The 71,344-nt window shown below is 42.8% G+C and overlaps 8 protein-coding genes and 1 pseudogene across 8 annotated transcripts; 8 read left to right on the forward strand and 1 right to left on the reverse strand.

Annotated features, from left to right (window-relative positions):
- Nucleotides 1–2,302: 2,302 nt before the first annotated feature.
- Nucleotides 2,303–3,250, forward strand: LOC128399109 (olfactory receptor 6M1-like). The gene has a single exon (XM_053360371.1). The coding sequence runs from the start codon at nucleotides 2,303–2,305 to the stop codon at nucleotides 3,248–3,250; it is 948 nt and encodes a 315-aa protein (XP_053216346.1).
- Nucleotides 3,251–6,653: 3,403 nt separating this feature from the next.
- Nucleotides 6,654–7,595, forward strand: LOC128399110 (olfactory receptor 6M1-like). Its single transcript, XM_053360372.1, has one exon. The coding sequence runs from the start codon at nucleotides 6,654–6,656 to the stop codon at nucleotides 7,593–7,595; it is 942 nt and encodes a 313-aa protein (XP_053216347.1).
- Nucleotides 7,596–15,085: 7,490 nt separating this feature from the next.
- On the forward strand, nucleotides 15,086–16,030 carry LOC128399111 (olfactory receptor 6M1-like). The gene has a single exon (XM_053360373.1). It carries the CDS (start codon nucleotides 15,086–15,088, stop codon nucleotides 16,028–16,030), a length of 945 nt encoding a protein of 314 aa, XP_053216348.1.
- Nucleotides 16,031–24,717: 8,687 nt separating this feature from the next.
- LOC128399112 (olfactory receptor 6C65-like) lies at nucleotides 24,718–25,680 on the forward strand. The gene has a single exon (XM_053360374.1). It carries the CDS (start codon nucleotides 24,718–24,720, stop codon nucleotides 25,678–25,680), a length of 963 nt encoding a protein of 320 aa, XP_053216349.1.
- Nucleotides 25,681–31,247: 5,567 nt separating this feature from the next.
- On the forward strand, nucleotides 31,248–34,716 carry LOC128399974 (olfactory receptor 6C75-like; the record flags this gene model as incomplete). Its single annotated transcript, XM_053361873.1, has 2 exons — nucleotides 31,248–32,150; nucleotides 34,696–34,716. Coding segments are annotated over exons 1-2 (924 nt in total), but the record flags the coding sequence as incomplete, so codon positions are not given.
- Nucleotides 34,717–43,638: 8,922 nt separating this feature from the next.
- Nucleotides 43,639–44,592, forward strand: LOC128399113 (olfactory receptor 49-like). Its single transcript, XM_053360375.1, has one exon. It carries the CDS (start codon nucleotides 43,639–43,641, stop codon nucleotides 44,590–44,592), a length of 954 nt encoding a protein of 317 aa, XP_053216350.1.
- A 2,783-nt stretch (nucleotides 44,593–47,375) lies between these two features.
- On the reverse strand, nucleotides 47,376–48,577 carry LOC128399114 (olfactory receptor 6C75-like; annotated as a pseudogene).
- Nucleotides 48,578–54,113: 5,536 nt separating this feature from the next.
- LOC128399115 (olfactory receptor 49-like) lies at nucleotides 54,114–58,560 on the forward strand. The gene is made up of 2 exons (XM_053360376.1): nucleotides 54,114–55,034; nucleotides 58,402–58,560. Exons 1-2 carry the CDS (start codon nucleotides 54,114–54,116, stop codon nucleotides 58,558–58,560), a joined length of 1,080 nt encoding a protein of 359 aa, XP_053216351.1.
- A 2,087-nt stretch (nucleotides 58,561–60,647) lies between these two features.
- Nucleotides 60,648–61,686, forward strand: LOC128400453 (olfactory receptor 49-like). The gene is made up of 2 exons (XM_053362641.1): nucleotides 60,648–61,550; nucleotides 61,675–61,686. Exons 1-2 carry the CDS (start codon nucleotides 60,648–60,650, stop codon nucleotides 61,684–61,686), a joined length of 915 nt encoding a protein of 304 aa, XP_053218616.1.
- Nucleotides 61,687–71,344: the final 9,658 nt, after the last annotated feature.

Consider the following 71,344-nt stretch of genomic DNA (forward strand, 5'->3'; position numbering starts at 1 on the left):
TATCCCACATTTCCTCCAAGGAGCTCATTATTCTCCCCCTCCCCCTTTTCTCCTCACAAGAATCCTGTGAGGCGGGTTTGAGGAAAAGAGAGTGACTGATCTAAAGTCACCCAGTGATTTGGTCTTCCGGGTCCTAGTCTGGCCCTCTGACCACTGCGCCACCCATTGGCCACTAGCCCATGACTACTAGCCTATGATAGCACTCACCATAATGACTGTATGCTATCTCCAGGACCAGAAGCATCATGCTTCTGAATACAGTTGTACCTCTAATTATGAACGTAATTCACTCCGGAGGTCTGTTCTTAACCTGAAACTGTTCTTAACTAGAGGTGTGCTTTCACTAATGGGGCCTCTTGCTGACGCTGCGCCGCCAGCACGCGATTTCCATTCTCATCCTGGGACAAAGTTCTCAACTCGAGGTAACTCTTCCAGGTTATTTAAGGCAGTGCCATTTTTCGCCAACATTTCTCTGTTGAAAATAGGGACATCCCATTCCAGAAAGATAATTTTACTATTTATACCCCACACATCTTACTGGGATGCCCCAGCCACTCTAGGCAGTTTCCAACATATATAAAAATATAATAAAACATTAAACTTTTTTTTAAAAAACCTACCTATACCAGATTGCATTAAAATGGCCTAGGGGTCGGATAACTCCCTACCCTCCAACATTTCTCTAACGAAGATAGGGACATCCTAAGGAAAAGTGGGACATTCCGGGATCAAATCAGAAACCAGGATGGCTTCTCCAAATCAGGGATGTCCCTGGAAAATAGGGACACTTGGAGGGTCTGTGATGGTTGATGTTTGGATGGTGTGAACTGAGCAGGACCTATTGGGAATTGTAATCCAAACATAACAAGAGCACAGATTGTAGACGGCTGATTGAAGCATTGTGACCATCCTCCGAAGGCATCTTTAAATAAAGCTTGCTCAACTGATATTATGTCAACAGAATGAAGACAATCAGCTGTGGTAAGATTATAGGATTTAGAAATCTACATGAAATATAATTTCACCATGGCTATGCCAGGCATATTACATAATATTATATTGATTTGCTTTCTTTATAAATGTATTTATAGATTTTTTATTATGGGCTGAACATGACTATCTTTTGTGTGAAAGACATCTAGTGCAGTATAAATGCATTATTTTGTGTTTTGTGTATTCTGTTTTCTTCCTACCTACTCTACAAGTCATTGTCCGAAAATAAATATACTATACTTCTACATAATTAAATCATTAAATAGGCAATAAAGTTAGAATAAAACCCAAAAGAATAATCTACAAAGCAGTTGGAAATGGAACCACAAATCTATTACTGTTAATATTATGTATCTATCTATCTAAGTCTTTATTTGATTATACATATGAGGCTGGGTGTATTTCTTCAGGAAGGGATATACCATGAAACCATACAAAGTCTTCTTAGAAGTTTGTCTCCTAGAGTTCAACAAGGTTTAATCCTAGGAAAATGGGAATAGGATTGCAGCCTTAATGCTCTATGTACAAATGCTGAATTTTTGTATTTGGTTGGATATAAGGATGAGTGGTTGTGTGAATTTTGATTTCTCTCTGTTCCTCACTTTTCACATTCTGAAGTTTGGTTTTCCACATTTTCAAATCGGATTGTGGTTGTTGTTGTTGTTTAAGTCATCCTGAAAAATTGTCAGTATCTCATTGCAAATTTCTCCTATTTCTTCCCCACCCCTAGTTGGAAGATTGAGGATGCTGTGGTTTGTTTGTTTTTTAAAATGAGAAGAAGGTATAGATGAGAAATAAGGCTCTTTGTGATCAACAACTTTATCTTGTAAATGATATTATAAAGAAGCAATAGAAATAAAACAAACACATAATTAGAGGTAAGGTAAAGCAGCTATCTTTCTTTTAATAAGGTCCAGTGAAGTTCTGACCGTCTTGAACAACACATGTTTACATGCAATGTACAGTGAAGAATGCTGGTCATTTTCCAAGTGCAGAGTACTGCAAAATCAATGAGAATTTTACAGAATCATGATCTGGAGGAAAACCTACTTTGAGCTTTCTGTTCTAAACTTCTACTGCTGGCAAGAAAACAAAACATTCTGTATTTTTTTTATGAGCAACAGAACAAAAGGAACAAAGAATTAGTTGTGGTGTCAAAAGAAAACATCTTGATAATTCTTGTCAGCGAGGAAGCTCCTGTTAGTGCCCAGAACAGTAGAAGAGCGGAAAAAGAGTCTGCCTTGAATCACACAAACTCTAAAGCATACATGTTTCAACTGCTTGATTGTTCTATACTTCCACATTGGCCATGGGATTGAAGAACCAGAGCAGCATGGAGCAGGTGACTGAGTTCATCTTAACTAGCTTCCAACTTCCTAGGCACTTGGAGCTCATCCTTTTTGTGGTGCTTCTTGTTGTTTTCCTGATAACAGTAGCTGGGAATATCACCATCATCACACTGGTATGCTTGGACCAGCGCCTCCAAACCCCCATGTACTTTTTCCTCTGCAACCTCTCACTCATGGAGGTCTTCTTTGTCACGTCTATTATCCCCAAGATGCTGGTGGACATGGTTTCTCTGAACAAAGTCATCTCTTTCTTTGGCTGTGTGGCCCAATGCTATTTCTACTTCTTCTTTGGTGCCAGTGAAACCATCCTTCTTGCTGTGGTGGCCTTTGATCACTATGTTGCCATCTGTAAGCCACTGCGCTATGCCATCATTATGAATGAATGGGTCTGCATTGATTTGGTCCTGGGCTGCTGGATCGGTGGCTTCCTTGCTCCTGCTGCCCCAATCATTTTACTCTACCCACTATCCTTCTGTGGCTCTAATATTATAGACCATTTCTTCTGTGACTACACCCCAGTTGTAAAGCTTTCTTGCAGTGATGTGCAGGCCCTCCTGGCTCTGGAGAATGTCTTGTGCTCAGTTATGCTCCTGGGCTCTTTGTTTGTAACTCTTCTCTCTTACGTCTACATCATTGGCACCATCTTGTGCATGCATTCCACCAAAGGACGACAAAAGACATTTTCCACCTGTGCATCTCACATCACTGTAGCCTCCATTTTTTATGGCAGCTCAATTATCATGTATGCTTTACCCAGCCAGGGATACTCCCAAGATGTCCAGATGGGCCTTGCTGTCCTTACTGGGGTAGTTACTCCTTTACTGAACCCTTTTATTTATAGTCTAAGAAATGAGAAGGTCAAGGAGGCCTTCAAAGACTGTCTGAAGAAGAGAAAATTCACACTCTGAGAATGAAGCAACTTGTTGATCCATCCTGCTCTTCCTTTGTTGAACTGTCATTGGTTTGATTTGTTCTTCTACAAATTGCCTGGCGAATGAGAGCAAGTTGTAGGGTGATGTGGTCAGTGCTTTTTTCTTTAAAAAAATGTTTAGGGGTACTCTCATTTTCCTACTCATATTGAAATACTACCCCTCAACGAGGCCAAACTTAGATTCACAAAATGTTTAGCGGTATGCATATCACTGCGTACTCCCAGAAAAAAAGCACTGGATGGGTTAAATTCCACCTTACCTCCAAGGAGCACAAGGTGCTGTGCATGGTTCTCCCCACTACCCATTCCACTATCACAACAACTATGTAATGTAGGTTAAAGAAAAAGAAATACAAAATTGGGTCATATGACAAGAAGGTTATTTTTTTAAAAATGCACCTTTTCTCACATGCCCAGAAAATGGAGAACATTGAGCAAACTTTTCTCCAGGTATTTTCCATGCTGTTAGGGTGCATGTGGGGTAGTAGTCACCTTTTTCTTTTAGTACATGGGTGGGGAATCTCTGACATATGAGCCAAATGTGGTGTTCCAGGTGCCCCCATTGGGATCTTCAAACCATTTCGGGGAAAGCTGCACACATCCACCATACACACGATGTGATATTTGCATAAGTTATGGGGCAGATAAGGGTGCGGTTTCAAAGGAACTATTACGAGATTAAAGCAGGCTCCCGATTATTCCTTTGCTGAAGGAAGGTTTGCTTTCCAATGTCCAGCAGCTGATCAGATGTTGACACACACCTTGCTCAAGGAAGGTGAAGTAGTCCCTATTCAGTGAAAATCACTTCTTCCTCCCAGTGATGTTCCTTGAACTTGTCCCATGTTGGGGACTTAGGCACATTGGCAGAACTACCAATCGTGTGACTTCATAATGATGCCACGTGATTGCCAAGTGAGGTGTCCCACCCAACAGTCAATCGTTGCCCTATAGCAGGCATGTCCAACAGGTAGATCATTGGATGTCTGTGGTAGATTACTGGTAGATCACTGATTCCCCCCAAAGAAGCTGAACAACTGTGGCTCCCCTAAAAAAAGCTCAACATTTTACCTCCTCCCTGAAAAACTCAATAACTTTGACCTGAACCCTAAAAAGGGGGGTAGATCATTGTCAGTTTTTAACTCTGTGAGTAGATCGCAGTCTCTTGGGAGTTGGCCACCTGTGCTCTACAGGGTGGAGCCGAATGTTCCCCTGTCTTCCCTCTAATGTCACTAAGTCTGGGATCCTGGGAAGGATGAAAACTCCTGGCCAGAATTCCAATACACTTGCTGCTGCTGTGCCCGACTCCACTTGCAACCTTGGGGTGGAGGAGAGAAAGAAGAAGATAAGCTAATGTATTGTAATCATTATTATTTATTTATTTATTATACCGCCCTTCATCTGAGGATCACAGGGCAGTTTGCAGTACAGGCATCCCCTCCACATACACATACACACAATCAATTAATAATCAACTGTGTATACACGCAGTGCTGGGAAATAATCAAATAATTCAATTCAAACCAGGAAATGGTGGGAGAGAGCTGGAGAGTGCTTGTGGCTCATGGATAGACCATCCCCGGAGCTGAGAGAGGAAGCCCATTAGAGACCAGAAGTGTAGTGGGGCTTTGTTTAGGCTGCTCAGCCTCCCTGCCTAACAGACGATGTGTGGGGCAGCGCAGCAGCAGCAGTCACTTTTCCACACGTCCTCCAGCCTCCTGCCCACCCCAGAGCTTCAATTCTAGTTGTTGATATTTTGGGACACAGTATTTTTGGTATGGGTTGAAGAGAGAGTGGCAGAGAGGGAGTTTAAAGGGTCTTTAAAGGGTGCTCCCCACATTATGTGATTTCACTTAAGCGTGAGGGGGCCCGGAATGTAACCCCAAGATAAGTGGGGAGTCACCTGCATAAAAACACAACGATGCATAACATAATTACAAATGAAATCCTCCCCCAAACCACAAACACAGTTTCAAAGGCCATAGATTATTTAATTAGCCAAAGGTACAGAGAGGATGAATTTTTTTTTCCTGGCACCTAAATATATGAAAGGAAGGCACCAGATGAGCCTCTCTGGGGAGAGCATTCCACAAACAGTAAGAAGAAAAGGGCTTACTGTTTCTAAAGGTGAGCCCCGCTCTAAATGAACTGTTGGAAAATAACTCCTCCCTCTGGAAAATAATTGATGAAATAGTATTATGTTTCTCCTTTTGAATGCAACCTGTCAATATCATGCCAGCACACATGTTTCAGAGTAGGAGAATATAGTAGCTGAATCATAGATCGTCTGCTTTGCCTGAATAAGATCCCAGGTGCAACCTCTACCATGTCCAGGCAGAGAAATTGCTGGAGAAATTGCCAACCCAACCGGGATATAGGATTGAACATGGGACTGTTTGAACCTGGCAGGGGCTGCTGGGAATTGTAATCCAAACACATTGATAGCACAAGGTTGGAGAAGACTGATTCATGCATGCAGCAGAAATCTGGTCTGTTCAGTATAATTGTCATCTTCCCAAGGTACCTTTAAATAAAGTGTGCATTGCTGGTATTCTATAGAGAGGATTATGAAAGGCACCCAGCCGTGGTAAGACTAATGGACTTGGAAAACTTACATCATTTCTGTTTGAGACTTTCAGCTGATAACTGCACCATACTTAGGCAACACTCTACAAATTTACTCTACACACAAACACTTATCTCTTATTTAACTTATGGATCAAGATGGGTAGCTTTGCTTTTTGTGTAATGTTTACTTTTCTCTTTGTTTTCTTTTTTGTTGGTTTTAATGTCTCTGTTCTTTTGTTTATATATTGTAAGTCACTTAAAATTACTTTAGTAAAACAGTGACCAGTAAATTTAATGATGTGAATAATAGACACACTATTATCTATGCTATACTACACAATCCAATAATTACATAGCAAAAAGTTAGCATTTTAATTGTTTTAGCGCTTGAACTGAAAATGCATATGAGGCTCTCCTCTCCAGGAAGGTATTTAAAGAGCAAATTTTTGATGTCTAGGAGCCAATAAAACTGCTTAGAGGTTTCAATACAACCAAGCAGTACATAAACATTGCAAAATAAATTGTTTTTTAATTACAGTAAGAAGTCAGTCCCACAGGGTTCAATGGAAATTTGAACACTAGTAATGTATGAGAAAATGTTGATTTTTTTTTTTAAAATGTATTCTTTTAGAAGATTGGGATGCTCTGGTTTTAAGTGTAAGCCTTTTTGCAACTGTAAGGGAGGGGGACCCTGTTAGTGTCCAGATTACTGGAAGAGATGAAAAACAGCTTTCCTTAAATCATACAAACCCTAAAGTGTATATGTGTGTGTTTCATCTGCTTGATCATCCCACAACTCCACTTTGGCCATGGGAATGAGGAATCACAGCAGCATGGAACAGGTGACCGAGTTCATCTTAATTGGCTTCCAACTTCCTAGGCAATGGGAGCTCTTCCTTTTCGTGGTGCTGCTTCTTGTTTTCCTGTTAACGGTAGCTGGGAATATCACCATCATCACACTGGTATGCTTGGACCAGCGCCTCCAAACCCCCATGTACTTTTTCCTCTGCAACCTCTCACTCATTGAGGTCTTCTTCGTCACATCTATCATCCCCAAGATGCTGGTGAACATGGTTTCTCTGAACAAAGCCATCTCTTACTCGGGCTGTGTGGCCCAATGCTATTTCTACTTCTCCTTTGGCGGCAGTGAAGCCATCCTTATTGCCGTGATGGCCTTTGATCGCTATGTCGCCATCTGCAAACCTCTTCGCTATACCATCATCATGAATGGATGGGTCTGCACCGATCTGGTCTTGGGCTGCTGGGTTTGTGGTTCCGTCACTACACTTGTCCCCGTCATCCTGCTCTTGGACCTATCCTTCTGTGGCTCTAACACCATTGACCATTTCTTCTGTGACTATGCCCCGATGATAAAGCTTTCTTGTAATGATGTACATTTCAACCTGGCTCTGGAGAATGTCGTGTCCTCGGTGGTGCTCCTGGGCTCTTTGTTTGCCACTCTTCTCTCTTACGTCTACATCATTGCCACCATCTTGCGCATGCAGTCCACCACAGGTCGACTAAAGACATTTTCCACCTGTGCATCTCACATCACTGTTGCTTCCATCTTTTATCTCTGTTCAATCTTCATGTACTCTTTACCCAGCCAGGGATACTCCCAGGATGTCCAGATGGGCATTGCTGTCCTTACAGCAGCTGTTACACCTTTACTGAACCCTTTTATTTATAGTCTAAGGAATGAGAAGGTAAAGGAGGTATTCAAAGACTTTCTGAAGAAAAGGAGATTCACACTGTGAGAATGAAGTAACTCTTTGATTCATCTTGCTCTTTCGTCATAGCATCCTGCTGATTCAGTTTGTACTGGTTGATTGGAATGCGAACAAGGGTGTTGAACTGCTGGTTGTGTTGTTTCTTCTGCATTGATGTAGTTTGATAGGAAGAAGTGACCCCTTCTTTCAACTTCAATAAAGGTAATTAAACAATTGCACCATCAAATCACTGCAAGAATGTTGGAAGTGCAATTCAGTCACCACATGTAAAATGACCGTATATAAAAAACTGGGTAACTGGGGTTTGACCTTCACTCTGTGTGTTCCAGTCCATGTTTTCTGGCAATTAGAGCTGCTGGAATAAAGGGTGAAAAGTAGGATTAAATATCCTGTAGATCCCTTGCTAGTATTCTTGGGGATGCAGTCTCAAATTTAATTCTCCCCCTCTTCCTGAATAAGTCCCAATCCAGGGAAAGTATATATTGACACTGCTACTGGCATCTTCATGAGTTTTCCCACTGCCTGAAACTATTGGAATGCTCTATCCTTCTCATACTTCTGTAGAAACTGAGCTCCATCTGATAAAGACAGACAACTGTCATAACTGTGTGTATGATTCTTATCTGCATGCCTTGGGAGTTTAAGTTATTGTGACTTATATTGTAATTTGATATTCTTTGAGAAATTTATTGGAATTGATTATGGCATAGGGTTTTTAGGGGATAGTGTAGAGAGTTTTCATTAGAACTGAGCTGAAATATCAAATAATTGTCACTGTGAGAAAGTTCTTCCTGGTGCTTAGCCAAAATCTCCTTTCTTGTAACTTGAATGCATTGATTCAGGTCCTACTCTCTGGAGCAGGAGAAAACAAGCTTGCTCTATATTCCCCAAGTGGTAGCCCTTTAGATATTTGAAGACGCAAAGGCAAATCTAGGGGAACAAAACTGGTTTGATTGCACTGGCCACGGAACTTCTGGGGCACTGCAACAATTTGAGACACGAAAGTCTGCAAGTAGAAGAAGGCTAGCATATTTCTTCTCAGTCTCTTCTTTCCCAGAGTAAACATACCCAACTCCCTCAACTGTTCCTCATAAGGCTTGGTTACAAGACCCTTGCTAATCTTGGTTGCCCTCCTCTGTGCATGCTCCGCCTTGTCAACATCCTTAAATTATTCTTTATCACAAACTTTTTCCTAGAGACAAATTTTTGTACACATTATGTGGCTCAAGGACAGTTGAGTTTCAGTATGCATACTATTTCAGAAAGTGTGACTTAGGTAGGTTTGTGTTTAAATGCAAGCTAAATTAAATCTTTCCCACCAGTTCAGAGAGGTGTATATATGATACTATTTACATGATACTCCCACTTGCACATTCAGTGTGATATCATATCCATCGTCCACACACATTAAAGCTGTGTTTTCAGTGTTTGTGGAATGGGTCCTATTCAGATACAGCTGTATGCATTAGAACTCTGAGGCAAAATTTAGTTACTCAAAGAGATATCTGTCTTTAAGTTTCCTTTCATTAATGCTGAATGTGTGGCTAATAGAAATGAGGAGAGAACCTACCTATTTCTGGCTTCCAAAAGAAAATAGGTGAACCCAAAAACCACCATTTCCCCAAAAGTATGCTTCTCAAATTTTGCAATGCTGTCATTCCACCAAGTAATATGTACAAAAATGCACGTACTAGAGTGAAGTGTGCGTATAAATGTGTATATTAGTGACAGTTGCTTTGCAACAATGTTTGTATTTGAGAAATGTGCAATAAAATGATGCTAATGAATTTTAAGTACAATTTTTTTAAAAATGAAAACCGATATGGAAATGTAGAGAACTGAATTTATGATTATGGGAAATTGAGAGAAACTAAAGCTGACAGGTGGGGACGCGGGTGGTGCTGTGGGTAAAACCTCAGTGCCTAGGGCTTGCCGATCGTCAGGTTGGCAGTTCGAATCCCCGCGGCGGGGTGCGCTCCTGTTGCTCGGTCCCAGCGCCTGCCAACCTAGCAGTTCGAAAGCACCCCCGGGTGCAAGTAGATAAATAGGGACCGCTTACTAGCGGGAAGGTAAACGGCGTTTCCGTGTGCTGTGCTGGCTTGCCAGATGCAGCTTATCACGCTGGCCACGTGACCCGGAAGTGTCTTTGGACAGTGCTGGCCCCCGGCCTCTTAAGCGAGATGGGCGCGCAACCCCAGAGTCAGACATGACTGGCCCGTACGGGCAGGGGTACCTTTACCTTTTTTAAAGCTGACAGGTAAGAAAAATTAACAATTCACAAATATTATGTATCAGGGGCTATCTCCCATGCTCGCTTCGTTCAGCAACCCCCCTGTTCTGTTGGAGAATTTTAAGTTCAGCTGATGGATGTTGTACATATATGGGTGTTTGCTTGTTAATAAAATATCTCTTCTAAATTCATACATTGAACCTGGAGCTTCAAAGATCACACATGTTACTAGGATTGAAAACTGTGTACAACCTGCCTTCATTTTTTCTCTCCTTCCCTTCGCTGACTTCATGCAAATTCAGGATTGTGATGTGTGACTAGAAAACCTCCATTGGAGGCTACGTGATGATAACCTTACATTTTTATGCATATAGGAAGAAATACACTCCATTTGTGTTCTGGAACAGTTGACAGGTATGCATACTTTCTTTCCCCTTAATTTTTCTTTCCCCTTCTAACTCTTACAAAGCAGATAAATGATGCCAACTATCACTTCATTATCTAAGTTTATCATGGTCCCTTGAGGCCTCCTCCAAAGCAAACACTTCTAGCTGTGAATATGTCAAGGGGAGACAATTGGTGGAAACTAGTCCCCAACACACACGTAAGGCAAACTTTAAATTGAAGAATATGTGTATGGAAGTACCCATTCAAATAGCAAAGGCACATGTTGAGTCAGGCCCAGAAATGGGGTTCACCACCTACCCTTACACCAGCCAGCTCTCTTTGCAAGCCTCCCTGCCTTTGAAGCAATGTGAAGAAACAACAAAACAAATATTTTGAGTTGTATCCAATATTAAACCTACTTAGAGTGGACCCATTGAAGGGAAGGGGAGCCTCATATAGAAGTACCAAATTTGTGGCCCACTAAGCCTCTCTAAACCTCAGCGCCTAGGACTTGCCGATCGCATGGTCGGCGGTTCGAATCCCCGCAGCGGGGTGAGCTCCCGTCGTTTGGTCCCAGCTCCTGCCCACCTAGCAGTTTGAAAGCACTCTTAAGTGCAAGTAGATAAATAGGTACTGCTTTCTAGCGGGAAGGTAAACGGCGTTTCCGTGTGCTGCGCTAGTGCTGGCTCGCCAGAGCAGCTTCGTCACGCTGGCCACGTGACCCAGAAGTGTCCTCGGACAGCGCTGGCCCCCAGCCTCTTAAGCGAGATGGGCGCGCAACCCCAGAGTCGGACACGACTGGCCCGTACGGGCAGGGGTACCTTTACCTTTCCCTTTTAAGCCTCTCTATCTGGTGTCCACAACTCTCCTCAGGCCACACCCTTCATTTGCTCTGCTTCACACCCACACATGTTATTCCACATCTGGAATGTGTCCTTGAACTCTGCTTCTTGTCTGGATGGAAGAGAGGGGAGTATGAGTGTAAACGTGGCCCAGATAAGAGTCCTGCCCTCAGATCAATAAAGTTTCTCAACCCAGGCAATAGAAGGAGGGTGTCAGCAGACTTATATCAGAGGACCTGCCCAAGGGACCCATTCCTGAGCAAATGTCATGTCAGTATTTACGATCTCCCTCTCACACCAAAGAGAAAGCAGGCTGGTGGTTTTATAACGTTCAGATTTATCGGTATTTACACAGTAGTTCAGTCCAAGCACACAGCTCAATCTTCCTCACTCGTTGGGTCAGTTGAGCCCACTGGAGGGTGGGCTCTTTTCCAACAGGATATCCACCATCTGCTCGTCCTCCTGTTGGTGTGACACCAAGCCTGGACTCTTCTCATCCTCCTAGTATGAGGAGACTCAGGAGCAGATTGTCCAGTTTTCCCCTCCTCCCCTGAGAGCATGTCTGAAAGCTGCGGCCCCTCTGCCTGCCTTACGCTGTCCTGGAAATTTATGACCTGCATTCCAGGATGGGAGTGGCTTGCCTCACTTTTGAAGAAAGCAAGCCTCTGTCTCTTTCTGCCTGTCACCCCCCTTGGTCCTCGGAGCCCTCGCTGTCACTCTGGGAAATAATGTTCCTGACATGTTGCAAGCAGCCTCCTCTCTCTATTTCCCCCTTTCTTTTTCTTTTAAAGAAAGCCAGTCAGTGCCTGTCGGTCTCAGACCCCTGGAAGTGATTAGGGGATCAAAGCAATGCTTTGGTCGAAGGAACCACTGGGCTGAGCTGATTCTGCAAGCAGCCTCCTCTTGACTGAGCTGGGATAGCTCAGTCAGTACAGCATGAGACTCTTAATCCCAGGGTTATGAGTTCAAGCCTCATGTTTTTGTGATTTGTCCCCACAAAACACTTCATTACAGTTTCTTCCTATCTATTCAAAGGGCCTCTGCTGCACAATACCAAATGTAACAATTCACTGATAATTGTGTCTATGTACTGGCTCACCGGGAAAACTTCAGAAATACATATAGACATGTGAGCTCAGCTACTCAGCAGCCCCTCTGCCTGAGTGATAATTCCTGGCATCCTGATACCTGAGTGCCAGACAGGTAGCCGTTCCAGAAATAACAAAACCAGATGAAGACAAAAGGGTGTGATTAATTTGGCTGGGAAACAGGGAAATGTAAATATCTCTTTTGTTACACTTAATGGGTGTTTGGTGGAGGGCAAGGGGAACCATGGGGCAGGGTCCAGGATGCTTCGATTACTGCCTCCAGACCTCCCCTTTCATGATGTATTAGTGATGTAGTTTTTTTTTGGGGGGGTGTAACATGGGGATTAGCAGCTAATAAAAGTTTGGGTTCTCTTTTGTTTGGGGCTTCCATCTTGTTTCACCTTGTGGCAGGTGGGAGTCCTGTCGCAACAGTCTTCAATAAAGACCAAGCCTACTGGCTGCTGTTTTGCTCTGGTATTCCTAGCTGGTGTCCTTGTTTTTTGTCCAAGGGAGCCCTCAGATTTCTCCATTAACACTTCCAACTCTACAATTCTGTGTTTCCATGCAGATACTGGTCTGTGCAAAATTAGCCACCTTCCTCCTCCCAGTGGGCATCAGTGACTCTCCTGGTGAGAGGTCAAGCAAGCACAGCTGTCCCACCTTGCAACCCATTATTCCAAAGTAAATGATCTGGCATTACTGTTGCAATGCTTTGAGTCCATAGTAGGGTGACCTAACAAGAGAGAAGGGTAAGATATCCCATTGGTGGCTCAGTACGGCCAATGCAGTAGTGTCCTAGTGTATTTGTTGGGGCAGCAATAGGATTGAAGGAGCCCCAGGTTTGTGGTAGCCCCACAGGTGCAGATGACCCAACAGGGTTACCACTAACCTGGAGCACTCTTGACTTTACAGACATTGCCTCTCCCTGTTCCACTACTGTCCTGACCAGCACAATGCAGCTAATGACAGGAGGTTATTTACCTCTGTACCCAACCAGGAAACACGTTTCCTACTTAGTAACAGCAATGCACATTAAAATAATAGCATCAGAAAACGGGGTGGGTCCTCAAGGGTAATTTAGCTGTATCGTGGTACCTTGGTTCTCAAACACCTTGGTACTCAAATGCCTTGGTTCCCAAATGCTGAAAACCCAGAAGTAAGTGTTCCGGTTTTTCAATGTTTTTCAGAAGTCGAATGTCCAATGCGGTTGTCAGCTATTGTTTCCGGGGCACCTGCACCAAATAGAAGCCACACCTTGGTTTTCAAACCTTTTCAGAAGTCAAATGGACTTCCAGAACGGATTAAGTTTGAGAACCAAGGTACCACTGTATTGGCGCTTTTGTTTTTGCTATTTATTTTGCATTTTTGTTTTTGAGGCTACTGATTGATTATTGTGTGACTGCAGAAATGGATGAAAGCCCCCCATCCAAACAATGACTATCATCACTGCAGGTAAGAATTTAATTATTTTTTATCATTTACAATATTGTCTTATTTATTTTATAGTACAGTACATTGGTTATTGCTTTCATTTTATGTCTTGTTAGATTGTAAAATTCATGTAAAATTGCTGTTTTAGGGGTTGTTTTTAAAGTCTGGAATGGATTAATCCATTTTGCATTACTTTCAATGGGAAAGCGTGCCTTGGTTTTGGAATGCTTTGGTTTTGGAATGGACTTCCGGAACTGATTAAGTTTAAGAACCAAGGTACCACTGTAGGTCAAACCTTCTCAGGCAGGGAATCTGCTCCTACTAGCCCAAGAGAAAACATTCTGAAGTGTGCTTGATTCACCTTGAATCCCCAAGAGTGAAAGTTTTGCATGTCTACTCAGAGGAAAGCCACAGAGTTCAATGGGACTTGCTCCCTGGTATGATACAATCGTATATGTTTAACTGGGAGTAAGTCCTATTGAATTCAGAAGGAGCTCCCTTTGTGTAGATATGCATAGCTAATGCATTGATAGTATCAAAAATAGGAGTGGCCCTACAGATGTTCAACTCCCAGCATCCCTGGTGATTGACCTTGCTGCCCTGGGCTATTGGGATTTGGGAGTTCTGCAGCATCTGGATGGCCAAAGGTTAACCCCCTGGTTCTAAAGCATCAAACATTTACTTTTCAGCTCTTAATTGTTTGTAAGTATTATTCCTTTGGGAACCTCTCCAGGAAATGTAGAAAATGAAGACTTCTGGGAATTTGAGTTTACAAGCACCTGAGAAGGCATCTATCTCATCAGGTAGATGATAGATATCCATGACAAAGAGTGCTAAGAACAGCTTCTTTCTCCTGCTATTGCCTCCTTGTGTTTATCTTCCCTTTTTATTTCCAGAAAAAGCAGCACACAAACATTACCAGAACTCTGACAGATATACTCTGAAATCTGTATTGTTGCTCCTAATGCCACATCAAAAGAACACATTCTTGCATGCACTTTAATTTCTGTTATTAGTGGGAGTTTTGTTTTGTTTTTTTAAGTATACAATTGCTAGGAGATTCCAGTGTTCCTTGTTGGATGGGAAGAAATTTGAATGCTCTGCTTTTTATCATATATTAAAATAGCTTTTTATTTATTTCTTCACAGGCTGAAGAGAGGAAACACAACAGGTAAGTTCAGCAAACAATAGATTGTAGGCAATAATGGATTGTAGACTATATTAGTTGAAATTAATGAGCATGATTGGGGTCCTTTATTTTTCAACAGGTCTACCATGAGTAAAAATTAGTTGGATACAACATACAGTGGAGAAATAAAGAGTGGCCATAGACATAAAGACCAGTGAAGAATGTCGAGAGAGAAAAGTTTTGCTCCCTCTCTCATAAGATTAAAGCTTGACGACATCCACTGAAGCCGGACGTTGGAAAACCCAGGAGAGACAAAACAAAGTACTTCACATAGCACATCCTTGACCGATGGATTGCATGTGTCTGAATGTGTTTCTTCTGCTTGATCATTCCACAACTCCACATTCACCATGGGACTGAGGAATCAGAGCAGCATGGAGCAAGTGGCCGAGTTCATCTTAACTAGTTTTCAACTTCCTAGACACCTGGAGCTTATCGTTTTTGTGGTGCTTCTTGTTGTTTTCCTGATAACAGTAGCTGGGAATATCACCATCATCACACTGGTATGTTTGGACCAGCGTCTCCAAACCCCTATGTACTTTTTGCTCTGCAACCTCTCACTCATGGAGATCTTCTTCGTCACATCTATCATCCCCAAGATGCTGGTGGACATGGTTTCCCTGAGCAAGGCCATCTCTTTTTTGGGCTGTGTGGCTCAATGCTACTTCTACTTTGTCTTTGGCACGTGTGAAACCATCCTTCTTGCTGTGATGGCCTTTGATCGCTATGTTGCCATCTGCAGACCACTTCACTATGCCATCATCATGAATGGATGGGTCTGTGCCTATTTGGTCTTTGGCTGCTGGCTTGCTGGATTCCTTTCTCCTGTTGCCCCAATCATTTTACTCTACCCACTATCCTTCTGTGGCTCTAATATTATAGACCATTTCTTCTGTGATTATGCTTCAATGCTAAAGCTTTCTTGTAATGATGTACATTTCAATCTAACTTTGGCTTCAGTCCTGTCTTCAGTGGTGCTCCTCAGTTCTTTGTTTGTCACTCTTCTCTCTTACATCTACATCATCGTCACCATCTTGCGCATGCACTCCACCAAAGGTCGGCAAAAGACATTTTCCACCTGTGCATCTCACATCACTGTTGCCTCCATTTTTTATGGCAGCTCAATTTTCATGTACTCTTTACCCAGCCAGGGACGCTCTCGGGATGTCCAGAAAGCAGTTGCTGTCCTTACTGGAATGGTTACCCCATTTCTGAACCCTTTTATTTATAGTCTAAGGAATGAGAAGGTCAAGGAGGCCTTCAAAGACTGTCTGAAGAAGAGGAAAGCTCTTTGATGTATCCTTTCCTTTCTTCATTGCACCATCATGATTCAGTTTGTACAGGTTGATTAGTATGTGAGCAAGTATGTGATGGACTGCTGGTTGTGGTGTTTCTTCTGGGCTGAAGGTATTTTTTGGGGGTGGGTGCAAGTCCTGTCTTTCAGCTACTATATCACCAGCAAATGATTGCATGAACATTGAAAATGCAAGATATCACCACGTGTAAAATGGTTATAAATAGAAAACTGGGTAACTGGGAGCCAGTGTGGTGTAGTGGTTAAGAGCGGTAGTCTCGTAATCTGGTGAACCGGGTTCACGTCCCCGCTTCTCCACATGCAGCTGCTGGGTGACCTTGGGCTAGTCACACTTCTTTGAAGTCTCTCAGCCTCAGTCACTTCAGAGATTGTTTGTTGTGGGGGAGGAAGGGAAAGGAGATTGTTTTGAGACTCCTTAGGGTAGTGATAAAGCGGGATATCAAATCCAAACTCCTCCTCCTCCTCTTCTTCTTTTTCTAACTGGGTATGACAGACAGACCCCGGGTTAGCCTCCTATTGACCCAGAAACCAATCAAGACTGTGTCTATTATTGTCAAATCAGGAGAGAGGAGTGAGTTAGAACACAACAGTTTAAATATCAAATAGGGCTTTTCTGACAGTGAATGTTTGTTAGGGCTCAGAGAGCACCTAGATAGGGCACAGTTCAGAGCCTGCTTGGGGCTGAATTAGAAGTTAGCTAGGCAGGGCAAGTCAGATCATTATCATGAGGGGAACATAAAGATCTTAGAAGGGACTGGGAGTGTTTTACTGGTTGATGTTGGCACCCATCTGTCTCAAGAGACAATGCAGTGTGACCAGACCACTAGCCACTCTAGAAGGCATTGTTGTGTTTAGAGAGAGGTTGAAAGTGAGAATTTCAATAAAGTTCTGTAAAGAGTGAGTGAAACAATGAGCTGTGCCTTATTAGAGAACCCATTAATCTGTATCTCTCATCAAGATTATGTAAATAAAATTCTAGTTTTGTTCCAAAAGTGCCTCATCCTTACTTTGATCCTCTGGGAGGGGATAAGTGAAAACAAGTGATTTCATAAAATCAGTTACCACTAAAGTAGGTTAAAGTAACAGAAGTATAAAATTGGGTCAGGTGACAAGAAGGCTGGGGGGGGGGGAGAGACACACAAATTATGTCATCCACACATACCCAATAAACACAGCTATCTGCCAATCACCCATTCCCACCACCCTTCTGAGTAATACCCCTCCCCACCTTCTCACTATATAGAAGGATCTGGCAACTTCTGTTTCAGTGTATCTGAAGAAGTGTGCATGCACACGAAAGCTCATACCAAGAACTAACTTAGTTGGTCTTTAAGGTGCTACTGGAAGGAAAAAAATTTTTTGTTTTATACCCAATAAAGGAAGCAGACTTTCCTCCCAATTATTTCCCATCATTTTGAGTGGAGGGTAGTAAATTTTCCCTCATCATCACCACCAAAATGCCCTAGAAAAATAATGGCCAGGCTCCCAACACACTTGCTGCTGCCCACCCCCCACTTGCAAGCTTGGTGGTGGTTGTGGGTGGAGAGAGAAGAAGCTGTGGTAATGGCGAGCCCCACCCTCAATGAATTGTTCAAGATCCCCTTCCTGGATAATTTTTGGTGAAATGGTTCCTCCTCAAATTCTCTGTTCACGAAAATGAAGCATGCTCAGTATCGTTTCCTGCTGGGGTCAGTAAATAGAGCAGAACAGAACTTTCCTTGACTATCAGCCAAGGAAATGAAAATGGAACAATTTTACCTTGGATTTCAATATGGTGATCATTTGTCAGGCCTGATGGAATTGATGATTAAGGAATGAGTAGGTTGGGTTGGCATGTGCCCATAATTCCCCAGACATATCCAGGACGTAGGGCAAGTCATGTCGGCAGTGTTGTTTTTGCCGATTTATCGAAAAATAGCTCCAAATAGCTAAAAAGCAGCTCCAACAACTTGGGGGGGGGGGCAACAACTCAATGACTTTTTTGCCTGGATTTTTTGAAATATGCCAACCCTAGATGATAATAGCCCCCATGGGAATCTCATGTAGCACCGCCAAGAGAAGGAAGATGGGGAACCTCAAGCCCAAGAGCAAGATGTGTAACTCTCCAGCCTTTCTTCCATGTAACTCTCCCAAAGCCACAAGTTTCATTGACTCTGATTTACAACCCAAAGTGTCATTTGCATGGCTGTTTCACCCCATCACCTGCTATTCCAATGCAAACACTTTCGTATTACTGTTCCAATTCTTTGAATCCTTACTCGTGTGACCTTAGAAGAGAGAGAAGTAAGGATCACCATCAGCTCATGAGAGCTGATACAGCAGTGTCCTAGTGGTGGTAGCACTGCGTTTGTTGGGACAGAAGTGGGATTGAAGGAGTTTCAGGATTTTGGTAGCCCCATAGGTGTAGGTGCATTGCTGCCCTGACCAGCAGAGGGCCACAAATGGGTCAAAGTTAATGCCTCTGTACCCCCTGCACACACAAATCTTGAGTGACCACTGAGACACACTGTCTCCTACCTAGTATCAAAGAGCTGGAAGGGACCTCAAAGGTCATCTAGTAGCAGTAGTACAAACTTTTTGCTGTTGCTTCTCACCCAAGAAAAACAATTCTGAACTGTGCTCGAACCATCTTGAATCCCCAATGGTGAAATTCTACGCATGTCCCCTCAGAAGAAAGCTATATTAATTTCAATGGGACTTGCTCTGCAGCCCTGTACATGTTTACCTGGGAGAAAGTCCTATTGAATTCAGTGGGCGTGTCCTCTGAGTAGACATGGACTGATAGTATTGAAAATAGAAAAGAATAGAAAATAGAATAGAATAGTATTGAAAATAGAAGTTGTAAACCACATAGTGCGAATCTTCAACTCCCAATATCCCCTGATGTTGATTATGCTGATGGGCCAGCAAGATTTGGGAATTCTTCAGCATCTAGATGGTGACAAATTAACCACCCTGGTCTAAAGTGTCTAACATTTTGCCTACCAACTCTTAATTGTTTGCAACCATTATTCCTTTGGGAAGCTCTCAATGAAATACAGAAAATGAAGACTTACGGGAATTTGAGTTAGAAACCACCAAAGAAGTCACCTCATCACATAGATATCCTATAGATATCAGGGACAAAGAATGGTGAGAATGAATGCCTTCTCTTGCTATTATTCTGTGCCCCCCACCTCCTGCTTTTTACTTTTACTAAAAGCAGCACACAAACATCATCAAAACTCTCATAGACGTGCTCTGAAATCTGCGTTGTTGCTCCTAAGGCTGCATCGAAGAACACAACTTTTCTGCTTTGGCATTTGCTTTGATTTTTGTTATTAGATTTTGTTTTGTTTTTTAGAATACAATTACCAGGAGTGTACAATGGTCATTACGTGATGGGATGAGATTTATGCGCTCTACTTTTTTATTTAACACATTTTAAAATGGCCTTTTCTTCATATCTTTACAGGCAGAAGAGAGGAAACACAACTGGTAAGTTCAGTACTTAGTGGACTGTATCCAATATTAATTATACTCAGACTCGCCTCATTGCGATTAATGAGCACGACTAAGCAAGGTCCTTTAATTTCAACAGGTCTACTGTGAGTAAAATTTGTTAGGCTACAGCTTAATGTTTCCCTCCTGCAGCCTCTGACCTGTCACATTGCAGACTAATGCAGAACTATTTATGTATTTATTATTCAGGGTATTTCTATGCCATCCCACAACTAAGGTTATCTGGGCAGTGTACATAAAAAATAAATTATGTAGGTCGATCAATCCATAGATAATAGAGCACAGTTAAATTAGACACAAGCTAGCCTTTAAACTACTAAAGCTGGAAACTCAAAATCCTTTTAAAAAAATGAACCCTAGATACGTTTATATTCCTCTCTCATAAAAGTAGAAACAACAACAAAAAAATTTCCTTCCAGTAGCACCTTAAAGACCAACTAAGTTAGTTCTTGGTATGAGTTTTCGTGTGCATGCACACTTCTTCAGATACACTGAAACAGAAGTTGCCAGATCCTTCTATATAGTGAGAAGGTGGGGAGGGGTATTACTCAGAAGGGTGGTGGGAATGGGTGATTGGCAGATAGCTGTGATGAGCCTGTTGACGACTCTTAACGACTGCAATAGGTCTTACAGGAAAAAGCAAGGGGTGAGAAGGTGAAAAATGGCTTTGTCATGTATAATGAGATAAGAATCCAATGTCTTTGTTCAGACCAGGTCTCTCCATGGTTTTAAGTTTGGTAATGAGTTGCAATTCAGCAGCTTCTCTTTCCAGTCTATTTCTGAAATTCCTTTGTAGTAAAACAGCTACTTTGAGATCTTGTATAGAATGTCCTGGGAGATTGAAGTGTTCTCCTACTGGTTTCTCTGTCTTGTGATTCTTGATGTCTGATTTATGTCCGTTTATTCTTTGGCGTAAGGTTTGGCCTGTTTGTCCAATATAGAGAGCTGAAGGACACTGTTGGCATTTGATGGCATACACAATGTTAGACGATGAGCAATTAAATAGTCCCGAGATGGATGGTATGTGTGATGTTGTTGGGGCCAGTAATGGTGTTGTCCGGGTGTATGTGGCAGCAAAGTTGGCATCTGGGTTTATTGCAGGCTCTGGTGCCAGTGTCCGTGTTACGTCTGGTTGTAGTATTATTGTGGGTTAGGAGTTGTTTAAGATTGGGTGGCTGTCTGTAGGCAATGAAAGGTCTTCCTCCCAGAGCTTGAGAAAGAGAACTGTCATTGTCCAGGAGAGGTTGTAGATCTCTGATGATGCGTTGTACTGTTTTAACTTGGGAGCTGTATGTGATGACTAGAGGTGTTCTGTTATTTTCTTTTTTTGGGTCTGTCTTGCAGCAAGTTCTCTCTGGGTATCAGTCTGGCTCTGTTGATCTGTTGTCTAACTTCATCTGCTGGGTATTTTAGTTTTAAAAAGGTTTGCTGTAGATCTCTTAGGTGAGAGTCTCTGTCTGTAGAATTGGAACAGATACGGCTGTAACGTAGTGCCTGGCTATATACAATGGACTGTTTGGTATGTTTGGGATGGTATCTAGAGGCATGTAGATATGTTTGTCGGTCAGTTGGTTTACGGTATAAGGTGGTGTCTATGCGCCCATCGTGTAAAGGCAAAGGAGAGGGGTGATGTCTATAGACAGAGCAAGGGTAGCTAACCTGTAGTCCTACCAAAGTTAACCACCACTGATGTACAGAGATCGAAAGATACATTTTTGCCATCTTCTAAAAGGGTCCTTGGGCAAAATATATAACCACTCTTTCTAGTTGTTTTCTTGCTTTCCTCAACATGCTGACAGGTCTAGTGTGTATGTTTTATATATATATATAACAATTGGGGACTTCCAGCACTTGGCCAACTGCCAACTGTGGGGGGCAGTGGAATGTGGCTGAGTGGTAGAGCATCTGATTTGCACACAGAAAGTCCTGGGTTCAATTGCTACCAACTTCAGATAGGCCTGGGAAAGAGCGGAATAATCATCAGCTCCTAACCTGGAGATTGAATTTGGGACCCTCTGAATCTGGCAGTGGCTGCTGGGAGCTGTGGTCCAAACATGTGGAGAGTATGGGTTGGAGAAGGCTAATCTATGCAAATTTACTCAGCTTTGTTCCACTTAAGAATGAACATCCTCTTCCCAAGGAACCTTTAAATAAAGCTTGTCTCACTAGTATTCTATGGAGAGGATGATGGAAGACAGCCAGCCATGATAAGATTTAAGTGACACAGGAACTCTATATTATAGATCTGGTGCTGATAGCTGCATCATACGAAGGTAAGGCCTATTATAGCATATTATACTGCTTTGCTTTATAAAGGTATTCAGAGTTTTCTTATTTTCATTATGGACAAACACATCAATTATTCCTTTTTTGAGAGAGAGCTATCTAGGGTACTATCAGTGCCAAGCTATAGAATTAAATGGAAGAAGATTGGAAGAAATTTAAATTTTATCTTAAAAATTCTTGTAAAATTAGTGAGTGTTAAAATGTCATGAGTAAAGCATAGCAGATTTGCAGAAATAAATGATTGGATAAGAGGAAAGAAAAGGGTTTAAAGAAAGGAATTTGTAAGTAATTTAGATCAGGGGTTGCTGAAAAAGTTTAAAATAGGGATGCAGAAAAGGGAGGCATGGGGAAGTCGCTGAAATTGGGTATATGAAAAAATTTATGAAATTATACATGTTTTTATGTTTGTTTGTTTGTGTTTGTTGTTTGTAGTGTCTTATAATATATGTTGAAAAGCCAATAAAATTTAAAAAAAACAACAACAAAATTTTGGAAATCAGCTTGTATTTAAATATTTTTTATTTAAAGTCTTCATGAAAAAAATTCTCCTAATGTGCACATTTCTTCCTAATCTACATGTTTTTTTAAAGCAATTTATCATAATATAATGAACTTTGACATGTTATTGTCACCAATGTGTGCATTTTTATGGACTTTTTATCCCAGTATATGCACATATTCACCCACTACTTGGCTGGAGAACAGCATTCCAAAATTTCGAGAACTGAAATTTTTGAAAAGGACCCCCCCCCCATTTATATGTTATTAGTTGTTTTGAAAGCCTTCAACAACACACATTTAACAACAATGTAATGTGAACAATGTTGACACTTTCCTTAACAAATTTGCTCCCACGCTTTTGCTGACTTGGTTCTCTTTCTGTGGTGATAATGTCATAGACCATTTTTTCTGCGACTATGGTCCAATGATAAAACTTCCTTGAAATCAGGTGCAGCTCCTTCCGGCTCTGGAGGGCATTCTGTCTGGACTGGTGTTAGTCATCTCCTTGTCTGTCACGGGTGTCTCATGTCTACATCATTGCCACCATCTTGCATATGTAGTCCATAAAAGGTCAGCAAAAGACATTGCCAACCTGCGCTTCTCACAGCAGAGCCACATCCATCTTTTATGGGAGTGCAATATTCATGTACTCCTTGCCCAGCCAGGGATGATCTTGGGATATCCAGAAGGGAGTTGCAGTCCTTACTGGAGCATTTACACCATTTTTGAACCCCTTTATTTATAGTTTGAGGAATGAGAAGGTCTATGAAGCCTTCAAAGACTATCTGAAGAGGAGGGAATCTGAACACGTGTGGTCTTTTTTTACAAAGTGGCTGGCAAATTAGGGAGGCTATAGGGTGGTGAATGAGTGGCAGCAATGTTTGTAGTAGGTTGAAGGCCCTTTCCTTTGGTACAAAGATATAGATCCCATCTTCCAACTGGAAATATCAAGGCAACCTACAACCTGTTATATTCCTACAGGAAAGCTGTATGTAGGACCTGAGTGCAGCGGCACCCAGAAAGCAGAGTGGTGGCTAAAAATTTCTTCTCTCCCCTTTCATCTTATTTCTTTTACAACCCCCCCCCCCAAAAAAAAAACATTTTATGGCAGAAATCCCTAGCAATTTGGAATGGAATGGTAAACCTGCCATCCACCCAACATGCCTTTACCTACCCTAAAAAGTCACTCATAAACCCTGCCTTTTCTGGGGGACAATTGATCTCATGAACAGGTATGTGTCCAGCCCTGTATAAATATCAGGAAAACACACATTTAACTGCATAATAAGGGATTTATCAGTGTGTGAGAGCATATCTATATATCTGTGTTTATCTGTTTGGCAGGACTATTATTTTTAAAGGATCAAATAGATGTAGAAACAGAATTAAGGCATGTGAAGGAGATGTGAGCCAAAATCCTATTTCGATTACATATAGTACATCTATAATACTCCCCCCTCCCTCTCCCCAAAAAACACCCTCAGATTGAAGGGGAAAGACTTGATGGGTGAATGCCAGCTATGCTCTTTTGAAGGAAGGCAGCTGAAGGCAGCCCTGTATCAGGAAATGTTTAATGTCTGATGTTTTACAATTTTTATATATGCTGTAAGTGGCCCAGAGTGGCTGGGGAAACCCAGCCAGATGGGTGGGGCATAAATATTTTTTTGTTATTATTATTGTTACTATTACTATTTATAGCAGAATTTGACCACTTTTGCCATTATAGTCATAATATTTCCTCCCTTCTTCCTGTGTTCCTTTAGGCACTGTGGCTGGACTCCAATTACACACTTTTTGAAATCTTTGAGCTCTCTCACAACCATTTTGGGCAGGAAGGCTTCTATGTACTCTTACTTCAAGCCACACACGCCGTACATGGTAATTTTCTGACCTGAGCTCCGTGATGGTTAGGAAAGCTGTTGTGGCAATTTCCTTCCACAATCCCATTGGCTCAGCTTGTGATTTTGGTAATCCAACCATTGTCACAGTGAAGTCAGACTCTCTTTCAGGGCAGAGGCAGTCACAATACAATGGACCTGGTGAGATGAGGTATTACGGAGCATGAGGCAAAGGGCATGATATCACCTTCCCTCCAGGTACAGAAACTGCCTATACTGTGGCAGCTGACTCTTACGTCAACACTGGTGACACAGTGAAGTCCTCTGCCAAACTTTAGCTGAAGGAATATATGGCAGGGCTTGTGGTATCCACAACTCTATCCTCAACATTGCACAGAACTATATGATTCTCTGGTCTGATCCAGGCAGGCTTGGCTTAACTTCATAATGATAATGATGATAATGATAATGATAATGATAATAATGCTACTTATCTATACTCATCTTTTACTAGCAGATAACTCATGAAAGTCAAGCCTTTATGGAGAACCAAATAAAGATCAATGAGTTTCTACTGCTGGGATTCACTGAGAACGCCAAACTAGAGATGTTTTTCTTTGTTCTTTTCTTAATCATGTACCTGATGGCTGTAATGGGAAACATGATCATTATCACCATCACTCTCATGGATTTCCGCCTCAGGACACCCATGTATTTCTTCCTCCGGAATTATGCCATCTTGGAAATTGGATACACCACTGCTGCCATCCCAAAGGCGTTGTTCAACCTTGCATCTGGCAGGAAAACAATCTCGTATGGGGGATGTATAAGTCAACTGTTTTTCTATTTCTTCCTGGGCACTACAGATTTCTCCCTGCTGACTGTGATGTCCTTTGACCGATATGTGGCCATCTGCAACCCCCTAAGGTACACCACCATCATGAACGAGAAGTTCTGCACACTTTTGGTGCTCTTCTCTTGGATTGGGTCGCTTGCTGTGATTTTGGCTCAAACTCTGCTATATGTTCAATTTCCTGTTTGTGGCTCCAACATCATTGACCATTTCTTCTGTGACAGCAAACCATTACTAAATCTTCTCTGTGGTGACACACATTTCTTGGAGCTCTCTGACTTTATTATTTCAGTGTTTACAGTACTGGGGACTTTTGCTATCACCGTTGTGTCCTATGTGAATATAATCTCCACTGTTCTCCGCATCCCAAGTGCTGCAGGGAGGCAGAAGGCCTTTTCCACCTGTGCTTCCCACATCACCATTGTCACCGTCGCCTATGGAAGCTGCATCTCTATGTACATCATACCTGAACGAGATGGTGGGCAAAACTTCAACAAGGTTGTGGCCGTTCTTAACAATGTGGTTTGTCCTCTAATGACCCCCTTTGTGTACAGCCTGAGGAACAGGCAGGTCCAAGATGCTTTGAAAAATGCTTTTGCCTGCAAGCATGTATTTAATAAAATGCAGAGAAACTCATGCAGTTTGAAATGATTGAAGGAATGGGAGTTATGAACTGGTTAAAATAGACCCATGATACTTCTTATGGAGTTTCAGAAGCCGAAATAAATAGTTTTCTCGTTAAAACAAAAGCCTTCATTGGTGTGGAAAACCTCTGAATTATCACCAGATTCTTATTTCATAGTCAGAAAATCATAGAATCATAGTTTTAGGCAGTGTTTTTTTATATAAAAAGAGATGCCAGAACTCACCATGAACCTCTCCCTTGCTCTCTTATATTGGCAATAGTGCTCACCTGAGAGGTTCCAGGGTTTTGATGAACTTTGGCTGACAAGGACCCTCTTACCTATGGGACCACCTCTCCTGGTATGTCCCACAGAGGACCTTTCAGTCTTCAAATAAAAAACATCTTGGAGATCCTGGGCCACAGGGAGGTTAGGCTGGCCTCGACCAGATCCAGGCTTTTTCGGCCTTGGCCCATATCTGGTGGAATGCTCTGTCACAAGAGACTTGACATCCTTCTGCAGGGCCTGCAAGACAGCTGTACCACCAGGATGTTGGCCAAGGCACAGTCTAACTCCCTCTCTCGTTCTGTAATCCTCATACAACTCTAACCCAATGGTTGCCATTAATTTGATTCTGAATTCATGTTAGAATGTATTTTAATTAATTGACTGTGTGATTTCATATACACTGTACTATTTTTAGTGGTTGTTAGCCGCTCTGAGCCCGACTTTGGCCGGGGAGAGTGGGATACAAATAAAAATTTATTATTATTATTTATATATAAAAACACACACCTGGTTTGAGGCCTTGTAGGCCAAATCTGCATCCAGGGCTGGAAATCTAGAGCAAGCCAACCTGGAACATATGTGGCCATTCATGGTAGGAAGCATTCACCACAACACTTTAACACTTTGCTCCGATGGAAGCTGCATCTCTATGTACATGAAACCAGAGCAGTACAGCCTTTCAGTAAGGCTGTGGCCATTCTCAACAATGTGGTTTGTCCTCTTATGACCACTTCTGTGTACAGCTTTGTGGAACAAGCAGGTGAAATATGCTTTGAAATATGCTTTTGACTGAAAACATGTTTTTAAGTTCATGGAGTTTGAAACAACGAGAGGAAGGGGAAACGTGAATTGACTAAAATAGGCTCATGAAACAGTTTGTGGTATATCCGAAGCCCAAATAAACCAATTTCTTTTCAAATAATCATTGGTTTCCAAAAGTCATTGAACTTGGCATATCATGTGTCCCTCTTGAATTTCAAGCAACAGAAAACCCTGTTCTACATTACTGGATACTGGTAATCACTTTTACTCCCAGTATGGTTGTTTTAAGAAAACTTAAGCTTTTTTGAGGAAATTGTGTTTTTATTTCTTTCACACATACCAATCACTGTATCTTTTTCTAGGAAGAACTCTTTACTGTAGAAGATTAAATAACCCTTTAAGTGCCACTAGGGGGCAGCAAATATAATGAAATGCTATGCAGTTTTGTCAGCACAACAACCTTCTGAGGCAGGAAGCCTGTGCCCCTGTTCATTTATTCTGCCAGGGTGGTTACAAGTCACTGGTCACACCTATACCATACATTTAATGCACTCTTATACCACTTTAAAAACCATGGCTTTCCCCAAAGATTTCTGGGACCTGCAGTTTACTAAGGGTGCTGGGAATTGCAGCTCAGCAAAGGTTTGACTAGCAACCCTCATGCGACCTCCGTTCTTGTGAAAACTGGGCCTTCTGGTTGGAACACCCTATTGTGAAAATGGACCCCTTTTTAATCACTGCAGACCATCACTGAAACAGGCAAAGGACAGGGGTGGTGCCTATAGACAGAGCAAGGGTAGCTAACCTGTGGTCCTACCAAAGTTAACAACCACTGATGTACAGAGATCCAAAGATACATTTTTGCCATCTTCTAAAAGGGTCCTTGGGCAACATTTATAACCATCCTTTCTAGTTGTTTTCTTGCTTTGCCCAACATGCTGACATGTCCAGTGTGTATGTTTTTATATATATAAATAACAATTGGGGACTTCCTGCACATGACCAATTGTCTCCTGTCCTTAGTTATGGATGCAACATATTCCACTGTGGGGGGCGGGGAGGGCTGAGTGGTAGAGCATCTGATTTGCACACAGAAAGTCCTGGGTTCAATTGCTACCAACTTCAGATAGGCCTGGGAAAGAGTGGAATAATCATCAGCTCCTAACCTGGAGATTGAATTTGGGACCCTCTGAATCTGGCAGTGGCTGCTGGGAGCTGTGGTCCAAACATGTGGAGAGCATGGGTTGGAGAAGGCTAATCTATACAAATTAAGGCAACTTTGTTCCACTTAAGATGAACATCCTCCTCCCAAGGGATCTTTAAATAAAGCTTGTCTCACTAGTATTCTATGGAGAGGATGATGGAAGACACCCAGCCATGATAAGATTTAAGTGACATAGGAAATCTATATTATAGATCTGGTGCTGATAGCTGCATCATACCAAGGTGAGGCATATTATAGCATATTATGCTGCTTTGCTTTATAAATGTATTCAGAGTTTTCTTATTTTCATTATGGGCAGACATGTCAATTATTCCTTTTTTTGAGACAGAGAGATATTTAGGGTATTATCAGTGCCAAGCTATATGATTAAATAGTTAACTGGTACAAAATTTTGGCAAATCAGCAGGTCTTCGTGAAAAAAATTCTCCTAATGTGCACATTTCTTCCTAATCTACATGTTTTTTTAAAGCAATTTATCATAATATAATGAACTTTGACATGTTATTGTCACCAATGTGTGCATTTTTATGGACTTTTTATCCCAGTATATGCACATATGCACCCACTACTTGGCTGGAGAACAGCATTCCAAAATTTCGAGAACTGAAATTTTTGAAAAACAACCCCCCCCTCCCATTGATGTGTTATTACTGTTATTAGGAAGTTTTGAAAGCCTTCAACAACACACATTTAACAACAATGTTCAGTAATGTGAAAAATGTTGACGCTTTCCTTAACAACTTTGCTCCCACGCTTTTGCTGACTCGGTTGTCCTTCTTTGGCGATGACGTCATAGACCATTTTTTCTGCAACTATGCTCCAATGATAAAACTTCATTGAGATTAGGTGCAGCTCCTTCCGGCTCTGGAGGGCATTCTGTCTGGACTGGTGTTAGTCATCTCCTTGTCTGTCACGGGTGTCTCATGTCTACATCATTGCCACCATCTTGCATATGTAGTCCATAAAAGGTCAGCGAAAGACATTGCCAACCTGTGCTTCTCACAGCAGAGCCACATCCATCTTTTATGGGAGTGCAATATTCATGTACTCCTTGCCCAGCCAGGGATGATATTGGGATGTCCAGAAGGGAATTGCAGTCCTTACTGGAGCGTTTACACCATTTTTGAACCCTTTTATTTATAGTCTGAGGAATGAGAAGGTCTATGAAGCCTTCAAAGACTATCTGAAGAGGAGGAAATCTGAACACGTGTGGTCTTTTTTTACAAAGTGGCTGGCAAATTAGGGAGGCTATAGGGTGGTGAATGAGTGGCAGCAATGTTTGTAGTAGGTTGAAGGCCCTTTCCTTTGGTACAAAGATATAGATCCCATCTTCCAACTGGAAATATCAAGGCAACCTACAACCTGTTATATGCCTACAGAAAAGCTGTATGTAGGACCTGAGTGCAGCGGCACCCAGAAAGCAGAGTGGTGGCTAAAAATTTCTTCTCTCCCCTTTCATCTTATTTCTTTTACAACCCCCCCCCCAAAAAAAAAACATTTTATGGCAGAAATCCCTAGCAATTTGGAATGGAATGGTAAACCTGCCATCCACCCAACATGCCTTTACCTACCCTAAAAAGTCACTCATAAACCCTGCCTTTTCTGGGGGACAACTGATCTCATGAACAGGTATGTGTCCAGCCCTGTATAAATATCAGGAAAACACACATTTAACTGCATAATAAGGGATTTATCAGTGTGTGAGAGCATATCTATATATCTGTGTTTATCTGTTTGGCAGGACTATTATTTTTAAAGGATCAAATAGATGTAGAAACAGAATTAAGGCATGTGAAGGAGATGTGAGCCAAAATCCTATTTCGATTACATTTAGTACATCTATAATACTCCCCCCTCCCTCTCCCCAAAAAACACCCTCAGATTAAAGGGGAAAGACTTGAGGGGTGAATGCCAGCTATGCTCTTTTGAAGGAAGACAGCTGAAGGCAGCCCTGTATCAGGAAATGTTTAATGTCTGATGTTTTACAATTTTTATATATGCTGTAAGTGGCCCAGAGTGGCTGGGGAAACCCAGCCAGATGGGTGGGGCATAATTTTTTTTTTGTTATTATTATTGTTACTATTACTATTTATAGCAGAATTTGACCACTTTTGCCATTATAGTCATAGTATTTCCTCCCTTCTACCTGTGTTCCTTTAGGCACTGTGGCTGGACTCCAATTACACACTTTTTGAAATCTTTGAGCTCTCTCACAACCATTTTGGGCAGGAAGGCTTCTATGTACTCTGACTTCAAGCCACAAACGCCGTACATGGTAATTTTCTGATCTGAGCTCCGTGATGGTTAGCAAAGCTGTTGTAGCAATTTCCTGCCACAATCCCATTGGCTCATATTGTGATTTTGGTAATCCAACCATTGTCACAGTGAAGTCAGACTCTCTTTCCGGGCAGAGGCAGTCACAATACAATGGACATGGTGAGATGAGGTATTACGGAGCATGTGGCAAAGGGCATGATGTCATCTTCCCTCCAGGTACAGAAACTGCCTATACTGTGGCAGCTGACTCTTACATCAACACTGGTGAAACAGTGAAGCCCTCTGCCAAACTTTAGCTGAAGGAAAATATGGCAGGGCTTGTGGTATCCACAACTCTATCCTCAACATTGCACTGATACCATTCAGCTTCTGTTCCATAAGGTAACTGCCTCACTCAGCCTAAGTTAGGACCGATCATGGTGATGTGCAAATTCACTGTCTTCCTCACACACTATCTTACAAGCACAGTTATTAAGTCTTCATTAAGTGGAAGTACTAACCATTTGTGTGAATGTTAATTACCAATAAATATTGGTGGTCCCAATTAATTTCTTTTCAGATATGTTGTCAGACAAGGACTTTGCAAGTGATCAGTTCAGTGTTTGCATGTGTGCTTGACTCTTTGCATGTGTGCTTTGGATAAAAATGACACTTGTAAATGGACATTTTCCCTCTACCTTTGCAGGTATGGCAGGTTGAATCCAGTTGTGTGAATTTCCACAGATTATTTAGCTCCAGATTATTTATTTAGATTATTTAGAGCATGAGACTCTTAATCTTAGGGTCTTGGGTTCAAGTCCCACACTGGGCAAAAAGATTTTTGCATTGCAGGTGTTTTGACTAGATGACCCTTGTGGTCCCTTTCAACTCTGTGATTCTATGAATCCGATTCTGAGTCAATGTAGGAAACAGGAGGCTGAACTATATGATTCTGTGGTCTGATCCAGGCAGGCTTGGCTTAACTTCATAATGATAATGATAATAATGCTACTTATCTATACTCATCTTTTGCCAGCAGATAACTCAAGGCAAGTCAAGACTTTATGGAGAACCAAACAAAGATCAATGAATTTCTACTGCTGGGATTCACTGAGAATGGCAAACTAGAGATATTTCTCTTTGTCCTTTTCTTAATCATGTACCTGATGGCTGTAACGGGAAACATGATCATTATCACCATCACTCTCATGGATTTCCGCCTCAGGACACCCATGTATTTCTTCCTCCGGAATTATGCCATCTTGGAGATTGGATACACCACTGCTGCCATCCCAAAGGCGTTGTTCAACCTTGCATCTGGCAGGAAAACAATCTCGTATGCTGGATGTATAAGTCAATACTTTTTCTATTTCTTCCTGGGCACCACAGATTTCTTCCTGCTGACTGTGATGTCCTTTGACCGATATATGGCCATCTGCAACCCCCTAAGATACACCACCATCATGAATGAGAAGTTCTGCACACTTTTGGTGCTGTTCTCTTGGATTGGGTCGCTTGCTGTGATTTTGGCTCAAACTCTGCTATATGTTCAATTTCCTGTTTGTGGCTCCAACATCATTGACCATTTCTTCTGCGACAGCAAAGCATTACTCCATCTTCTCTGTGGTGACACACATTTCTTGGAGCTCTCCGACTTTATTATTTCGGTGTTTACAGTACTGGGGACTTTCACTATCACCGTTGTGTCCTATGTGAATATAATCTCAACTGTTCTCCACATCCCAAGTGCTGCAGGGAGGCAGAAGGCCTTTTCCACCTGTGCTTCCCACGTCACCATTGTCACTGTTGCCTATGGAAGCTGCATCTCTATGTACATCATACCTGAGCGGGATGGTGGGCAAAACTTCAACAAAGTTGTGGCCATTCTTAACAATGTGGTTTGTCCTCTAATGACCCCCTTTGTATACAGCCTGAGGAACAGGCAGGTCCAAGATTCTTTGAAAAATGCTTTTGCCTGCAAGCATGGATTTAATAAAATGCAGAGAAACGCAAGCAGTTTGAAATGATAGAAGGAAGGGGGAGTTATGAACTGGTTAAAATAGACCCATGATACTTCTTATGGAGTTTCAGAAGCCCTAATAAATAGTTTTCTCATTAAAACAAAAGCCTTCATTGGTGTGGAAAACCTCTGAATTATAACCAGATTCTTATTTCATAGTCAGAAAATTATAGAATCATAGTTTTAGGCAGTGTTATTTTTCTATAAAAAGAGATGCCAGAACTCACCATGAACCTCTCCCTTGCTCTCTTATATTGGCAATGGTGCCCACCTGAGAGGTGCCAGAGTTTTGATGAACTTTGGCTGACAAGGACCCTCATACCTACGGGACCACCTCTCCTGGTATGTCCCACAGAGGACCTTTCAGTCATCAAATAAAAACATCTTGGAGATCCCTGACCACAGGGAGGTTAGGCTGGCATCAACCAGAGCCAGGGCTTTTTCGGCCGTGGCCCATATCTGGTGGAATGCTCTGTCACAAGAGACTTGACATCTTTCTGCAGGGCCTGCAAGACGGAGCTGTACCGCCAGGCCTTTGGCCAAGGCACAGTCTAACTCCCTCTCTCCTTCTGTAATCTGCATAGAACTCTAACCCAATGGTTGCCATTAATTTGATTCTGAACTCATTTAAGAATGTATTTTAATTAATTGACTGTGATTTTATGTACACTGTACTATTTTTACTTGTTGTTAGCTGCTCTGAGCCCAGCTTTGGCCGGGGTGGGGTGGGGGTGGGATACAAATAAAAATTTATTCATATTATTTATATATAGTAAAACCTGGTTTGAGGCCTTTTAGGCCAAATCTGCATCCAGGGCTGGAAATCTAGAGCAAGCCAACCTGGAACATATGTGGCCATTCATGGTAGGAAACATTCACCACAACACTTTGCTCCGATGGAAGCTGCATCTCTATGTACATGAAACCAGAGCAGTACAGCCATTCAATAAGGCTGTGGCCATTCTCAACAATGTGGTTTGTCCTCTTATTACCACTTCTGTGTACAGCTTTGTGGAACAAGTAATAATAATAATAATAATAATTTATTATTTGTACCCCGCCCATCTGGCTGGGTTTCCCCAGCCACTCTGGGCGGCTTCCATAGAAACCAAAAATACACTAAAATATCACAGATTAAAAACTTCCCTGAACAGGGCTGCCTTAAGATGTCTTCTGAATGTCAGGTAGTTATTTATCGCTTTGACATCTGATGGGAGGGCGTTCCACAGGGCAGGCGCCACTACCGAGAAGGCCCTCGGCGCTGGACCTCAGCGTCCGGGCAGAATGATGGGGGTGGAGACGCTCCTTCAGGTATACTGGGCCGAGGCCGTTTAGGGCTTTAAAGGTCAACACCAGCACTTTGAATTGTGCTCGGAAAAGTACTGGGAGCCAATGTAGGTCTTTCAAGACCAGTGTTATGTGGTCTCGGCGGCCGCCCCCAGTCACCAGTCTAGCTGCCACATTCTGGATTAGTTGTAGTTTCCGAGTCACCTTCAAAGGTAGCCCCACGTAGAGCGCATTGCAGTAGTCCAAGTGGGAGATAACCAGAGCATGCACCACTCTGGCGAGACAGTCCGTGGGCAGGTAGGGTCTCAGCCTGCGTACCAGGTGGAGTTGGTAGACAGCTGCCCTGGACACAGAATTGACCTGCACTTCCATGGACAGCTGTGAGTCCAAAATGACTCCCAGGCTGCGCACCTGGTCCTTCAGGGGCACAGTTACCCTATTCAGGACCAGGGAGTCCTCCACACCAGCCCGCCCCCTGTCCCCCAAAAACAGTACTTCTGTCTTGTCAGGATTCAACCTCAATCCATTAGCCGCCATCCATCCTCCAACCGCCTCCAGGCACTCACACAGGACCTTCACCGCCTTCACTGGTTCTGATTTGAAAGAGAGGTAGAGCTGGGTATCATCTGCATATTGATGGACACCCAGTCCAAACCCCCTGATGATCTCTCCCAGCGGCTTCATATAGATGTTAAAAAGCATGGGGGAGAGGACGGAACCCTGAGGCACCCCACAAGTGAGGGCCCAGGGGTCTGAACACTCATCCCCCCACACTTTCTGAACACGGCCCAGGAGGAAGGAGCGAAACCACTGTATAACAGTGCCCCCAGCTCCCAGCCCCTCTAGACGGTCCAGAAGGATGTTATGGTCGATTGTATCAAAGGCCGCTGAGAGATCCAGCAGAACTAGGAAACAACTCTCACCTTTGTCCCTAGCTCGCCGGAGATCATCAACCAGCGCGACCAAGGCAGTTTCTTTTTCTTTTTTTAAAAAGATATTTATTGAAATTTTACAGACAAAAAAGAATTACAGAATAAGAAAAGAAAAAGAAAAAGAAAAAAGATACACAAATGCAAAGAAAAATACAAAATACATGAAGAATTAAAAAACAATTAAAAACAGATCAATCTTTTCGTATCTTATATTTCAATTACTTGTTTCCTGACCTCCTCACACCTCCCTTTTTTGTATTCCAATTCACATAGTTAATTCAGCAAATCCTTTCCCTCTTTGTTTTTATCTTAATTCTATATCTTAACATATTATAACTTTATATTTTAATCTAATTATCAGTCCATTTTTACATATTCTTTTTAACCTTATTGCTAAATATTGTCATCTTGTCTTATAGCAAACCTTAAAACTTAAAACTCAAATCTTCTTTTTACCAACTTCTCATAACCATATCATTAACCTAATTCTTTAAACATTCTTACTAGAACCAAGTAGTTCCGTTTCAACATTTTTCTAACATTCATCAATTATTTTAAAACAGTTCTAATGATACAAAAAAAAAAGTAAAACAAATCCAATCTTCATCCAGCGTCCCTTCCTCCTGGTCCCGGATTTTGTCAGTCCTTTTTGTCCCATTAATCTAGCGCATTAACCTGGTATCCTTATATCCGAGGCCCTCAAGTCTCTTCCATGTCCCTTCCGCGACTCTTCTTCATATTTTCCTTTCACTCGTGGGAACTCCATCTTAGTAATGTTTTTGACCCTTTTCAGCAGATCAGCCCCATTTCCATAGTCCAGACTAAACTCCATGTAATATTTAAACACCTGTTTCAGATTCCCTCCAAAATTAAGAGCCCCCACAACTCCCAACATCTGACGGCCCATTACCAGACTCAGAAAGTCCAAACATCCCTGCATGGGAGGGTCAATCCAACCCCCCATTTCCAAACCAAACCAAACTTTATCTTTCCAAATCTGGTTTTTTCCAAATTCATTTATCAAATCCAAAGGCTCATATTCCTGCAGGGCCGCAACTCCCTCCATTTCTGGCACCCAGGATTCAGCAGCATCCTCTTCTCTCATCTGTGCTGTCATAGCACACTCCTGTTTTAGTTCCTGGGTAGGCTCGATGTAGTTTCCTACTGCCTGTTCAAAATTTCTGGCCGCATTAGTCATCAGATCCGTCTTCTGGCTTAACTGATCCAATAGGGCATTTATTTTACAGAAAGCACCCAACAGAGCTTCTGAAAACATTGTCCTACAAGGTCACAAGTCCTTTCCCACGATTGTAATCTGTAGCAGCTGCAAGCTCCTGAAATTGGTTACAGTTTCACAGTCTCCCTCTAGGGGGAAAACTTCTGTTTATTCTTTCTTTTAAGAACAATAGCAACAAAGTTTCTTTTTTAAGATATTCTGTCAATATTTGTTCCTTTGAAATGCGAAAGGAAACAATGGAATCACTATATTACTTTTCTTTTAGCTATCTGTCAAAAACATTTGTCTCTGGTCAATGAGCTTCAAACGTCGGTCCTGACACTCCGCTCCAGGATCAGGACGGTGGAAAGTTACTTTACTTTAAACTCACTTCTGCAGGTTTAAACAGTCCAAAAAGAGATCCCCCTTCTTCTCCTGCTACCGAAGGGGGGTTCCATGATTTTAAATGATGAAAGCCAATCCTTTAAAAGTAATTTTCTAAGCTCTAGTTTACATTTTCTTTGCTTTATTCTGACTACAAAGAAACGGAAGGCTGACTTCCTGTTTAGATCTTCCCGTTTCAGTACCAAATTGAAATAAATTTTGAGTCCAATTCCTCTCTACTGGCCGATCCTTCTTTAAAGTCCAGTTGTTCAAGGTTTAAGTACTCACGGGTGATTCTTTAGATGCCAAATTGTCCCAGGAAAAAGGCAGTGCTCTCCGGCAATGGCTATGCGGCTTCACTCCACGGAAAAAGCAGTTGACTCACAGCACCACGCCACTCCCCCCTCTTCGCTTCGGAGCCCGTTAATGGGTTCCTTTCTGGGTTGGGGGGGCACTAAAGGTGCCCGCCGAGTCCCATGGTCACAGGCTTCATCCGCCTGTGATTTTTTAAAGGGTCCCCGCTTCGCCTTAGCGGTAACGACCCGTTTCGCGCGGAGCTGGTCCCTCCAATTCAGAGGGAGTCCGCCATTGCCGCTGGCGCCACCCCGGAAGTCCCATGATGAGGCCTGAATCCCGATTGGAAGGGATCCAAATGGTCCACATCCTCCAGGCATGCCTGGAGTTGTTCAGCAACCACACGCTCAATCACCTTGCCCAAGAATGGAAGATTTGAGACTGGGTGATAGTTGGCCATACTGGCCGGGTCTAAATATGGTTTTTTAAGAAGCGGTTTAATGACCGCCTCTTTCAGCGGATCTGGGAATGTTCCCTCACAGAGGGAAGCATTCACCACCCCGCAGAGCCCATCGCCCAGCCCTTCCTGGCTTGCTTTTATTAGCCAGGATGGGCAAGGATCAAGGAGACAGGTGGTTGGTTTCACGCGTCCAAGCAGCCTGTCCACATCCTCGGGGGTAACGGATTGAAATTGATTCCATGCAACTTGACCAGACAGAGCTCTAGCACTCTCCCGCCCCAGCCCTGCTCCAACGGTGGTGTCTAGCTCCTTCCGAATATGAGTGATTTTATCTGCAAAAAACTTTGCAAAATCGTTGCAGGAGATCTTGGAGACTTTACAAGGCCCCGGTGGTAAAGGTGGTTCCATTAAATTGTGAACCACCTGAAAGAGTCTCCTGCTACTATTTTCTGCAGATGCAATAGAGGCGGTGAAGAAAGTCTTCTTCGCCGTCGCTATCGCCACTTGGTAGGCTCGACGTTGAGCTCTAACCTGTGTCCGGTCAGATTCGGAGTGAATTTTTTGCCACCGACACTCTAGCCGTCTCAGCGATTGTTTCATCGCCCTCAGCTCTGAAGAAAACCATGGGCCTGTCCGGGCTCCATGCAATCGGAGAGGGCACTTCGGAGCCAGACAGTCGATAGCCCTGGTTAACTCCGCATTCCAGCGGGCCACCAGGGAATCAGCTGAAAGGCCATCAACATGGGATAAAGCATCCCCTACCACTCTCTGGAAACCATTTGGATCCATTAAGTGGCGGGGGCAGACCATCCGAATTGGTCCCACCTCCCTGCAGAGGGGAAGGGTCGCGGAGAAGTCCAGTTGCACCAGGAAGTGATCTGACCATGGCACTTCTTTTGTTTCACTTTTACTTAGTGTCAGATCACCCATGTCACTAGAGGTGAACACCAGGTCTAAGGCATGTCCATGACTATGAGTTGGGCCAAACTTATTCAGGGACAGCCCCATGGAGGCCATGCTTTTCACGAAGTCCCGAGCAGCCCCTTGTAAGGTCGTGCCGGCATGGATGTTAAAATCCCCTAGGACAACCAAACTAGGTGTCTCCAGGAGAAAATCCGCCACGACCTGAAGCAGCTCAGACAGGGAATCCTTGGTGCAGCGGGGAGGTTGGTACACCAAAAGGAATCCTGTACTGCCCCTATTGCCCAACTTCCAGAACATGCACTCAGAAAACTGGATCTTCCCAGTAGGACGCCTGGTGCAAGCTAGTGACTTCCTAAAAATCACTGCAACCCCCCACCCACCCACATGACCTGGGTTGCTGTGCGTAAGAGAAACCTGGTGGGCAAGCAGCGGCAAGGACAGGCCCATCTGCTTCCTCCAACCAGGTCTCTGTCACACATGCCAGGTCAAATCCTCCATCCACAATCAGGTCGTGGATGGCAGTGGTTTTATTCATCATTGACCTGGCATTACACAGCAACACCTTCAGGTCATGTAGGTTTCCCCGGTTGATTCCAGTATCCATCTGGTCAAGGCCAGACCCGGAGGCAGGGATAGTCTTCAAACAATGACTAAACCTGCCTCCTCGGTAATGACATGGTCTGGTCTTAGCGTAACTCCGCCTCCTGCCCATGATCACCGAGATCGGATGTCCCAGTGCTTCCCCCCCTGTGGAACTTGTCCCAGCCATTGTGTTGGCTGGGGCCCCACTCCCAGGCAGCCCTGATCCCGCCCCTTAAAAACAAAACACAAACTATACAGAACCAATAAAACAACAACAAAAAAAGGAACAGAACAATTATACTAAAATTAATCCCCAACCAAATATCCATCCCACCCACCCCCAACAAAGGAAAAAAGGAAAAAAAGAAATTAAAAATTTAAATTGCCACTGACTGCTTGAGGACATTTTAAAGCACATTAACCACCTGGAACAGGGAAGCAATGGCAGAACACTTCCCACCCTTCCCAAAAAGTTTGTTCCAAATAAGGGCCTGGGCCACGCCCCCTGGGCCAGTTGGAAAAGGCCCTGGAATGGAGCAGGCCCTGCAGTCCTCACCCAGCCGATGGTCCGAGGCCTCACCGCAGCAGGAGTCCCTTTATAGCTGGGAGAGAGGGCGTGGGCCACGCCCCCTGGGCCAATTGGAAAAGGCCCTGGAAGGGAGCAGGCCCTGCAGTCCTCACCCAGCCGATGGTCCGAGGCCTCACCGCAGCAGGAGTCCCTTTATAGCAGGGAGAGAGGGCCTGGGCCACACCCCTGGGCCAATTGGAAAAGGCCCTGGAAGGGAGCAGGCCCTGCAGTCCTCACCCAGCCGATGGTCCGAGGCCTCACCGCAGCAGGAGTCCCTTTATAGCTGGGAGAGAGGGCCTGGGCTACGCCCCCTGTGCCAATTGGAAAAGGCCCTGGAAGGGAGCAGGCCCTGCAGTCCTCACCCAGCCGATGGTCCGAGGCCTCACCGCAGCAGGAGTCCCTTTATAGCTGGGAGAGAGGGCCTGGGCCACGCCCCCTGGGCCAGTTGGGAAAGGCCCTGGAAGGGAGCAGGCCCTGCAGTCCTCACCCAGCCGATGGTCCGAGGCCTCACCGCAGCAGGAGTCCCTTTATAGCTGGGAGAGAGGGCCTGGGCCACGCCCCCTGGGCCAGTTGGGAAAGGCCCTGGAAGGGAGCAGGCCCTGCAGTCCTCACCCAGCCGATGGTCCGAGGCCTCACCGCAGCAGGAGTCCCTTTATAGCTGGGAGAGAGGGCCTGGGCCACACCCCTGGGCCAGTTGGAAAAGGCCCTGGGATGGAGCAGGCCCTGCAGTCCTCACCCAGCCGATGAGCAGGTGAAATATGCTTTGAAATATGCTTTTGACTGAAAACATGTTTTTAAGTTCTTGGAGTTTGAAACAACGGGAGGAAGGGGAAACGTGAACTGACTAAAATAGGCTCATGAAACATTTTGTGGTATATCCGAAGCTGCACCTGATTTCAAGGAACTTTTATCATTGGAGCATAGTTGCAGAAAAAATGGTCTATGACATTATCGCCACAGAAGGACAACCAAATCAGCAAAAGCGTGGGAGCAAAGTTGTTAAGGAAAGCGTCAACATTCTTCACATTGCATTGTTGTTAAATGTGTGTTGTTGAAAACTTCCTAATAACGCTTCGGATATACCACAAAATGGGCCCAGAACTCACCATGAACCTCTCTCTTGCTCTCTTATAATGGCCATGGTGCCCACCTGAGAGGTGCCAGAACTGAGTTTTGATGAACTTTGCCTGACCCTCGTAGCTTCGGGACCCTCGTAGCTTCGGGACCACCTCTCCTGGTATGTCCCACAGAGGACCTTTCAGTCTTCAAATAAAAACATCTTGGAGATCCCAGGCCACAGGGAGGTTAGGCTGGCCTCGACCAGAGCCAGGGCTTTTTCGGCCGTGGCCCATATCTGGTGGAATGCTCTGTCACAAGAGACTAGGGCCCTGCCGGACTTGACATCTTTCTGCAGGGCCTGCAAGACAGAGCTGTACCGCCAGGCCTTTGGCCAAGGCACAGTCTATCCCCCTCTCTCCTTTATCTAATCCTCATAGAACTCTAACCCAATGGCTGCCATTAATTTGATTCTGAACTCATTTTAGAATGAATGTATTTTAATTAATTGACTGTGTGATTTTATGTACACTGTACTATTTTTACTTGTTGTTAACCGCTCTGAGCCCAGCTTTGGCCGGGGAGGGTGGGATACAAATAAAAATTTATTATTATTATTTATATATAAAAAAACCTGGTTTGAGGCCTTGTAGGCCAAATCTGCATCCAGGGCTGCAACCTAGAGCAAGCCAACCTGGAACAAAAGGTGTTGCTGGGGTGGGGTCAGAGCAGTATGGAAAGTGGTGCCAATAGAAGGGGAAATTCGCAAAAAACTGTATCTTCTCCTACTCCAGCACCAAAGACTCCAAAGAATTAGAAAGTCACAGACAAAAATTATTATATCCTCTGAATTTTCTTATGTAGCTAGCGGCCAAATCAAGATAATAAAGAAATAAAGTGTTGGTTCATTGGCCCCCTAATCTTACCATGACTTAGTGTTGTGTCTTCATTCTTTCTACAGAATGTGCTGTCATTGAGACAGAGTTTATATGAAGTTACCTGGGAATGATTATTACCGAGTCCTAAAAGTTCCCAGCTGCATACCTAAGGTCAGGGGAACCCAAGTCTCAAGTAAAGTCCTTCTCATTCACTTTCGTTGCCCAGAGAGCCAAAAGTACAGTGAGCATGCTCCGTAGCCATGAAATGCTGCTAACTCACAGTTGAGGGTGATAGTGGTGGATATGTGATGGGAGGGGTAATGGAATGACCTATCTTGCAAAAAGGGCATGGCCAACTCATTGACACCTCCACACTTCAACTGCCACAAAAGCATCCTCCTCTGCTTTCATTTATGTCCACTGCCACAACACTCACTTTCAGACCTTAGCTACAGACAATAGGTGTCTCTCAAGGGCTATTTAGAAACTGTTATGTACTAAGCTTGGATCCTAGAACAATAGGCAAATAGGATCCTAGAATGCAACAACTGATTGGCTTGCAGGAAAAGACCAATCAGGCTCCAGGTGGAAGTTAACCAGCCTATTAGGCTGATAAGATCGTAGAATGCAACAACTGATTGGTCTGCAGGAAAAGACCAATCAGGCTCCAGAAGGGAAGCAGAATCAGCCAATCAGACGGGACTCGTTGTGTAAATAATGTATATAAAAGCCTTAGGTTTGGGGGGCAATTCAATCACTGTTTTACAAGCTGCAATAAAGAGCATGAAATCACTACAGGACTCCAAGTATATTTCAGAAACCAACACAGGTCATCCAAAATGTGAAGTTAAATGTATCTCTCTAGGTTTACAGGAATCATTTAAAAAAGAAATAGTAGCCACAGGTCAGGGAGACATCAGGTTGGGGACTATAGGATACAGGGGTGTGGGGTGCTAACCCTTCCCTTCTGGCTTTGGTCACAATGACTCAGGGTCCATTCCATGATTCTATGATTCTATGAAAATACTCTCCCACACCCGCCAGTCTCTATTAGCATTTAGAAGAAAGCTCCCATTTGAGTCAAAGAAAGGGGCTGGAGAGAGATTTGGGTAAATAGCTGGGAAGGAAATGGTTAAACACCTTCCATTCCCTCCATAGTTGTGAGCTGAATCATCATCATCACGTTATGATGCAAGCATTTTAATATTTTTAAAATATTAACAATGTTGACCCTGATTTTTATTATTATTAAAAGTATATCACTTAGACCTCAGTTATGAATTTTATAGCATTGCTATTTAATTCTTACATTCTTATCTCATCATTCCATGAATGGTTCCTGCCCCCATTTTATCTTCACAACAGTGAAGGATGTTAAGCTGAGAGAGAGTACCTGGCCCAAGGAAAGTTTCTGAGTTCTCTGGGGATATGAACCTTGCCCTCCTGGGTTTAGGCTCACCATGCCCTGCCCTAGATGCAACATGGCCTCTTTATTTCACTCCCCCATTTCAAGTACGGAGTCCGTAGAATCAAAACAAGAGAGGATTAAATTAGTCATCTGTTACTCAGAATACATAGATCTTCTGGGAACCTATAATGTTGTGGGAACCTATAATGAGCCACAAATCTGACAAAACTAGATCTCCGTTCGTCAATATTTCTATACAGCTTTCAAATATAAACAAGAAAGGAGATATTAGGGGGCTAATCATTCACAAATGTTGTCCACGGTCCTGCAGTTGGCGCAGCCACAATATGGAAGGCATGAAATAATTTGCAAGGTAAGCTTTAGGAAGGAGAGGTGGCTCATATCCTTTGTCAGGAATGGGGAGGCTGTGGCTCTGCAGATCCTTTTGGACTTCAACTCCCACACTGCTTGACCATTGGCCATGCTGGCTGGGGCTGGTGGGAGCTGAAGTCCAACAATTTCTGGAAGACCTTAGGTCCACCAGCCATCTTAATTTAAAATGGACCCCCTATCTTTCTACCCACAATTATCTGGATATACAATGCACATTGTAATGTTTCTGCAGTTTTCCATGATAGCGGGAATGCCATTTGGAACCTTGACAGTCTGACTTCACAGTTCCAGCAAAGAGCTTAAAATGGTGCACATGGTTCTCTCGTTCCCATTCTTTATCACAACAAACCTGAGAAGTTGATTAGGCCAAGGTTCATGACTGTGTCAGGATTTGAACTCAAGCTTCCCAGGCCCTAGTCCAACACACTAAACACTGCACCATGCTGGTTCTTTTCCAAAGGCAACACACTTTAGAGTTACTGCGAGGATGCAGAGAAAAGATTTTCAGTAGCTTAGAATTTTATAGCTATCCACCAAGATAAAAAGCACACACAGGCTTAGATTTCTCCATTTCTCCTCTTCCATCCCCCTCTGCCTTTCTTATGCTTTACTCTTCTAGCCCTATGTGTGTGTCCGTGCGTGTGCGTGTGTGTGTGTGTCTGTTTGTCTGTCCGTCCATCCGTCTGTCTGTCTAAATATAGTAAAGGTCGGCATCAATTTTCCTACTTTGTGTGTTTTCCTCATGTTTTGTAGGGGCCATAGCCCAGCAGTAGAGATAATGGTTATCTTGATTGAACTCAATCCTCAACATCAACACCATTAAGTAATTTCGATTGGCATATTTTAACTTGGGGGTTGCACATGCAATTGTCGACAGCTCTGTAGTGACTAAAATGATTATGAACATTTATTCATTTATGTGTTTGCTTATATTTATCACGCCATTCATCCAAAGACCACAGGGTGGTTCACAACATTATTTATTTATTTCAATGTTCTTTATTTCTGTCCATCACTTTCTTCTCCCACCCCATCTCCAGTTCTAAAGAAGGCATGAAGTACAACCAAACAACAGTCAGTGAGTTTATCCTTCTGGGCTTCACCGACATCCGGAAACTGCAGCTCCTGTTATTCACCACCCTTCTCTTTTCCTACCTTCTGGCCATCCTAGGCAATGCTGTGATTATCACGGTTGCTCAAATAGATCACCGGCTACACACTCCTATGTATTTCTTCCTCCAGAATTTCTCTTTCTTAGAAATTGGCTTCACCACAGCAATAATTCCCCAAACCTTGGTCCATCTTTCAACCGGCAATAAAAACATCACTTACATTGGTTGCATGATACAGTCCTTCTTATATTTCCAACTGGGAACTACCGAGTTCTTCCTCTTAGCTGTCATGTCCTACGATCGATATGTAGCCATCTGCAATCCCTTGCGATATCCAGCCATCATGAACCATTACTTATGCATCACGCTGGTTGTGTTTTGTTGGGTTGGCAGTTTTCTCCTGATCATTGGTCCATGGGTGCTTTTCCTACAGTTTCCAATATGCAAGTCCAACGTCCTTGACCACTTCTTCTGTGACAATACACCGTTGATCAAACTCGTTTGTGGGGACACATCACTTTTGGAATTCTTTGGGTTCATCACTGCTGTGCTTTCTGTGCTGGGAAGCTTGACAATTACAGTAATGTCATATGTCAAGATAATCCAAACCATCTTACATTTCCCCACTGCCACAGGGAGACAGAAGGCCTTTTCCACTTGTGCCTCTCACTTCATTGTGGTGTCCATCACCTACGGGAGCTGCATCTTCCTTTATATCAAACCAACACAGAGCAGCAAAGTGGAGTTTGGCAAAATGGTGGCCGTCCTCAATACTGTTGTGTCCCCTTTGCTCAACCCTTTCATCTACAGCTTGAGAAACAAACAGGTTCAGGAGGCCTTGAAAAATTTGTTTGGGCAACTCAAAACCATTGCTAAGGGACCAGGCACCATCTGAAAAGGAACTGTGAAAAGAAATGGGCATTGTATTATTCTTCAGAAGTATCCATCTTTGCAGAAGCTCTGCCTAGGAAAAATTAGTGTTACACTCCATCTTGAAACATCATCATTACCAGTTCTTTTTTCTAGGGGGACACAAGGTTACGCGATGTTACGAAAAAGGAGCAATGCTGGCTGAGTGCTCCAGATGGCTGGAAAGCCAAACAGGATGTTGCTGTTGTGGGACTGTACCGTGGGAACAAAGGGACAGTCTTTTCTGTGCACTGAGCACCGGATGTTAGCTCTGAGTGTCACATGACCCTGTACTGGAAGTACATGGGAGGAGTAAGTCTCTCTCTGCTGTTGATGTTAAGAGAGTGCAGACACGTTTTCTCTGTGCTGCTGGAAAGACAGAAATAAAGGCATGTAAATATATTTCTGTCTGTCTCTCTCCCCTCCCTGGGAATGGCAGGAGAGGGGGAGTGGTTGTGTTCTTCTCACGTTGAGAAGAATCGCCGATAGAGATCTCGCCTTGTCTTGCCAGGAGTCGCTGATGGGGGAGGTCAACAAGGAATCCAAGCCGGGCACCTGGAGAGTGGCCAATTCCTCTGACTAAGGCTTGAATTCCGACAACTGGTAGCAAACGCCGGTGGTTATCTGATCCATGGGAATCAGCATGAGAGGTGAGAGGTTGATGGATCGTGTGCCATCCTCTGCACCAAGGAAAGAAGATAACGTCTGCATTGCAGCCAGAAGCTGAACAGACGGCTGGACACCGAGAGGGGGTGTTTTCCAAGCAACGGAGCCCCAAAAGGTATGCTGAATTTCGGGCTGAAAGTGTGAACGCAGATTGATTCATTCTCTGGTTCACAGGAGCTGCGTTTGGAAAAACAGCTCTGAGAGCAAAGGCTTGCATACCAGAAATACCTGTGGCTGATAAGATTTCCTGTCTGAAGAAAGGTATGCACAGTTGCTAGGCAACGACAGTCAGTACAGTCGAAAGTTACTGACACGTGGGGCTGGCTCAGTGAGAGCCTGGGAACTCAAAGTTGTTTTGACTTTGAGACAGCTTGCAGTTTGCCTGCCAGAGAGGCAGTAAACACCCAGAAGAGACTTTTGGATTTTACTGGCTCGAGAGTAAGAGCAGAGACTTGGATTCAGAATGGATGCCAAAAAAGGGGAAGGCTTACCTTGTCCACCTCCCCTGAGTGCCGTGGTTCTGGATGAACACGACCGGTTTGCTGCACTGGAATTAAAGGACAGGGGGAGGGAGGAACGGAGTTCGAATTCCCCCACTGATGTTGCTACTGGAGAGAATGCTGTAGCTTTGAACGTTGTCCGATATTACAATTGTGGACAGGCTGGGCATCTTCAGCGGAACTGCAAGAAGCCACGCCAGCCAAAAGGAGCTAAGGGCCGCTCAGCAAAGCCTGAAGCAGCGGGCAAAGGTCATACCAAGTCTTCGGTGAAACCTGCAAAGGCTTTGATGGCGAAAGGAACCACGCCAGATGTTGGAAACTCGTTTATAATCGATACGGGCTGTACTGTTCATATGTCCCCACACAGAGGACTCTTTTCAACGTTTAAGAAGCAAAGCTTCGCTGTGAAACAAGCCAACGGTCAGGAGCTGGAAGCGACTGGGATAGGAACTGTGTATCTTAAGAGTCTGAACCTGACTATACACAATGTTTACTTGGTTCCTGAATTGAAGTTCAATCTGCTGAGTGTTTCGCAGATTGCGAAGAAAGGACTGAAACTGTCCTATGATGCTGAGAGCTGCAAGATCTTCAAAGATGGACAGTTGTATCTTTCTGCCAGAGAGAAAGATGGACTGTATTTGTTGACTTATGAGCAAAGTGATTACATGGAATGCAATTCTGAGTCTAACTTCAGGTTAAGAACAGTTTCAAGTTAAGAACAGATCTCCAGAACAAATTAAGTACTTAACCTGAGGTACCACTGTACTTTTGTCCATTTGCTGTATTTATTTTTCCCAATTTGAACTATAAAATGGTGATTTTCTTGAGTCAAAACAAGAGTACCCCTAAACATTTTTAGGAACAAGAAAACACTGATCATTACTATTATTGTTCTTTAATTCTGTTAAATAAATGTATTATTTAATTTAATTTCATTAAACAGACAAACATATCCATATACTGCATACTGTTCTGGAAGATGTATTATATATTATCTTCTATAGCACAAGTTCTACTTTGAATTAGGCTTTGCCAGCATCCTGTAGTTGAGATGGTTTTTCATGCAATTCCATAATTTGAGATTGAGGAAAGTAACACCTGCCAATGCCAAATGATGTGCTTGTTCCCTGCCACCAACCCCAAAGCTGATGGTTTTGAACATAGCTCTTCTCATTTGCAAATTTGGTAAGGAAACAGGTGTTGTGAAAGCCACCCATCATGAGTTGGTTCAGATGCTCTTGCTCTGGACTTCCTGAATTGAACAAGGATTTGGATTATTTGGCCTAAAAGGTATAAAGAGAGGTTTTGCGAACCAAGGAAGGTTTTCTTTTCCCCTTTTTCCTTTTAAAAAACTATTTGTTCCAGCTTTTGACATGCCCCAAGAAGTATCATGGGCCTATTTGAGTTGGTTCACACTTATCTCTCCTCTCTTTCTTTTGAATTACACCAGTTAATTTGTCCTTTATTAAATAAATGTCTGCAGTCAAAAAGCACCTTTAAAAGCATCTTTAACTTGCCTGTTCCTCAGGCTGTACACAAAGGGGTCATAAGAGGACACAACACAGAGTTAAGAAATGACACTACTTTGTTGAAATTATGCCTATCACCCTGATAGTATGATGTACATAGAGATGCAGCTTCCATAGGTGACAGTGACAACAGTGATGTGGGAAGCACAGTGGAAAAGGCCTTCTGCCTCCTTGCAGCAGTTGGGATGTGGAGAACAGTTGAGATTATATTCACATAGGACACAACAGTGATAGGTAAAGTCCGCAGTAGTGTAAACACTGAAAGAATAAAGGCGGAGAGCTCCAGAAAATGTGTGTCACCACAGAGAAGATGGAGTAATGGTTTGCTGTCACAGAAGAAATGGTCAATGATGTTTGAGTCACAAAAAGGAAATTGAAGGAATAGCATAGTTGGGGCCAAAATCACAGCAAGCGACCCAATCCAAGAGAACAGCACCAAAAGTGTGCAGAACATCTCGTTCATGTTGGTGGTGTATCTTAGGGGATTGCAGATGGTCACATATCGGTCAAAGGACATCACAGTTAGTAGGAAGAAATCTGTGGTTCCCAGGAAGAAATAGAAAAACAATTGACTTATACATCCAGCATACGAGATTGTTTTCCTGCCAGTTGGAAGGTTGAACAACACTTTTGGGATGGCAACAGTGGTGTGTCCAATTTCCAAGTTGGCACAATTCCGAAAGCCATTTGTTTTATTTTGTTTTTGCTTTAATGGCTATCCCACATGTCCTCCAACCAAAATGCCATATATAGTTCTGCCTTCTGTATTTTATCCATACCACCATTCTCTGAGGTAGGTAAAGCTGATACATTTTGAATGGCTCAATTTCATCCAGTGAGCCTCGAGACTGAGCAAGGATTTGAGCCCTCATGTCCCAGATCCTAGTCCAAAAAATGTCAAAGAAAAATGAAAAGTCCATTACATACTTATAAGTCTGAAGGAAGAGGAAATCACACTAGTTTATTGTCCAATAAACAGCTTCCTGCTTTATTGGGTCAACTGGCATGTTTCTAGGAGTCATATCAGAGCCCAGAACCAATGGAAGCACACAGTACGGGCCTCTGTGGCATGGCTGGGCCAAAGCCTAGTTGCTTACCTCTCTTTCCCTTCATTTCAGAACCATTGAACCATAGCTGTCAGAAGTAAGCACTGCCTATTCCTATGGAGCTAACTCCTCAAACATCTGACCTGGTAAGGTGGAGCTGAGCATAGCATAGCCTTTCTGTCATTTACCAGAAGAGGAAGAGCAAGGTGGCAGTCAGGTAGAGGCTGCATGTGCGCAATGGCAGGAGAGCTGTATTGACCCTGATGGTGGGGCCACACAGCCCCACCATCATCACCTGCCCTCCCTCCTGGTATGTGGCAGTGATCTCACTGTTGCAATCTGCCCCATTGAATGAACCACTCCTGGCTCCTTTCCAGGAAACCGTGCATTGGATTGCAGTCTTTCTGACAACAACAACAACAACAACAACAACAACAACAACAATTTATTATTATTTATACCCCACCCATCTGGCTGGGCTTCCCCAGCCACTCTGGGCGGCTTCCAAAAAAATATTAAAATACTGTGATACATCAAACATTAAAAGCTTCCCTAAACAGGGCTGCCTTCAGATGTCTTCTAAAGTCTGGTAGTTGTTGTTCTCTTTGACATCTGGTGGGAGGGCGTTCCACAGGGAGGGCGGCACTACCGAGAAGGCCCTCTGCCTGGTTCCCTGGTTCCCAGTGAGGGAACCGCCAGAAGGCCCTAGGTGCTGGACCTCAGTGTCCGGGTAGAACGATGGGGGTGGAGACGCACCTTCAGATACATTGGATAATATATTCTGTGTCCTTTGCCTCATGTGTATGTGCCTGTATGCAGATCATGGATTACCATTAAGATGCCCCTCAGAAGTTGTTGGACTACAAATCCCATCAGCCTCAGCATGTATAGCTATTGGTCAGGGACAGCAGTATCAACAATCCAACTTCATGTGGAGGGCACCGTTTTGGCTACCACTGATGTATATAGTCCACACCTGCCCACTTTTGTGGACTCCCGTGTTGGGGGAGGGGACTGTCCTGATAGGTTCCTGCGCTTTAGAACTGACCACTTCACCACTGTCTACATGCTGGTCTATGAGAAGGAGATCTGGTATTCATTCACTTGTTTTCTGATTTCCTGGTATCAACCAAGGTTACTAGAGGTCAACATCATCATCATCATTATTTTAAAAAAAGTTTAAGAAGTTTGTTCCTAGCCATCATTCCCTAGAGAATTAATTACCCAAAAGTGAGAGGCAAGTTTTGATCCTTGGAGGCTTCTCAACTTAGGTGGTTTAATTTTTAAGAAGTTAATAAGTAGACTGGAGCTTGGGAACTAATCAGCTGTTTAAAAAAGTTTTGAAATTAATTATCTGCCAAGTTTCTAGCAATGCTCTATGAAAAGGCCTATGAAAACTAGATTTTTAAAAGTCCTGTGTAAAAGTGTAATTTAATCAGTGTAAAAAGACATACTGTATATTTAAAATCAACATGCTTTTGAAAAAGGTCCTCCTTCTGACAGGTAGAATGTCATGTTTAGAGTTGAGGTGAAACTACTCATGGCATTCCACAACCACTTCCAGCTCTGTCAAAATCACTCTTATGGCAACTTTAACTGTGCAAAAAAAAATCTTTTTTTTGTTTAAATTCCCACCACTTGCCCACACTCTCAGTTCCTCACAATTGCCCTCAGTTATCCCAACCAGTCAAATCTGGGTGGCTGTAAGGGACTCTGATCTGCTAGAATCAACTAAGGTTGCTGGAGGTCAGAAATTATTCTGTCACAGTTTAATAAATTTGTTCCTTGTATTCATATCCCTAGAGAATTAATTACCACCCAGAAAATGAATAAGAAGCACACCTTGATTCATAGAGGTATTTCAGCATAGATACCACTACTACTATTATTAAGAAGTTAATGAGTAGACTTTCAGCTTAGGAAAATATATAATAAAGTTTAAAGTTTATTATATAGCAAGTTTCCTGCAGTACTTTTAGATAGTCTATGAATACTGGGATGGGTGGTTTTTTTAATAAACTAAGTCCTCTAACTTAAACATCAATGTAAAATAATATACCTTTTAAATCAGCACTCCTTTGCAAAACTGTTGTCATTTGTATTCATTTCTGAAAAAAAGCAGCTCTCTTTAGAAATGAACAAATACTTTCCACTTTGACAAAATCACTTTTATGACAACCTTTTCAGTATTCTGGAGAAAAGTAAAATTAAAATTAAACACCACTTGTCGGCACCCTCAGTTCTCTACTTTTGCTCTCAGTGATACCAGCTAGCCATATCTGGGTGAGAGCACATTTAGATACTTATAAAGTACTTTTGGAAAGCATTCAAGGAATGAGAGGAGAGATGGGCTACAAGGAAAAGTTAGCATCCATTGATGGCGGTCAGGCCACTGCAAGCATGAAGAACTGGCAAACAGCTATTTCAGGAGACTGAAACACTCACCATAAAACTGTAAACTCCACTGTAAGGGAGTGTACAGCTCATTTAAATAAATTAAATGTCTGCAAAGCATTTCTTTGGGAGGAAGGTATGTGGAAAATGGACCCATTTTAATCACTGCAGACCGTCACTTAAACAGGCAAAGGAGAGGGGTGATGTCTATAGACAGAGCAAGGGTAGCTAACCTGTGGTCCTACCAAAGTTAACCACCACTGATGTACAGAGATCCAAAGATACATTTTGCCATCTTCTATATATATAACAGTTGGGGACTTCCAGCACTTGGCCAGCTGCCTCCTGTCCTTAGTTATGGGTACAACATATTCCACTGTGGGGGGCAGTGGAATGTGGCTGAGTGGTAGAGCATTTTATTTGCATGCGGAAAGTCCTGGGTTCAAATGCTACCAACTTCATATAGGCCTGGGAAAGAGCGGAATAATCATCAGCTCCTAACCTGGAGATTGAATTTGGGACCCTCTGAATCTGACAGTGGCTGCTGGGAGCTGTGGTCCAAACATGTGGAGAGCATGGGTTGGAGAAGGCTAATCTATGCAAATTAACTCAGCTTTGTTCCACTTAAGAATGAACATCCTCCTCCCAAGGGACCTTTAAATAAAGCTTGTCTCACTAGTATTCTATGGAGAGGATGATGGAAGACACCCAGCCATGATAAGATTTAAGTGACACAGGAACTCTATATTATAAATCTGGTGCTGATAGCTGCATCATACGAAGGTAAGGCATATTATAGCATATTATACTGCTTTGCTTTATAAAGGTATTCAGAGTTTTCTTATTTTCATTATGGGCAAACACATCAATTATTCCTTTGTTTGAGAGAGAGATATCTAGGGTAGTATCAGTGCCAAGCTATATGATTAAATAGTTAACTGGTACAAAATTTTGGCCAATCAGCAAGTGTTCATGAAAAAAAATCTCCTAATGTGCACATTTCTTCCTAATCTACATGTTTTTTTAAAGCAATTTATCATAATATAATGAACTTTGACATGTTATTGTCACCAATGTGTGCATTTTTATGGACTTTTTATCCCAGTATATGCACATTTGCACCCACTACTTGGCTGGAGAACAGCATTTTCCAAAATTTTGAGAACTGAAAGTTTTGAAAAGGACCCCCCCCCATTTATATGTTATTAGTTGTTTTGAAAGCCTTCAACAACACACATTTAACAACAATGTAATGTGAACAATGTTGACGCTTTCCTTAACAAATTTGCTCCCACGCTTTTGCTGACTTGGTTGTCTTTTTCTGGTGATAATGTCATAGACCATCTTTTCTGCGACTATGGTCCAATGATAAAACTTCCTTGAAATCAGGTGCAGGTCCTTCTGGTTCTGGAGGGCATTCTGTCTGGACTGGTGTTAGTCATCTCCTTGTCTGTCACGGGTGTATCTGATGTCTACATCATTGCCACCATCTTGCACATGTACTCCATAAAAGGTCAGCAAAAGACGTTTCCAACCTGTGCTTCTCATGGCAGAGCCACATCCATGTTTTATGGCAGTGCAATATTCATGTACTCCTTGCCCAGCCAGTGATGATCTTCTGATGTCCAGAAGGGAGTTGCAGTCCTTACAGGAGCGTTTACACCATTTCTGAACCATTTTATTTATAGTCTATGGATTGAGAAGGTCAATAAAGCCTTCAAAGACTAACATAAGAGGAGGAAATCTGAACACGTGTGGTCTTTTTTTACAAAGTGGCTGGCAAATTAGGGAGGCTGTAGGGTGGTGAATTAGTGGCAGCAATGTTTGTAGTAGGTTGATGGCCCTTTCCTTTGGTACAAAGATACAGATCCCATCTTCCAACTGGCAATATCAAGGCAACCTACAACCTGTTATATGCCTACAGGAAAGCTGTATGTAGGACCTGAGTGCAGCAGCACCCAGAAAGCAGAGTGGTGGCTAAAAATTTCCTCTCTCCCCTTTCAACTTATTTCTTTTACAACCCCCACCAAATATATATATATATATATATATATATATATATATATATATATGGCAGAAATCCTTAGCAATTTGGAATGGAATGGTAAACCTGCCACCCACCCAACATGCCTTTACCTACCCTAAAAAGTCACTCATAAATCCTGCCTTTTCTGGGGGACAACTGATCTCATGAATAGGTATGTGTCCAGCCCTGTATAAATATCAGGAAAACAGACATTTAACTGCATAATAAGGGATTTATCAGTGTGTGAGAGCATATCTATATATCTGTGTTTATCTGTTTGGCAGGACTATTATTTTTAAAGGATCAAATTGATGTAGAAACAGAATTAAGGCATGTGAATGAGATTTGAGCCAAAATCAATAGATCTCCTTGTTCCTATTTCAATTACATATAGTACATCTATAATACTCCCCCCTCCACTCCCCCCAAAACACCCTCAGATTAAAGGAGAAAGACTTGAGGGTTGAATGCCAGCTATGCTCTTTTAAAGGAAGACAGCTGAAGGCAGCCCTGTATCAGGAAATTTTTAATGTCTGATGTTTTACAATTTTTATATATGCTGTAAGTGGCCCAGAGTGCCTGGGGAAAACCAGCCAGATGGGTGGGGTATAAATATATTTATTATTATTATTATTACTATTACTATTTATAGCAGAATTTGACCACTTTTGCCATTATATTCATAGTATTCCCCCCTTTCCGCCTGTGGTCCTTTATACACTGTGGCTGGACTCCGATTACACACTTTTTGAAATCTTAGAATTGTCTCACAACCTACTTGGGCATAAAAGCTTCTACGAACTCTGACTTCAAGCCACAGATGTCATACATTGTAATCTTCTGACCTGAGCTCTGTGATGGTTAGCAAAGCTGTTGTGGCAAGTTCCTTCCACAATCCCATTGGCTCAGCTTGTGGATTTTGGTAATCCAACCATTGTCACAGTGAAGTCAGACTCTCTTTGAGGGCAGAGCCAGTCACAATTATGTAATACCTCATCTCACATGGTGAGATGAGGTATTACGGAGCCTGAGGCAAAGGGCATGATGTCACCTTCCCTCCAGCTATAGAAACCACCTATACTTAATTTAGGGTTCATGCCCCACACTGGGCAAAAATATTCTTGCATTGCAGGTGTTTTGACTAGATGACCCTTGTGGTCCCTTTCAACTTCATGATTCTATGACTCCGATTCTGAGTCAATGTATGAAACAGGAGGCTGAACTATATGCTTCCCTGGTCTGATCCAGGCAGGCTTGGCTTAACTTCATAATGATGATGATGAGGATGATGATACTTATCTATACTCATCTTTTGCCAGCAGATAACACATGAAAATCAAGACTTTATGGAGAACCAAACAAAGATCAATGAGTTTTTACTGCTGGGATTCACTGAGAACGCCAAACTAGAGATATTTTTCTTTGTCCTTTTCTTAATCATGTACCTGATGGCTGTAACGGGAAACATGATGATTATCACCATCACTCTCATGGATTTCCGCCTCAGGACACCCATGTATTTCTTCCTCCGGAATTATGCCATCTTGGAAATTGGATACACCACTGCTGCCATCCCAAAGGCATTGTTCAACCTTGCATCTGGCAGGAAAACAATCTCGTATGCTGGATGTATAAGCCAATTGTTTTTCTATTTCTTCCTGGGCACCACAGACTTCTTCCTGCTGACCGTGATGTCCTTTGACCGATATGTGGCCATCTGCAACCCCCTAAGGTACACCACCATCATGAACGAGAGGTTCTGCACACTTTTGGTGCTGTTCTCTTGGATTGGGTCGCTTGCTGTGATTTTGGCTCAAACTTTGCTATTCATTCAATTTCCTTTTTGTGGTTCAAACATCATTGACCATTTCTTCTGCGACAGCCAACCATTACTCCATCTTCTCTGTGGTGACACACATTTCTTGGAGCTCTCCGACTTTATTATTTCGGTGTTTACAGTCCTGGGGACTTTCGCTATCACCGTTGTGTCCTATGTCAATATAATCTCAACTGTTCTCCACATCCCAAGTGCTGCAGGGAGGCAGAAGGCCTTTTCCACCTGTGCTTCCCACATCACCATTGTCACTGTCACCTATGGAAGCTGCATCTCTATGTACATCATACCTGAACGAGATGGTGGGCAAAACTTCAACAAGGTTGTGGCCATTCTTAACAATGTGGTTTGTCCTCTAATGAGCCCCTTTGTGTACAGCCTGAGGAACAGGCAGGTCCAAGATGCTTTGAAAAATGCTTTTGCCTACAAACATGTATTTAATAAAATGCAGAGAAACTCATGCAGTTTGAAATGATTGAAGGAATGGGAGTTATGAACTGGTTAAAATAGACCCATGATACTTCTTATGGAGTTTCAGAAGCCCAAATAAATAGTTTTCTCGTTAAAACAAAAGCCTTCACTGGTGTGGAAAACCTCTGAATTATCACCAGATCCTTATTTCATAGTCAGAAGATCATAGAATCATAGTTTTAGGCAGTGCTATTTTTCTATAAAAAGAGGTGCAAGAACTTGCCATGAACGTCTCCCTTGCTCTCTTATAATGGCAATGGTGCCCACCTGAGAGGTGCCAGAACTGAGTTTTGATGAAATTTGGCTGACAAGGACCCTTGTACCTACGGGACCACCTCTCCTGGTATGTCCCACAGAGGACCTTTCAGTCTTCAAATAAAAACATCTTGGACATCCCAGGCCACAGGGAGGTTAGACTAGCCTCGACCAGAGCCAGGGCTTTTTCGGCCGTAGCCCCAATCTGGTGGAATGCTCTGTCACAAGAGACTAGGGCCCTGCAGGACTTGACATCTATCTGCAGGGCCTCCAAGACGGAGGTGTACCGCCAGGCCTTTGGCCAAGGCACATTCTAACTCCCTCTCTCCTTCTGTAATCCTCATAGAACTCTAACACAATGATTGCCATTAATTTATTCTGAAATCATTTTAGAATGTATTTTAATTAATTAGCTGTGTGATTTTATGTACACTGTACTATTTTTACTTGTTGTTAGCTGCTCTGAGCCCAGCTTTGGCTGGGGAGGGTGGGATACAAACAAAAAATTATTAATATTATTTATATATATAAAAAACCCTGGTTTGAGGCCTTGTAGACCAAATCTGCATCCAGGGCTGGAAATCTAGAGCAAGCCAACCTGGAACATATGTGGCCATTCATGGTAGGAAGCATTCACCACAACACTTTGCTCCGATGGAAGTTGCATCTCTATGTACATGAAACGAGAGCAGTACAGCCTTTCAGTAAAGCTGTGGCCGTTCTCAACAATGTGGTTTGTCCTCTTATGACCACTTCTGTGTACAGCTTTGTGGAACAAGCAGGTGAAAGATGCTTTGAAATATGCTTTTGACTGAAAACATCTTTTTAAGTTCTTGGAGTTTGAAACAACGGTAGGAAGGGGAAATGTGAACTGACTAAAATAGGCTCATGAAACATTTTGTGGTATATCCGAACCCCAAAGAAACCAATTTCTTTTAAAATAATAATTGGTTTCCAAAAGTCAATGAACTTGGCATATCATGTGTGCCTCTTGAATTTCAAGCAACAGAAAACTCTGTTCTACATAACTGGATACTGGTAATCATTCTTACTCCCAGTATGGTTGTTTTAAGATAACTTAAGCTTTTTGTGGAAATTGTGTTTTTATTCCTTTCACACATACCAATCATTGTATTTTTTTCAAGGAAGAACTCTTTACTGTAGAAGATTAAATAAGCCTTTAAGTGCCACTAGGGGGCAGCACTTTGCAGTTTTGTAAGCACAACAACTGTCTGAGGCAGGAAGCCTGTGCCCCTGTTCATATATTCTGCCAGGGTGGTAACAAGTCACTGGTCACACCTATACCATACATTTAATGCACTCTTATACCACTTTAAAAACCATGGCTTTCCCCAAAGATTTCTGGGAACTGCAGTTTACTGAGGGTGCTGGGAATTGCAGCTCTGCAAAGGTTTGACTAGCAACCCTCATGCGACCTCCGTTCTTGTGAAAACTGGGCCTTCTGGTTGGAACATCCTATTGTGAAAATGGACCCATTTTTAATCACTGCAGACCATCACTGAAACAGGCAAAGGACAGGGGGCGATGCCTATAGAGAGAGCAAGGGTAGCTAACCTCTGGTCCTACCAAAGTTAACCACCACTGATGTACAGAGATCCAAAGATACATTTTTGCCATCTTCTAAAAGGGTCCTTGGGCAACATATATAACCACACTTTCTAGTTGTTTTCTTGCTTTGCACAGCATGTTGACAGGTCCAGTGTGTATGTTTTTATAGATATAAATAACAATTGGGGACTTCCTGCTCTTGGCCAACTGCCTCCTGTCCTTTGTTATGGGTACAACACATTCCACTGTGGGGGGCAGGGAGGGCTGAGTGGCACAGCATCTGATTTGCACACAGAAAGTCATGGGTTCAATGGCTACCAACTTCAGATAGGCCTGGGAAAGAGCGGAATAATCATCCGCTCCTAGCATGGAGATTGAATTTGGGACCCTCTGAATCTGGCAGTGGCTGCTGGGAGCTGTGGTCCAAACATGTGGAGAGCACGGGTTGGAGAAGGCTAATCTGTGCAAATTAATGCAGCTTTGTTCCACTTAAGATGAACATCCTCCTCCCAAGGGACCTTTAAATAAAGCTTGTCTCACTAGTATTCCATGGAGAGGACGATGGAAGACACCCAGCCATGATAAGATTTAAGTGACACAGGAAATCTATATTATAGATCTGGTGCTGATAGCTGCATGATACCAAGGTGAGGCATATTATAGCATATGATACAGCTTTGCTTTAAAAAGGTATTCAGAGTTTTCTTATTTTCATTATGGGCAAACACATCAATTATTCCTTTGTTTGAGAGAGAGATATCTAGGGTAGTATCAGTGCCAAGCTATATGATTAAATAGTTAACTGGTACAAAATTTTGGCAAATCAGCAAGTGTTCATGAAAAAAAATCTCCTAATGTGCACATTTCTTCCTAATCTACATGTTTTTTTAAAGCAATTTATCATAATATAATGAACTTTGACATGTTATTGTCACCAATGTGTGCATTTTATGGACTTTTTATCCCAGTATATGCACATATGCACCCACTACTTGGCTGGAGAACAGCATTCCAAAATTTCGAGAACTAAAATTTTTGAAAAATGACACCCCCCCCCCGTTTATGTGTTATTAGCGTTATTACGAAGTTTTGAAAGCCTTCAACAACACGCATTTAACAACAATGTAATGTGAAGAATGTTGACACTTTCCTTAACAACTTTGCTCCCACGCTTTTGCTGACTTGGTTGTCTTTTTCTGGTGATAATGTCATAGACCATTTTTTTCTGCAACTATGCTCCAATGATAAAACTTCATTGAGATTAGGTGCAGCTCCTTCCGGCTCTGGAGGGCATTCTGTCTGGACTGGTGTTAGTCATCTCCTTGTCTGTCATGGGTCTCTCTGATGTCTACATCATTGCCACCATCTTGCACATGTACTCCATAAAAGGTCAGCAAAAGATGTTTCCAACCTGCGCTTCTCACATCAGAGCCACATCCATCTTTTATGGCAGTGCAATATTCATGTACTCCTCGCCCAGCCAGGGATGATCTTGGGATGTCCAGAAGGGACTTGCAGTCCTTACTGGAGCGTTTACACCATTTCTGAACCCTTTTATTTATAGTCTAAGGAATGAGAAGGTCAATGAAGCCTTCAAAGACTATCTGAAGAGGAGGAAATCTGAACACGTGTGGTCTTTTTTTACAAAGTGGCTGGCAAATTAGGAAGGCTGTAGGGTGGTGAATTAGTGGCAGCAATGTTTGTAGTAGGTTGATGGCCCTTTCCTTTGGTACAAAGATATAGATCCCATCTTCCAACTGGCAATATCAAGGCAACCTACAACCTGTTATATGCCTACAGGAAAGCTGTATGTAGGACCTGAGTGCAGCAGCACCCAGAAAGCAGAGTGGTGGCTAAAAATTTCCTCACTGCCCTTTCAACTTATTACTTTTACAACCCCCCCCCAAAAAAAAACATTTTATGGCAGAAATCCTTAGCAATTTGGAATGGAATGGTAAACCTGCCACCCACCCAACATGCCTTTACCTACCCTAAAAAGTCACTCATAAATCCTGCCTTTCCTGGGGGACAACTGATCTCATGAATAGGTATGTGTCCAGCCCTGTATAAATATCAGGAAAACAGACATTTAACTGCATAATAAGGGCTTTATCAGTGTGTGAGAGCATATCTATATATCTGTGTTTATCTGTTTGGCAGGACTATTATTTTTAAAGGATCAAATTGATGTAGAAACAGAATTAAGGCATGTGAATGAGATGTGAGCCAAAATCCTATTTCGATTACATATAGTGCATCTATAATACTCCCCCCTCCCTCTCCCAAAAAAACACCCTCAGATTGAAGGGGAAAGACTTGAGGGGTGAATGTCAGCTATGCTCTTTTGAAGGAAGACAGCTGAAGGCAGCCCTGTATCAGGAAATGTTTAATGTTTGATGTTTTACAATATTTATATATGCTGTAAGTGACCCAGAGTGGCTGGGGAAACCCAGCCAAATGGGTGGGATATAAATATTTTTTTGTTGTTATGATTATTGTTACTATTACTATTTATAGAAGAATTTGACCACTTTTGCCATTATATTCATAGTATTTCCTCCCTTCTACCTGTGTTCCTTTAGGCACTGTGGCTGGACTCCAATTACACACTTTTTGAAATCTTAGAGCTCTCTCACAACAATTTGGGCAGGAAGGCTTCTATGTACTCTGACTTCAAGCCACAAATGCCGTACATGGTAATTTTCTGATCTGAGCTCCGTGATGGTTAGCAAAGCTGTTGTAGCAATTTCCTGCCACAATCCCATTGGCTCATATTGTGATTTTGGTAATCCAACCATTGTCACAGTGAAGTCAGACTCTCTTTCAGGGCAGAGGCAGTCACAATACAATGGACATGGTGAGATGAGGTATTACAGAGCCTGAGGCAAAGGGCAGGATGTCACCTTCCCTCCAGCTACAGAAACTGCCTATACGGTGGCATCTGACACTTACATCAACACTGGTGACACAGTTAAGTCCTCTGCCAAACTTTAGCTGAAGGAATATATGGCAGGGCTTCTGGTATCCACAACTCTGTCCTCAACATTGCAGTAATACAGTTCATCTTCTGTTCCATAAGGTACGTAACTGCCTCACTCAGCCTAAGTTAGGACCGACCCTGGTGATGTGCAAATTCAGTAACTGTCTTCCTCGCACACTATCTTACAAACACAGTTATTAAGTCTTCATTAAGTGGAAGTACTAACCATTTGTGTGAATGTCATTTACCAATAAATATTGGTGGTCCCAATTAATTTCTTTTCAGATATGTTGTCAGACAAGGACTTTGCAAGTGATCAGTTCAGTGTTTGCATGTGTGCTTGACACTTTGCATGTGTGCTTTGGATAAAAATGGCACTTGTAAATGGACATTTTCCCTCTATCTTTGCAGGTATGGTCAGTTGAATCCAGTTGTGTGAATTTCCACAGATTATTTAGCTCAGCTGGAAGAGCATGAGACTCTTAATCTTAGGGTCTTGGGTTCAGGTCAAACACTGGGCAAAAGGATTTTTGCATTGCAGGTGTTTTGACTAGATGACCCTTGTGGTCCCTTTCAACTCTGTGATTCTATGAATCCGAATCTGAGTCAATGTATAAAACAGGAGGCTGAACTATATGATTCTGTGGTCTGATCCAGGCAGGCTTGGCTTAACTTCATAATGATAATGATAATGATAATGATAATGATAATAATGCTACTTATCTATACTCATCTTTTGCCAGCAGATAACTCAAGTCAAGTCAAGACTTTATGGAGAACCAAACAAAGATAAATGAATTTCTACTGCTGGGATTCACTGAGAATGGCAAACTAGAGATATTTTTCTTTGTCCTTTTCTTAATCATGTACCTGATGGCAGTAACGGGAAACATGATGATTATCACCATCACTCTCATGGATTTCCGCCTCAGGACACCCATGTATTTCTTCCTCCGGAATTATGCCATCTTGGAAATTGGATACACCACTGCTGCCATCCCAAAGGCATTGTTCAACCTTGCATCTGGCAGGAAAACAATCTCGTATGCTGGATGTATAAGCCAATTGTTTTTCTATTTCTTCCTGGGCACCACAGACTTCTTCCTGCTGACCGTGATGTCCTTTGACCGATATGTGGCCATCTGCAACCCCCTAAGGTACACCACCATCATGAACGAGAGGTTCTGCACACTTTTGGTGCTGTTCTCTTGGATTGGGTCGCTTGCTGTGATTTTGGCTCAATCTCTGCTATATGTTCAATTTCCTGTTTGTGGCTCCAACATCATTGACCATTTCTTCTGCGACAGCAAAGCATTACTCCATCTTCTCTGTGGTGACACACATTTCCTAGAGCTCTCCAGCTTTATTCTTTCGGTGTTTACGCTACTGGGGACTTTAGCTATCACCGTTGTGTCCTATGTGAATATAATCTCAACTGTTCTCCACATCCCAAGTGCTGCAGGGAGGCAGAAGGCCTTTTCCACCTGTGCTTCCCACATCACCATTGTCACTGTCACCTATGGAAGCTGCATCTCTATGTACGTCATACCTGAGCGGGATGGTGGGCAAAACTTCAACAAGGTTGTGGCCATTCTTAACAATGTGGTTTGTCCTCTAATGACCCCCTTTGTGTACAGCCTGAGGAACAGGCAGGTCCAAGATGCTTTGAAAAATGCTTTTGCCTGCAAGCATGGATTTAATAAAATGCAGAGAAACTCATGCAGTTTGAAATGATTGAAGGAAGGGGGAGTTATGAACTGGTTGAAATAGACCCATAATACTTCTTATGGAGTTGCAGAAGCTGAAATAAATAGTTTTCTCATTAAAACAAAAGCTTTCACTGGTGTGGAAAACCTCTGAATTATCACCAGATCCTTCTTTCATAGTCAGAAAATCATAGAATCATAGTTTTAGGCAGTGTTATTTTTCTATAAAAATTAATGCCAGAACTCACCATGAACATCTCCCTTGCTCTCTTATAATGGCAATGGTGCCCACCTGAGAGGTGCCAGAACTGAGTTTTGATGAACTTTGGCTGACAAGGACCCTCGTACCTACGCGACCACCTCTCCTGGCATGTCCCACAGAGGACCTTTCAGTCTTCAAATAAAAACATCTTGGAGATCCCGGGCCATAGGGAGGTTAGGCTGGCCTCGACCAGAGCCAGGGCTTTTTCAGCTGTGGCCTATATCTGGTGGAATGCTCTGTCACAAGAGACTTGACATCTTTCTGCAGGGCCTGCAAGAAGGAGCTGTACCACCAGGCCTTTGGCCAAGGCACAGTCTATCCCCCTCTCTCCTTCTGTAATCCTCATAGAACTCTAACCCAATGGTTGCCATTAATTTGATTCTGAATTCATTTTAGAATGTATTTTAATTAATTGACTATGTGATTTTATGTACACTGTACTATTTTTACTTGTTGTTACCCGCTCTGAGCCCGGCTTTGGCTTAAGATTTTTGTGGAAATTGTGTTTTTATTCCTTTCACACATACCAATCATTGTATCTTTTTCAAGGAAGAACTCTTTACTGTAGAAGATTAAATAACCCTTTAAGTGCCACTAGGGGGCAGCAAATATAAGGAAACGCTATGCAGTTTTGTCAGCACAGCAACCACCTGAGCCAGGAAGCCTGTGCCCCTGTTCATATATTCTGCCAGGGTGGTTACAAGTCACTGGTCACACCTATACCATACATTTAATGCACTCTTATACCATTTTAAAAACTATGGCTTTCCTCAAAGATTTCTGGGACCTGCAGTTTACTAAGGGTGCTGGGAACTGCAGCTCTGCAAAGGTTTTACTAGCAACCCTCATGCGACCTCCATTCTTGTGAAAACTGGGGCTTCTGGTTGGAATACCCTATTGTGAAAAGTCCAATTTGTGAGAGAAACAAATCACATAAAATGGGTCACCATGTGCTTCTAATGCATACACATTTTTGCCAGCATCTACACAACATTGTTGGCATTCAGAATCCCCCACCCCCCATTCAATTTGGATTTACCTTTTCAGGGGGAATTCTAATAAACCACACACACACACACACACACACACACACACACACTTGCAATATCTGAACAACTCCTTTTGCAATACTAAGAGTTGTCTTCAAAGTTGGTCCTTCTCAGAGTAGACCCATTGAAATTAATATAGCTGCCAATTTAGACCAATTAATTTCAGTGTAGAACTTAGTTGGCTACAGCCCTAAGCTCACATCTGGAGGAACCCAAAAGAGGCTCCTATCAGGTATCCTGGTGAAAAAATAGTAAAAATGGCTGATCTGTTGTTAGATATGGTTGCTTGTTACAATCTGCTTCATTGGGTCAATGGTGGAGAAACTTGATGAGCTTTTCTCCCTCTCATAGTTTTCTCATGAAATCTGCCAGTGATAGCTACTGTGTGAAAAATCAGCTTTGGACGGGGAAAAGGCACTGGGAGGATGCAAGAAAACCACTCTAATGTCATACCCTCCAAATTTTGGAGATCTGATACCAGGGCGTGTGTCTTCTGGGATGCACTCCCAGGCAAGTCATGTGACCCATGCCTCACTGTACCCTGATAAAAGTGCTTTTTTGGGGGGTGAGACGGCGAGAGTTCGCAGCACGCAAAATGGCTGTTGTGATCTTGCATGGGGGGGGGGAGGGATGTCCCATTTTTTCTGGGACACACAACCGGTATGTGATGTTCCGAAGGTAAATCTTAACGTGGAAAACCAGCTCCACAATCAAAATTTGATGAGGCCTAATTCAAACTGAACCTTCTGCTACAAACAACTTTGAGAGCAGCTAGCCTCTATTGAGTGCCTCAGCTTGTGCAGTCCTAACTGTGAACATAGGATGGAGCTGTGCCATTATGAAGATTGGGGGCAATTCAGAATTACGCCTTCCTTTATGTTGTCCCCTTTCCCATCTTGAAATGTATGTGTGTGTGTGGGAGAGAGAGAGGGAGGGAGGGAGGGAGGGAGGAAGATATGAACTGGATTGGACTTTACTTTTGAATGTTTGGCCCAATTCTTCTTGTTACCCGGTGCAGTGGAGACCAAAGGCTTGAAGAGGCTCTTAAGAGATGTAGCTCCGGGGAAGAGGGATTAATTGTTAAGCCACTCTGAGAACTGTAGCCCAGAATGGGGAATAGGAGTCACCTAACAACTCTCCTTGCCCTTAACAAACTACAGTTCCCAGGATGCTTTTGGGGGAGCCATGGCTGCTTAAAGTGGTATGATACAGTTTGAAATGCATAGCGCAGATGGGGTCTAATTTAGGATGAGCACATGAAATCAAACATCCTAAAGCTCTTGATATGTGTATACATACACACACACACACACATTATATATGTATAATTTTATAGCAGGAGAAAAACCTGTTACTGCATTTACAGTAGGAGAAAAGTTAGCAAAATCCTTTTGACCATCTCCCCTGGCAGAAGTTTCAGACTGTGGAGCACTTTAATTAATTCAATAAGTTTTGTAGGCCTTTGGGGGTATCCTGCAGAAATGTGAACAAAATTAATCTATAGGCATGGGACTTAATCAGGCAACAAGGTTTCGAAGAGTTAGTAGCAAACTTTTTGTTCTCTTGGTACATCAGGGGAAGCAGATAATGAGGTTGGTTTGGAAGGGGAAATCAATTAGCATTTGTTTTGCTAGCTGCACACTCATCAGAGAATGAGGCAGAAAAGTTTTGTGTGTGTTTGTTTTTAATTGAAAAGCAACTGACTTAGATTGTCCATCAAGAGTCAAGTGGTAAAGTGGAACATCAAACTAATTCATTTGTGATAAAAAGAATATACCCCCCCCCCCACAAAACCCAATGATTTAACATTCGCATAGGTAAAATCTTATTCTATTTATTTTATTGTAAACATTATTGCATTTTATATCCCACATTTCCTCCAAGGAGCTCATTATTCTCCCCCTCCCCCTTTTCTCCTCACAAGAATCCTGTGAGGCGGGTTTGAGGAAAAGAGAGTGACTGATCTAAAGTCACCCAGTGATTTGGTCTTCCGGGTCCTAGTCTGGCCCTCTGACCACTGCGCCACCCATTAGCCACTAGCCGATGACTACTAGCCTATGATAGCACTCACCATAATGACTGTATGCTATCTCCAGGACCAGAAGCATCATGCTTCTGAATACAGTGGTACCTCTAGTTACGAACTTAATTCGTTCCAGAGGTCCATTCTTAACCTGAAACTGTTCTTAACTATTGACGTGCTTTCACTAATGGGGCCTCTTGCTGCCGCTGTGCCGCCGGCACAAGATTTCCGTTCTAATCCTGAGGCAAAGTTCTCAACTCAAGGTAACTCTTCCAGGTTAGCGGATTCTGTAACCTGAAGCATTTGTAACATGAGGAGTTTGTAACTCAAGGTACCACTGTACCAGACATGGGGAGACAACTGTGAGAGAGGGATCATGGGCTTCATAAATGAGTCTGGTTGACCACTGTGAGGAAGAGGATGCTGGAACAGATGGACCTTTGGTTCTGATGCAGTGGAGCTCTTTTTGTGTTCTTATGAATTCTCAAACATTACTAGAGAGAAGGATGCTTAAGTCTTACTCACTGAAGGGCCTATTTTTAAAAAACAAAACAATGGATAGCATACTTCTCTAGCAAATAGCTGAAATTTGGTTCTTCACACATAGTGCAAGATACACATAATCCTCCTGAGGAAAGCTTATGATGAATATTGCTGTAAAAAAAACAAAACACCTTGGAGAGGTAAAGTCAGTAACCATGCAATGGGAAATAGGAATTAATTGACCATAGGACCTGAGATTCCTAATCTGAAAACTGCCCAAGCCACGTGAGCAACTGGCTACAATCCACAGGGAATATTTTCGCTTTCCAATGCAGGAGGCAATACACCTCTGATTCCCAGACACTGGGAATCACAACTGGGGACCGGGGGTGCCCTACTTCTGCATCCAAGCCCCCCCCCCAATAAAGGCTGCCTCGCTTGCTAGCTGCGGAGGGCGGCGCTGAACTCCTCTTTCAGAGGCAATACTGCTGCCATCTGCTGCCTTTTCTCATTGACTTTGTGGGTTCCCTGCCCCCACAATTATATTATTGTGGGTGCCCAAGCACCCCTGGCTCCCTGGATTTGGCTCCTATGTTGGGGAGAGTGCTGTTGTACTCAGGTCCTGTTTGGGGGCTCCCTGTGGGCACTTGTTTGGTCACTGTGAGTACTGGGCTAGATGGGCCATTGGCCTGGTCCATCAGGTCTCTTCTTATGTTCCTCTTCATACATAGCAATAGTTCTCAGATTGGTGGGGGTGAGAAAGCAAGGGCAGGTGAAATAGACATGTATGGAATGTCAACTGCGTTTTCTATAAATACAAACAGTGAAACACAGAAGTAACTTCCATGAATTCTGGTCACGGCCACTGCTTTGGGCGGTTTCAATAGGGTTTTAGACAAATCCATGGAGGATAAATTCTATCAATGGCTGCTGGGTCCACAAAAGCCAAATTTCCAGAGGCAGTGTGCCTTCATCGTTACGTTCTTATGGGTCTCCTTGAGCCACCTCATTGGCCATTGAGGAATGTAGAATGCTGGAGCAGATGGATATTTGGGCTTGATCCATCAGAGCTCTTATGTTCTTATAGAATCTGTCCAGGTTAGGGGAATTTCACCTTGCCATTGACCCACTTGCTCTGTTCACCCAGTGACAATGTTGTACGGATGCAACAGCTGACAGTATACTGTGAAGCAAAGGACTCACAAAAAGATATTAGATAACAGGAGTGGAAAATATGAAAGGTGATCCTGCATTGAGAAGCATCAAAGTTGAGCCTTCATTGGGCTAAACGACCTCCAAGATCCCTTCCAATATTTCAGTGTCTTGTATTTTTCACTAATCTGAAAATGTCATTAGCTTCAGTCTTTGTTTGCTCTCTAAAAATATGAGATCAACAACAACAACAACAGGTTTCTGCAATCTGCTTTACCATTTTGAGGCTCTTGGGCCTATTTTCAGACCATGTGGTTGCCGTTCTGAAACAACCACCTGTGGTTCTACACCAGCTTCCACTTCATTTGAATGCTGAATGCCGGAAGAACGGTAGCAGCTGAAACTGAAAAGCTTTGAAGCGTGGCCACCCATGAATGTTCAGCAAAGTGGCAAACCCCCAACTAAACTTCCAGATGTCATCTGGCTTGTTTGGAGCACTGGATGTAATGACATAATTTTAGAAAAAACGCAAGGTAGTCCTCTTGATAGACTGCACTGGAAAGCTACACTGAATCCAGAGAGACAGGAGGAAATTAGGGGTTTCAAAGAAAGACCTGCAGACATCTGGTCTAATTGCAATGCACTCTATGTGGAGCTACCCTTGAAAACTGTCTGGAAGCTGGGGCAAAATGCTTCTGTTGGGGCAGAATGCTTCTTCAAGGAAATGGGACAATTTATCACAGGTCCTTCAAGCAGTACACTTCTATGTGCTACTGGGCCTGATTAAAAGTTTCAATACTAGAGTTCAAATGGCTCAGGGCCCAAGTTCACAGCCCTTGATGTACAAAACCCCTAACAAGTTGGGTCCAGGATAGCTTTAGGACCACCTGATCCCTTCACTCAAACATATATCACTGAGATATGTTTAAGGAATACTGTTAACTGAATGCATCCTTGAAAAACCGAGCATCTAGCATAGCTGCCCCAGCAATGTGGAATGTCTTCCTGATGGCAATCTTCCAGGCACCCTCATTTGATACTTCCAGATGCCTTCTGAAGACATCCATGTGTCTACAGCTCTTTTGAGTTGCATGGATTCTATGTGAATGGCTGGTGCCTTTCAGTTCCCTCCATTGCTTTTATATTGTTCTTATTGTGTTATTTACTGCATTTATGTCCTATCTTCTTGTCCAAGGAGCTCAAAGCAGCTTACATAATCCTCATCCTCTTCATTTAATTCTCACAATAACCCTGAGAGGTAGGTTAGGCTGAGAGGAAGTGCTCTCTCATGTCCTAATCCAGCTCTCTAACTACTGCACAACATTTTCTCTTTTTATATTTGCCATACACCACTTAAATATTTTCTGTATGAGGTCATGGTATAGAAATATTTGTAAAAGTAAAAAGTAATACTCTCCAACCCCTACTTTGATATATACCACTCTATTCTGCCTTGGTCAGACCATACCTGAAGCACTGTATCCAGTTCTGGGTGCCACAATTTAAGGAGGATATTGATAAGCTTTAACGTGTGCAGAGGAGGGCAACCAAGATGATCAAGGGTCTGGAAACCAAGCTTATGAGGAACGGTTAAAGGAGCTGGGACAAGAGGAGACAAAGAGGAGATACGATAGCCATCTTCCAATATCTTAAAGGGTTGTCACATGGAAGAGGGAACAATATTGTTTTCTCTTGTTAAAGAGGGTAGAACCTGAACCAATGGCTTCAAGTTAGAAGAAAGGAGATTCAGAATAAACATTAGGAATAGCTTTCTGACAGTAAGAGCTATTTGACAGTAGAACAGACTCCATCAGAAGGTGGTGAACTGTCCTTGGAGGTTTTAAAGCAGAGGTTGGATGGCCATCTGTCATGGATGCTTTATCTGAGATTCAGTTGAAGGTTGACATTGATGCCGAAATTCAGCACTGCCTGAGCTCTGCAAATGCAGTTTTCTCCTGACTGAAGTGCAGAGTGTTTGAGGACTGGGATATTCACAGGGAAACCAAACTGCTTGTTTACAAAGGTATTGTACTACCAACCTTACTGTGTGCTTGTGAAACATGGACCACTTATAAACACCATCTCGTAATCTCGTAAGATTCCATCAACAGTGTCTCCGAAAAATTTTACACGTCACTTTAGAAGACAGGTGAACTAATGCCAGTGTACTGGAAGAAGCAAAAATCACCAGTGTAGAAGCAATGATTCTTCAACATCAACTTCATTGGATTGGCCATGTTGTTCAGATGCCTGGTTATTGTTTTCCAAAGCAACTACTCTATTCCGAAATTAAAAATGGAAAGCGTAATGGTGGTCAACAAAAGAGGTTTAAAGACTCTCTCAAGGCAAATCTAAAAAAAGTAGTATAAACACTGACAACTGGGAAACACTGGCCTGTGAGTGCTCCAATTGGAGTACAGCCTTTACCAAAGGTTTCATGGGCTTTGAAGATGCTCAAACTCAGGATGAAAGGGAGAAATGAGCTTGGCAAACCCTCACCGTGATCCACTCCTGCCCGGAAGCCTATGTCCCCACTGTGGAAGGACGTGTGGATCTAGAATTGGCCTCCACAGTCACTTATGGACTCATTGTTAAAACCGTGTTTACGAAAGACAATCTTACTCGACTATGAGTGATCACCAAAGAAGAAGAAGTTGAGATTTCTGCATTGCAGGGAATTGAACTTAGAGGACCATTTGAGTTCCCTTCCAACTCTACGTTTCTATCATTCTATCTGTAGGGGAGGCTAATGGACAGTGACTCACAACAGGGCCTTCTCCATGATCACACTACATTTATGGCACTCTGTTCCCAGGTAATGCATCTATTACACTAAGGCCTGTTTGTTTATCCAGCCCTTTAAGATGTGAATGTCTATTGCAATCTCAGCAGCTGCAGTTAGGATATATTCCGAATATTTTTTATATATATTATATATATATATCATATTGTTTTGCTGCTTGCTGGCCTGGTCTCCCATGAGAGGAAAAGCAAGCTAAAAATGAAATTCATGCTAGTTCACAGTTAAAGGGGCTAAATTATGCAAAGTTTAGAAATTGTAAGAAGGGAGAGCAAAAAAAAAAAGTTGTTTCAATCGCAGCAAGAAGCATCAATAAAGCTATTATAGGGTATAAAAGAGGAACCATAGAAAATGTGTTCTTAAAAAATATGCCCAATTTTTGTTTGTTTGTTTGTTTGTTTTGCTTCTGTAATTTAATCTTGACTATGGCTATATACATATTAACACCTTGAAATGCCTCATGTTGTTTTCCCTATTGCTTTTCAAGTAACTTTTTAATGTTGTGGTTCATACCAGAAAAGGGGCAAGGTGGTATTCACCTGATGTCCATTACCTGATTTGCTTCCAATTAACTGAAATTGTCATGTCCTGTGTGAGTGCCTGGAGGCGGTTGGAGGATGGATGGCGGCTAACAGATTGAGTTTGAATCCTGACAAGACAGAAGTATTGTTTTTGGGGAGACAGGGGGTGGGCAGGTGTGGAGGACTCCCTGATCCTGAATGGGGTAACTCTGCCCCTGAAGGACCAGGTGAGCAGCCTGGGAGTCATTTTGGACTCACAGCTGTCCATGGAGGTGCAGGTCAATTCTGTGTCCAGGGCAGCTGTCTACCAGCTCCATCTGGTACACAGGCTGATTCCCTACCTGCCTGCAGACTGTCTCGCCAGAGTAGTGCATGCTGTAGTTATCTCCCGCTTGGACTACTGCAACACGCTCTATGTGGAGCTAACTTAGAAGGTGACCCAGAAACTACAACTAATCCAGAATGTGGCAGCTAGACTGGTGACTGGGAGTGGCCCCCAAGACCATATAGCACTGGTCCTGAAAGACCTACATTGGCTCCCAGTACGTTTCTGAGCATCAGATGTCAAGGAAATAAACAACTATCTGACTTTTAGAAGACATCTGAAGGCAGCCCTGTTTTAGGGAACTTTTTAATCTTTGATGTTTTATTGTATTTTTAATATTCTGTTGGAAGCCGCCCAGAGTGGCTGAGGAAACCCAGCCAGATGGGCAGGGTATTATTATTATTATTATTATATTATTATTATTATTATTATTATTATTATTATTATTATTATTATTATTGGCTGCCTGACACATCTCAGTTCTACCATGGTGTCTGTTTTCTAATCAGATGGAAGCTAGTTGGAGAGTAAGGGGTCTTTCTAAAGGAACTACATAATACTGAAGAATCGTGGCGAATGTCATGTGCACTTGGCTTCAAACACCAGTGGTTCGAGTATTTTATTATTAATCTGCACCTTCCCAGATACATGCAACCTCTAGCACACAAAATGGAGTCTATACATCCAACCTCTAGCATAGTCACCCTACTAACAAAATGGAGAATCCCAGAAATTGTACCAAAACAATTTTACCACCATTACACTATGGTACAAATTGTTTTCCTGGAGCATTGCCTTTCTCTGTGTATTCCCCCCCCACCCCACTTTCAAGCTCATTTGCAAGGATATACTAAAAATGGCCTTCAGCTCTCGGTCACTGCTTTCAAGTGCAGTCACAATCGGCAGATGTTTTCGGAGCAAAGGAAACCAAACTGAATCATGTGCATCTAGGCTTGCATCTGTGGTCGTTTCCTGCCTGAAGCTCTATAGAGGGCTGACACCCCAGGCTGGAGAGAGAAATGATTAATAAAATTAAATGCCTTGAGAAAGACATTAAAAAATCAATGAATGGCAATCCTTCTAGACGTGAGATGAGCAAATATTTGAAAGACATTCACAGGTCACTTCTCCTAATCTTTCTTTCTTT

Source organism: Podarcis raffonei, chromosome 13 (assembly GCF_027172205.1).
Source record: "Podarcis raffonei isolate rPodRaf1 chromosome 13, rPodRaf1.pri, whole genome shotgun sequence".
NCBI lineage: Eukaryota > Metazoa > Chordata > Lepidosauria > Squamata > Lacertidae > Podarcis > Podarcis raffonei.

Coding starts and splice junctions, on each gene's coding strand:
- LOC128399109 (XM_053360371.1), top strand. CDS start 2,303: ATGGGATTGAAGAACCAGAGCAGCATGGAGCAGGTGACTGAGTTCATC.
- LOC128399110 (XM_053360372.1), top strand. CDS start 6,654: ATGAGGAATCACAGCAGCATGGAACAGGTGACCGAGTTCATCTTAATT.
- LOC128399111 (XM_053360373.1), top strand. CDS start 15,086: ATGGGACTGAGGAATCAGAGCAGCATGGAGCAAGTGGCCGAGTTCATC.
- LOC128399112 (XM_053360374.1), top strand. CDS start 24,718: ATGGAGAACCAAATAAAGATCAATGAGTTTCTACTGCTGGGATTCACT.
- LOC128399113 (XM_053360375.1), top strand. CDS start 43,639: ATGAAGTACAACCAAACAACAGTCAGTGAGTTTATCCTTCTGGGCTTC.
- LOC128399115 (XM_053360376.1), top strand. CDS start 54,114: ATGGAGAACCAAACAAAGATCAATGAGTTTTTACTGCTGGGATTCACT. Junction 55,035..58,401: donor ATGCTTTTGCCTACAAACAT/GTATTTAATAAA, acceptor TGGGATGTCCAG/AAGGGACTTGCAGTCCTTAC.
- LOC128400453 (XM_053362641.1), top strand. CDS start 60,648: ATGGAGAACCAAACAAAGATAAATGAATTTCTACTGCTGGGATTCACT.